Source organism: Impatiens glandulifera, chromosome 1 (genome assembly GCF_907164915.1).
Source record: "Impatiens glandulifera chromosome 1, dImpGla2.1, whole genome shotgun sequence".
Classification (NCBI taxonomy): domain Eukaryota; kingdom Viridiplantae; phylum Streptophyta; class Magnoliopsida; order Ericales; family Balsaminaceae; genus Impatiens; species Impatiens glandulifera.
Genome location: NC_061862.1, coordinates 26280983 through 26353071, shown reverse-complemented (window position 1 = coordinate 26353071; position 72089 = coordinate 26280983). Strand labels below are relative to the sequence as shown.

The 72089-nt window shown below is 32.8% G+C and overlaps 2 protein-coding genes across 2 annotated transcripts; both read right to left on the bottom strand.

Annotated features, from left to right (window-relative positions):
• Window positions 1-21355: 21355 nt before the first annotated feature.
• LOC124921893 (dammarenediol 12-hydroxylase-like) lies at window positions 21356-50641 on the bottom strand. Its single transcript, XM_047462596.1, has 5 exons — window positions 50317-50641; window positions 24085-24537; window positions 22061-22564; window positions 21749-21936; window positions 21356-21655 (listed from the first exon to the last, which is right to left on the bottom strand). Exons 1-5 carry the CDS (start codon window positions 50639-50641, stop codon window positions 21356-21358), a joined length of 1770 nt encoding a protein of 589 aa, XP_047318552.1.
• A 6174-nt stretch (window positions 50642-56815) lies between these two features.
• On the bottom strand, window positions 56816-60212 carry LOC124920932 (extensin-2-like). The gene is made up of 2 exons (XM_047461521.1): window positions 58901-60212; window positions 56816-58530 (listed from the first exon to the last, which is right to left on the bottom strand). The coding sequence occupies exons 1-2, from the start codon at window positions 60192-60194 to the stop codon at window positions 56816-56818; spliced, it is 3009 nt and encodes a 1002-aa protein (XP_047317477.1). The 5' UTR covers window positions 60195-60212.
• Window positions 60213-72089: the final 11877 nt, after the last annotated feature.

Below are 72089 nucleotides of genomic sequence, written 5' to 3'. Positions count from 1 at the left end.
TCGTAACAAGGGGTACACGACGATCTGCAGGAACTTCCTTGAAATCCAGAATCTCTTCAACCTGAGAAAGCCAATCAATAAACTTTTCCGGTGGTAGACTACCATCGAACTTAGGGATGTCCACCCTGAATGCCTGCTCCCAGCGATGATTGGGGCGTTCAGGGGATCGATTCCGAAGACCACCGAGAGGGTTTTCATCTGTCATCGTAACATCATCTTCAGGGTGGTGCATGTGCATAGATGCATCCATCCGTTGCGTCAACCATTCAACCTGCCGCCTCAAATCGTCGTTATCACGGCGAAACTCAGCGTTTTCACGTCGCAACTCAGCAAGGTCACCATCATCAGCACCAGGGGTAGGGTTGCGCGGCTGTCTTCGGGGCGGCATACCTCAGGGTCGACTGGAAACTGATACCAACTGATGCAGCGTGCGTGGCTAGGATGAATCTTTATCAAGATTCGTTGATTCTTACGAATACCGAAAGTCGATAGATATTGAGGAAACCTCGTTTTCTGATTAATAATCTCCCCTCACAAAGTGTTTTAAGATTCTTTTAAATACTCAAACCCTAGCTTGCAAAAGAAGTAAACAACTTTTAATAAATTGCAAAAAAACACCCGAAACTAATAAAAATGCGATTTTGAGCCCCTAAACGTTTCCGCCCGAAAAACACTAGGCAATCGTCGAAATCTGACACTTGCGAGATATTTTCGGATGCTGCAACTTTCGCATAAACGCCTCTTCGACTCGCACCGCATCACTTTCCCTATTGATGGGCTTTCCCCTAAACTCTGACCAAACATTACTCTTGAGGATCTATCTGCCTCCATATTTCTGCATTAGACCAATTATTGAAAGATTATGCACGACATTTTCTAGTTAGATGAAGCGAGCTGCATAATAAGTGTGTTCTTATAATCAATAAAGTTCTTGAGAATATCAAAATTAACTCCTACACAAACAATTAATATTAAGATGGTCATATAATTTCATGTGTCTCTTGCGACATATGTTATTAATCCTGTCTTTTGACTTCCCAACATGCTAAAAAAACTAAGTACTACAGGTCCTCGCATTGCTTGAAATTTCAGGTTTTAGCTAAAGAAAATAAAACAAAAGCAAGTTCACTGTCAAATAACATACCTTATCGTTCCGCTATCACGGATAGAAGACTGTATAACACGCCTTGAGTTTTGTATCCAGGGTTGTGACAGAAGTGTCTTAGCAACATGAAAGTATAAGATTGAACAATAGGGCACATACCGAAGAACCAAAAGGCGATGATAACGATTAGGTAAGAAGTCAGCGTGTGTGGTCAACAACCTTCTGCAATCTCTCATCTTCTCCGTCAGAATTCTCATAAATCTGTGATGTGGAAGTGGAAGAAGATGGCTCCTCGATGGAGTTAGGAGGAAGTGAAGGAAGAAGAGCCGATGTGTGGTTGTCGTGGTCGTCCATTCAACAGAAGAGGGGTGGAGGGCAAGAGATTGACGGGAAGAAGTTAGTGACGTGATCGGAATGGATCATTGTTGAGAGGGGGTTGGATTCTCTATCATTGTTGAAAAGGACATATCAGTAACGATTTTAAGGATAACCGTTATTGATACCCTTGTAGAAATGAAACGATAGATGGCATATCAGTAACGGTTTTAAGAATAACCGTTAGCAATGCTAGTATCAATAACGGTTATCCTTTAGAACCGTTACTAATACCCCTTGAAAAAAGAATTGACTAATAACGTATCAATAAGGATTTCAAGGATAACTGTTACTGATACCCTTACTTTAAAAAAGACGATTAAAAATACTAGTATCTGTAACGATTCTTCCTTATACCCGTTACTGAATATTTTCATCAGTAACAGTTTTATATGGTCGTTACTGATATTTTGATAACAGTAACGCTTTATTATATCCGTTACTGATAAAAATTATCAGTAAGGGCGTCGTTACTAAAATTCGTTACCAAAGGCTTTTTTTCTACTAGTAATTATGTCTAAGACGTGTATGTCTAGATTTGTCATTTACTCAAAGTTTGTCTAATTATCACAATAATTATAAATTTCTTTTTAGACAATCTTGGAATATCTTATAATAAGCATAGTCATTCATACATACTTATCATTTAAACATTCTTTTGTGAAAATATTGTTTACTTAGCTTACTAGTAGACAAAATGTCTTTGAGCTATTATGCCTTCGTGTAAACGATTACATATTTCACAAAAAATATACTTTTCGTTAGAAGATTTCCACCCATATAGTTGCACTTTCAAGTGTAAACATATTCACTTGTAGACGTAAAGTCTTTCATATCACTTTATCATTTGATAACAACATGATACCTCGTTTAGTGTAACTCGCATCCTTAGTGGATTTAATCATTTTTATCGTAATTTCAACGATAAAAATATCGTATAAAGACACGTAATGAAATAACTATTTTCATTGTCTCATGATATATACAATTGTCACATTTATTGGCTTTTTAGTTAAAATGAAAATATGATCAAAATTTTCATATCATTTTAACATTGTTATAAGTCATACAAAACTTTGTAGCCAAATTTTCATTATTAACTCATTTCATAAAATCGATTTTAAAGTATTTTCTCTTCACATTTGTATGAAAATAATATTAAAGAAAAACGCATCTCTTGATTTCAAACTCTCATAAAATCAAATTAAGCAACAACTAAGCAAATTTAAACAAGACATTTTCTTGTTATGTTAAGTTGCGCAACTTTAGCTTTTATAGAAAACATATTTCTCTAACAATAAATTATCTTTTTATTTATCATAACATACAAAATAATACTTTGTGTTATTATCAATAAAAGAATTTGCCCCACATTCGTGTTGGTATCTTTTAAAACACACATTTATGTCAATTAAATCCAAAGTTTTTTTTAATCAAGAGATTACCACACAATTCTTGTGTTATACTTATCACTAAATTAATAAGATAACTATTATTGTGAATACTTAATTGACTAAATCATTCATATATAATTTTTATATAAGAGATTCGAATGTTTATTCATATATAAATCATTCTTCACACAATCTCTTTATAAGAAACTATAATGTTAATCAATTAAAATATTCATTTCAACATATTATTTATATAAAAGAAATTAGAATATTTAATCAAATAAATATTATCATCATGTCATATGATTTCTACAAAAGAAATCATAATGTTTCAAGCGTCTTTAGCCGAAGCTGCTTGAACATTTATTTTTGGTTGCACGTTTGCATCCGATGATGTCGGCACATATGCCACATTATTTCTCAAATCAGTTAAAATTTTTCCTTGTAAGAACAAATCAAACAAGATCTTATTATTGAGATTTAGAACCAAATAGGTCCTCTCTATTAATACTGCATTATTATGAGTCTTCTTTTTGGCTCTTCAAATCCAAGCTACACATCTCTTCAACTTCTTGGTCTCCAATTTTATCGCTATTACGACCTTCTATTTCTTTTGATTAAAAGAATCTATTTATTTTCTTTGACTCAACTCTTTCAACAAAAAAATATATACACATTTAAAAATAATACCTTAATACCACAATAAAAAATGTAGTATATAAAACAATGTATATATATACATGTATAAATAAATAGGTCATCTATCTTTATTTAGTAATCATCCTACCATATTCTTATTAATTATAATGCTTAATTAATTCAAGAAGGTATATATTATAATTAATTATTTTAAAATTGAAACCATATGTTTCAATTATAATTAATTTTAATTATTATTAATAAATATAACCATTAATTTCTAAAATTAAAAGCTACCTTTTAGTTATATTTCTTTTATTATTAATCATAATTTTAGTAACCAACAAAATTTTAATTTACAAGATAACAAATTATTATTTTTTAATTTATTTTCAAGATAACGTTTGTATATTGAATATATAATTTTTTCTTGAGAAAATTTATATGTCAACATATATCAACTTATAAAATTAAGCTTTTGACAATACAAGAAAAAAGTTAATAATTAACATATATACGTTTATAATAAAGAATTATCTTTATTTGTTGATTCTTCTTCTTTTTAAGATGAATAATTTTAACTTGTCGAAATGAGCCATCATCTCTTTTGCAATATCGCATCTTGTATTTCTGAAACATCAAAGACAAAGATTTTCGATGGCACAAGCTACTAAATAAATTATCACACGAAACTGTTTTAAAATTGTTAGATATATATATTGTCTTGAAATAACAGAAAAATATATATAAACGAAGCTACAAAGAAATTAATTAAATACAATGTTACTAAGAACGAAATCACTAGAATAAAATGTTGATTCAAGACATGTTCTTAGAACATTTCCCTAAAAACAGTTTCATTGTCTTCCCTTGTGCTAAAGCTTATTGCAGATGACTGTCTCCTAGGGTATAATGAATCTAGTAGTAACTCAACACTAGAATCACTACGAAGTGAACTTGACAAAATACCTAAATCAATCATCGGGTTTCAACGGACATACGACGAGTCAAAAACTTAAAAAACACTCGACTGAGTGAAACACTCGAAGAACACTCGACTAAGTGTAGAACTCGAGTAACACTCAAGAAAACAAAGAAAAACCTTTCAAATTCTAGAGAGAAAATGAAATTAGTGAAGAAGAGATATAAATGTTTTCAGAGTTCCAACATGAGGGGATATTTATAGCCGGAAATTAAACCATCACAATAAATTCATTTATTAATCCAACGGCTGATAATTCATCCAACGACTGCTATTTCCAGACTCTTGACATTTCAAGACTCTTAGCATTCGATCTTATCCATTGCCATTAAATTTCACTAAAAATTGACATTTAAATATAATATGAATTTATATTTATTTGGATTAAATTACATTTAATTTATTTATCCAAATTCTCATTTCCATTTAGTTAATGAAATTGTTTAAAATTCCATCAAATATATCTCAACAGAGGATTCGAAAAATTAACGATATCAAACCCTAAATCGCATTTCATCCGTAAGATGTACCTATCTGTAAAAATAAACGCATTAGAGATCAAAATCTGGAAAGGAAATGACTAAAAACATAATATTAACCGATTTTAATTAGTTTATATACCTAATAAGGGTGTTTCAATTGTTGATTTCTTAAAAAATGCAAAGCATTCTCTCTAATCAAGTTAAAGATAATCGATGTCGACGTGGAAATCCAAATCGCAGCGAGAAAGAATGTTGAAGTCAAAACATCAAAGGAGAAACATATCTCTGTGTGTGCGAGCAACGACAGGACTAGAGCGTCCTCCTCTTTTGGCCTCCAAATCACAGTTAGCGCCTTGCCTCCTCTTCCACGTTTGGCCTCCAAATCGTAGCTAGCACCTCCTCCTCCACCTCTTTCGGCCAAAAATTGTAGCTAGCGCCTCCTCCTTCAAATCACAACTGATGAGCTAGTATGTTAGAATGGATTTAATTAATTTTTATTTTGTTTAAAATATATTATTGATATTTTAAAAAGAAGAGAAAAATTAATAACCAATTTGGCGCTGGAGAAAAAAGGGGTTGCTAATGAGATTTACATTATGACTTCTGAGATTCTTCTTGACCAACAGCGACAGTAATTAAATATTGTTGTTAATATGCGTCACTATTAATCTATTTCTCACAAGTGCTGGTTCCATCAGTGAAAGTTACTATATGAACAATAGCGACGTTTAATATGATTGTCCTTAATGATAATGTTATGTATGTATAGTTTTGTCATTAATTATTAGTTCATATATACTTATTAATTTTATAGTTTGTATTATTTATTGGTATTAAAATTTGGTATAGTTTATTCTCTTGTCTGTTATTTTTGTTTTCTTGGTTTTCAGATTTTTTTTGTTCAATTATATCTCATTTACATAAATTAAAAAAATTGTTATTTGGGTCGATAATACTTTGTTTGTTTAGGTTTATACCATATATATATATATATATATTCTTCAAGTTTGATTGTTTGAATGCTTTTTATAATTATGGGTTCTCCACTTTATGTTGAAAATTTTGTTATTTATATATATTCGTCAAATTTGATTGTTTGAAGTGTACCATTGCTTTTTATAATTACAGGTTATCCACTTTATGAGGAAAATTTTGTTATTTATATTAGTTATTTTTCTTCAAATTGTTAACATTATTTCTTTAGAGAACCCAATTAAATAATGTAGAAGAAAACAACCAACAAATAAATTTCACATGGTACAATATTTTAGGATGAAATGATAAAACAGGACCCAAAGTTTGAATGAAATATTTATAATTGCTTTAAGTAGTTTACAACAATAAAACAGATTCGCATCAAACGTATTCAAGTGCGGTTTTGGAGCAGTAGTTTACAACATTTGGCAGGAACATAATGCGAGAGTCTATGGCAGAACCCGCAGAAGTGTTGAAGAATTATGGAAAGACATAGTCTCGGATTGTGGTGCACTTGCGGGAACTTGGAGAAAAGTTCCAAGTACGGAGCAGAAATTGGAATTTACCGTTTACTAAAATCATTAGAAGCGAAAACATTGTAATCAGATAGTTCAGTTACGTTTTTGCTTTTATTCAGAATGATACGACTTCAAAATCATTCTAGGTCTGTCTAGAATTATCTCTTAAACTCGTGATTTTTTTTTCTATTTTTGGAAATTTTTAATGAAATGACGTTAAGTTGTGTTTTAAAAAAAAGGAATGAAAATCCAAAGTACATAAAAGAACAAGTTGAGACCTTGATAAGAAAGTTAGATGATTATGATTGTAGAAGTAACAGTGATATCCCAATCAAGGCCACCAGGATCAGTGTTGATTTCTTTTTTATCCGTGTTTATTATCTGCAATAGGTATCATGATCTCCACATTCACTCCCTCCTTTAATCATAGATAAATATTTGTTATGTGTTCTCCTTGGATTGATATACTTGTTGAGTTTTTGTTTTTGATCATTTGAAAGGTAGCTTATGGCTATTGGATTTCATTGTTATTTCGTGTTCTCTCTATTAAAATTTAACTGTGAGTCATACCCTGGAAATTATACTCTTATTAAAATAAAAATAAATAAATAAGAAATGATTGAATAATCCATCTTAAACTTTTGGCAGTAAGTTGTCAAAACGATAGGTTTATTAATTAAGCTTAAATTAAAACCATTTAAACAAAATCAAATCAATAATAAAATTAAAGAAGAATCTTATATATAGTTTTAAATGTCAACTTCAGGTGGTGCATGTAGGCCTTTACGTGACAGAGATAGTAGGAAATATTATATTTTAATAAACTAGATTCAACATTCAACACAGATAATAAGTCAACTAATTACACTAAAGAGGTAACATCATATAACTAACTACTACGTAATTTCTTAAATAAATAAAACTTCAACAAAAACAAATTGACCCACAACATTCATTAAATATATAATTGTTTTCTTCACAAATCAAACCACAATATCCAACTTTTAACTTAATTAATCCACCAGTAAAAATTAATGTATATTTAGAGACCATTATTCCATTATTACCTTGTTTGTTCTTTTACTAAGAAGATTATATTTATATATATATATATGAATTATAGGGAGAGTTACTCTAGGGCATCGACTTCCTAGCGATCCACACATGGATAAAATATGCTACGGTGGAAAAAAATAAAAAAATTAAGCGCACTTTTCTTCAGTTTTGTTCAAATCATAGCCAGGCTATATCAAATCATAGCGCCTTTCCCTATCGAAAAAAGCTCAAAAGTACGAGCTTTAGATTTATCTCTCAATGAGAAACTCAAATCGAAACAGACGACGACCTAGAAGACAACTACTGTGAAGAAGATCACTGCGAAGACCACTACGAAGAAGACTATCGCGAAGAAGAGGTAAACATGTATTATTTTTGAACTAAACTGTAATATTTTTTAAATTAAACTGTAATGTATGAATTGTAAAGTTTTTTAATTTAAACTGTAATGTTCTTTTAAGATGAAGTGTAAACCGTAATGTATGAACAATAATGTATGAACTGTAATGTTCTTGTAAATTATGTCTGATAAACTATTTTTTAAGCATGTAGCCCGCAAATACATTTAACCATTTAACTAGGCGCAGAACTTGTCGCCTGACGGATTCGAACCTAGGACCTTAGGGTGAGAATATTCACCTCTTGTTGCCGCTAGGCTAGAAGAGGAGATTGATAAACTAAATTTTATTGTCTAAACTGTAATGTTATTTTTAAAAATGAAGTGTAATGTCTGATACTAAGGTGAAATATTGGTCCCGAACATGTCCATGTTCGGGACGAATTGGTCCCAAACATTCACATGTTCGGGACGAAATGGTCCTAAAAATGCACATGTTCGGAACCATTTGGTGTAATTTTTGTTAACACAATTTTTCTCATATTTTGTAACTTCATCGATGCCGAATTTCAAATACACGATGTTCAAATTCCTAGTGTTGGAATGATTTTTCATTCCGTAAAGGAGCTTAGTGAATATTATAACGCCTATGTCCAATCAAAGGGTTTTGTCATTTCTAATCTTGGAGCAAGGAATTGTCCAGATGGAAAGAAAAAATGGTTCTTCATTGCTTGCGGTTTCGAATGAAGGTGTTTTATAATGTACACCTTCCACCAAGACAAACTATAAGGCAAAGATAAATGTTGCGGTTTAGAATGAAGGTGTTTTACAATGTACACCTTCCACCAAGACAAACTATAAAGCAAAGATAAATGTTGAGGTTCAGAATGAAGGTGTTGTTGAAATAACTAGTGTCTTAAAACCACATCTTGAGCCTGAGAAAGTCGAAACATCTTAGATCTCACAAGGTTTAGATACAATTGAGAAGAGAAGATTGGATTTAAACGACAAAACTGGAATTACATTGTCAAAAATATTTCAGTCACTAGTAGTTGAAGTTAGTGGATATGATAATCTGATTTTTAATGAGAGAAATTGTAGAAACTATATTCCAGAAGTTAGGCGATTGCGGTTAGGAAATGGTGATGTCGAAGCTTTATGTTAGTATTTCTACCGAATGCAAAGTAGATGTTTAAATTTTATTTATGTTTATGATGTGGACGAGGAAAATCAAATAAAAAATGTGTTTTGGGGTGATGGAAGAAGATGCATGGCTGCTTATGAGTATTTTTCGAATGTCATCACATTTGACAAAACATATTTGACAAACTATTGTGATATGCCTTTGCTCCTTATGACGGGGTTAATCATCATGGAGAATCGATTTATTTAGGATGTGGATTGTTGTCTAGTTATGATTTAGAGTCATTTATTTGGTTTTTCGAAGTCTAGTTGATATTTATGAACAGACGTGCTCCAAAGGCAATAATCGTTGACCAATGTCGATCAATGGTAATTGTAATTGAAAAGGTATTTCCGAACATCCATCATCGATTTTGTCTTTGACATATAATGAAGAAACTCCCCACCAAATGCTCTGCCCATTCTCATTATAAAAGTATAAAATGTACATTGAAGAACATTGTCTATAACTCAATCACAATCGAGTAGTGTGAAGATAGTTGGTTGAAAATGATAAATGAGTTTCAGTTGCAAGACAATTATTGGTTGAACTCGTTGCACGTAGAATGTACAAAATGGATTCATGTGTATGTGAAATGCCACTTCTGGGCAGGCATGTCAACATCTCAAAGAAGTGAATCTATGAATGCTTTCTTTGATGACTTTGTTCATTCTAAAACATTTTTAAAGTAATTTGTAAAGAAATATGATAGGGCTTTTAAGAGAACATAGAGAATAAAAAAATGGATTTTCAGTCTTATAATTCAACTATTTCAATTGTGAGTGGGTGTTCATTGGAAAACAATTTCATAGTTAATATACTAATGACATTTTTAAGTTGTTCCAGAATGAGGTGAAAGATTTGATGTTCTACGACACCTCCATACTTGAAGACGATGAGACAACAACTACATTTAGAGTGGTGAAGACCATACAAGGTCATGATGGAGAACATTGAAGAGATATTTTGATAAATTTAAAATTCACCCCGATGGAGAATGTTGTAAATTGTCAATGTCAACTGTTGAGTTGAGAGGACTCTTGTGTAAACATATTTTTGTGGTTTTTGATAATAATGAAAGTGAATATGGTGCCGACAGATTATAACTTGGACCGCTGGCATAAAGATTTGAAAAGAGGTTCAAAGTATAAATAACATTTATGATTCTAATATGGGTGACATTGAAAGAAATCGGTATAACTATCTTACTCCAATGATACAAGAGCTCCAACAGATTGCAACACAATTTGATCATAATACTTCTTTTTTGGTTGAAGTCTTGAAAGAAGTGAAAAAAAAATTTATTATATATTTGACATCATCTTCTACACCAACAAATTCTACACATAAAACTTCTGCACCAACACCTTTTTCGCATACATCTTCTGAACATACACCTTTTCAACATACACCTTCTACACCAACACAATTGACCCACTCTCTCGTGATAATGAGTGTTAGAGGTCGACCACCAACTAAACGTAAACATATTCCATCGAAAGAGTTATGAACAAAAGGGGTCGAAATAAAGTTAGTTTCTGAGATGTGATTTTGTTTGGATATTTGTAAACTATTATAAAAATAACATTGAAATGAAAATTTCATTGTTTTTTGTATTAGATAAATATGAAAACAACATCAATAGTGTAGGATTCAACACAACAACAATGGAATGTTTCAGTCTCGACTCAATTCTCCTTCACATCACTTTTGTTCTCTCAAACATATCCTAAAGATAAATGCTCTTAGGTACAACATTCAACGAAGACAATAATTGTATGAATATGTTGCATCTTGTAACATAAAAACATTAATGTTTAATGTAAAAGAAATTACAATTCAGTAAATATGTTGTTTAATGTAATTTCTTGCACACTAAAATGTAATGTCTGGTGAGCTCAATTGTGAATGTTTATATATATAAAAAAACAACAATGTAATTTCCAATATAAACAAGAGATCTCTATAAATAAATTGAATTCATTTCCAATTCATAAATAAATAAACAGTGCAATTTTCAATATAAACAAGAGATATCTATAAACAAATGGTCCCAGACATGGCCATGTTCGGGATGAAATGGTATGACCATGTTTTTTAATTTCCAATTCATTTCCAATATAATGTATCAACAAAATATTGTAATTTTTAATATAAATAAATGATATTAATTTCTAATTCATTTCCAATATAATGTATCAACTAAACATATTTTTTAATATAAACAAATGATATTAATTTCCAAATTATTTCATATATAATATAGCAACCAAACACTATTACAATATTACAAATAATATTAATTTACAATTAGTGTTCATCTATTTTACATTTTCTAACAATATAACAACATAACTTAATTTTGCAAGAAATTCATTCCTAACATTGTTCACCTCTCTGACAACAGGATTTCCGCATCATATTTTATCCTCATTGACTCAATTAATGCTTTGGACTTCAAAAACACAAGTTTCAGTAGTTTAGTATAGATAATTATCAAATAATATTAAAACTTTATAATTTAAATTTTCCTTGTCGATACGATGATTAAATGTTGTTTCATCTCCTATATATGACTCTATTTTCCACATAAAGTAGATTCCACAATCTATTTAATTATTCGGTCTTACCAAGGAAGTTAGAAAATTTTGAACATGAATTCAGCTATTGAAGCGGTGATTCCTAAGTCAACTCTCTTCATTAATTCAACAACAACATGTTTATGTCTTACCAAGGCAAGAAACAATATAACATAAATGTGAAATATAAAACTTTTAGATATAGAAATTCAACTTATTACCAAGACATTAGATGTTGTATATTTTTCCTCCCATTGTAAATCTTCAGGAAATGGAATGTTGTCAATTATTTAGATTTCTTTTTTTGTCATGTTGATACAATAAACATAATAATTAGAATGTTCTAAAATATGAAACAAAATCTTCAAAAACAGGACCATTTTATTTAATATATCATATTAGAGAGGTTACTTACAAGGTCATCCATCTTTAAGCCTTCAGATGATAAATGAAATAATTTCCTTCCTTCTTTAATTGAAATGGAAAAACAATCTCCAAAATGATGTATACTTTTCAAATGAACATCATATTAAGAAATAAAGATAATAATCAGATAAAAAAAGCTTACATATGTAAATGTATAGAAGAAAATTATTCGGATGTAAGGATTTTTCATTCTCCGGTGATTAATCATTTGGGTCCAGGCATCAACTATTCCACCATCCACATACACTTTTCATGGAAATCTTTTGACCTATATTAATTAGATATATTGATTCGGATATGGCCTGAAACTTGGATAATCGAAAATCTACTTCAGGATATTTGGTGACTTTTGTTAGTGGAGTTGTGGCTTAGCAATCTAAATTGCAAAAGTGTGTTACTCTTTCTACTACCGAAGCTGAGCTTATAGCTACAGTTGAGGCAACAAAAGAGTTATTGTGGTTGAAAAAGTTCATAATGGAACTCCAGTGGAAACAAGAAAGGTACGTCTTATTTTGTGATAATCAAAGTGCAATTCATCTTTCCAAGAATTCTTCATTTCATTTAAAGTGGAAACACATTGAAGTTCGTTATCACTGGATTCGTGATGATTTGGATGAGAAGATGTTAGAACATGAAAAGATTCATACAAATAATAATGGATCAGATATGATGACAAAGGTGTTGTCACAAATAAGTTCGAGTTCTATCGCTTGGTTACCGGGTTGACATTACCCTCCAACTAGTCGGTCGAAGGAGTTTGATGGGTTTTGTCCTCCTAGTTGAAGATCCCCAACTTTATGTTGACTTTATTCAGGTACACAATATATAATATGAAGGTGCATTATTTTTCATTTAGGTTACCTAGATTTTGAGAACAACAAGAGAGAGAGAGCTCAGAGCAAAAACAGATTCAATGGTTTGAGGTAACACCTGTAGAAGATTTCAGTTTGTCGGAATTTGCATTGTTTGATCAACTTAAAACGTTAGCAGCTGGTTGGTTTTTATTTATGGAGTTACGTTCTGAACGATGAATATTTGTTTTCTAGGTCTTCTAAGTCAATTGAAGTGAAACCAGAATTGCAGAGTTGATAAGGTTGATTATTTGCCAAAATTATTGTGTGATCTTAATGCAATTGATTAGTGAATCTAGTTCATATCTAGAGAGAATCCATTTTTATAACCTTGTTGATAATAGTGGATTGTTAAGTGGTTTGACTGGTCCCGTGGTTTTTACTCTCAATTTGAAGAGAGATTTTCCACGCTAAAACTTGTTTTGCATTGTCGTTTATATTCCGTTCTATTTTTCTCATCTTTTATACTCAGTTAATTGGGAAAAATTCTATTTTGAATACATTTCCCAGGAGATAGCATTGAATGTGTCATTATACATGCAGAAATAATTCATACAAGAGGCACATTGCATCCATTGTATGTCTCATCAATAGAGAATACATGTTTTTAATCACTATACATCAGGACCACATACTTTTCATGTTCTTCTCCAACCTTAAATTTTTTTAAGTAAACAATAGTAATTCTTCCAAATTCATAGCCAGTGCAATAATTTCATGACCCGATCCTCTCTTTTCGAGCATAGTAGATATCAAAATAATTATGTTCTCAAATAGGACATATCACTTCACAAACATTACCATCTTTAAATCAAAAATATTATTTAATATACTCAATTAAATTGCAAAACAAAATGAAATACATCATATTTTAAATATTTCTAATTATAGTTGATAATATGTAGTTAAAGCTTCCAAGATAAAGATAGGACAAAGTATACCAAGGCAACGACTTCAGCTCCAATACCTTTAAGTGTTCCTTTGCCAACATTGTTTATCACATTTGGATGGAGAGGACGCTAGAGCCTTCTAAGGAGTCCGTAACAATGCAGATACAGTATGGAACAATATCATAATCGACGACAACTCCCTCATCCGAACGTGGAGGCGTATTCCCACAGGAGAGAAGAATTGGTTAATCTGTCAAAGTTTGAACATCGCTTACGAGAAAGTCACCCTCACCACTGATTTCATTTTACTATAATTCTCAATTTTAATTTGTCATTTGTTATCTCATTTTTCATTATTGTCCTTCATTTAGTTCGTTTTTACTCCGATTTTCTTTACACTCATGTAACTCATTTTCCCTTTGTGGCCTTTTATTTAATTAACGCATTGTCGTCTTTCAAAAAAAAATTGAAATAATATAATATTAGGAATCAATTAAACTCATTTCACCACTGCATCCAATATTAGGTTACAATAATTGTGTTAAAAAAAATTTAGACGATTCATATTTTCACAATATAACCAAAACTTTTTCACCAGTAAAAAATATGGCATTTAGAGGTGTGAATAAGGGACGCTGTATTGTCGGCGCTTAATCACACGTCTTTATGCACCGACTTTTGTTTTACAACGTTTATTTTAAAATTTATAACTTATTTTAGCTTGGTTTGATATTTTGTTAGGTGTACAAATTAAGTATTTGCATTAAATAATGAAAAAATAACTCATTTAAAAAAGAAACAAAGACATTCAAAGAACTCCAAAACACGTGTATGGTCTATCTTACACCGATCCTTATAATCTTTACCGACTTGAGAATAAACCAATTAGCAAGCAATCACCGCTCATAGTTCAATTCTCCTTTTCAATAAATGTGTTTAATTTCTTTGATGGTCCGTATTTATTTTTTTTGAAAAATTATATTCTATTGACCAAAGTGTTGGGTTTTTTTGTTTCCTTAGTCCATGAGGAAAAGCCCATCAAATAGGTCCATTTGGGCCCCACTTTATTCACTTATTTGGGAGCAATATAAAAGGGAAGAAATCTTCTTTTGCAATAAATAAGAGCAAAAGAAAGAGGGAGAAAATCAAGAAAAAAAAGAGGGAAAAACTTCAAGTTTCAACAGCCTTAGTGTTTTGATGATTGCCGGAGTTTGCACCGTTGGATCGTCCTAATTTTTGGACAGAAGCTTCACAACTTCAGGGACAACATTCTCGACGGTGGAGATCGGATTCTGAGGTCTATAGGTCGGGGTTTCGTTGCCGGAACAGTAGCAGTTGTTTTTGGTGATATTCTTCCTTTCTTGTTCTTTGATTGTTTATATATCATTGATGTGCATGTTTCCAAGGGTATTATGAATCTGTATGCCTCTAGTATTGTCTAGAGAAGACTGATGTATTACTCTCTTGCGGGTGATAGTGTATTTTAAGCGGCATTATGTGTCCCGTGGTTTTTACCCATTGAGGGGTTTTCCACGCTAAAATTCTGTGTTGTTTATGTGTGCTTGCTTGGTGTGTTACTCACTGTTTTAGGGATGTATTGATTGCATTTGTGCATACCTATTTTTTATCTCCCTCACAGGTTTAAACAGTTTGGGAAAGTGTTGCCAAACGAAGGATAAATTCCGTAGTTTGTAGTTTACCGTTGTGGTGCATTTCCATCAAAGTGGTATCAGAGCCTTAGTTGCTTATTTGTGAATTGAACTGTTTGAACGATAGAAACTAATACAAGTAGGATGATTAATTTGAATGGTTCAAATTATCATGTTTGGAAGGCAAAAATGGAAGATCTCCTATATGTGAAAGATTATTACTTACCTGTTTTTGCTACTGATAAACCTGAGAATAAAACTGATGCAGAATGGACTATTTTGCATAGACATGTTTGTGGATATATTCGGCAATGGGTGGAGGATAATGTGCTGAATCATATTATTGGGGAGACACATGCTCGTACTTTGTGGAACAAGCTTGAACAGTTGTATGCTCGGAAGACTGGGAACAATAAACTGTTCTTGATTAAGCAATTGATCAAGTTATAGTACAAAGATGGCAATCCTGTTACAGATCACTTAAATGCGTTTCAAGGCATTGTGAATCAGCTTTCAGGAATGGGTATCAAGTTTGATGATGAGATTCAAGGTCTATGGCTACTTGGTACATTACCGGATTCTTGGGAGACTTTTAGGGCATCCTTGTCCAACTCTGCATCGGATGGTATTATCACCATGGAATTGGCTAAGGGCAGTGTTATGAATGAAGAGATGAGAAGAAAGTCATAGGGTTCCTCTTCACAATCAGATGTCTTGGTCTTTGAAAAACGGGGGAGAAGTTAGAGTAGAAGTCCGGGTAACAAAGGAAATCAGCGTGGTACTAGCAGCTCCGGTAAAGGGAAGTATGCTAATATTGAGTGTTACTATTGTGGTAAAAAGGGGTACACAGTAAAGTTCTGCAGACAGGAAAAGAAAGAGAACAAGAAGAAAAACTACAACAACCAAAACAACAATCAAAGGAAAGATGACGATGGCAGTGATAAGGTTGAAGTGAATACTATCACTAATGATTTATTTGTTTGTTGTGATGATAATTTGGTGAACTTTGCACATGATGAGGCGAGTTGGGTTATTGACAGTGGAGCTTCGTGTCATGTTACATCACGAAGAGATTTTTATTCATTTTACACTCCAGGTGATTTTGGGGATGTCAAGATGGGTAATAGTGGGCTATCAAAGGTTGTTGGCATTGGAGAAGTCTGTTTGAAATTTGATACTGGGATGGAGTTGGTTTTACAAAATGTAAAACATGTCCCGGATATGAGATTAAATTTGATTTCTACAGGTTTACTTGATGATGATGGGTACAACAACTACTTTGGTAATGGTTTTTGGAAACTCACTCATGGTTCTTTGATCGTGGCAAGAGGTAAAAGGTGCTCAAAGTTGTATGTGGTACAACCAAAGATCTCCAAGAGTATTGTTAATGCTGTGGAGAATGCTGACATGACTGAGATATGGCATAAGAGACTTGGTCATATGAGTGAAAAGGGCATGGCTTTGTTGTCAAAGAAGGAAGTGTTATCAGGTGTAAATTATGTTCAGTTGAAGAGGTGTTCTCATTGTCTTGCAGGTAAACAATACAGAGTTTCCTTCAAGAGCCATCCTCCCTACAGAAGAGAGAACATACTTGATCTTGCTCATTCTGATGTTTGTGGTCCTATGAAGACAAAAACACTTGGTGGTTGCTCATATTTTGTCACATTCATTGATGATCACTCCCGGAAGGTATGGCTTTATACTTTGAAGTCTAAAGATCAAGTTTTAGATGTGTTTAAGCAGTTTCATGCCTCAGTTGAGAGAGAGACTGGAAAAAAGCTCAAGTGTATTCGGACAGACAATGGAGGTGAATAAATTGGGCTATTTGATGCTTACTGTAGAGAGCATGGTATTCGGCATCAAAATACTCCTCCAAAGACACCACAGTTGAATGGCTTAGCAGAGCGGATGAACAGAACATTGGTTGAGAGAGTCAGATGTTTGCTTTCACATTCAGGGTTACCGCGTTCCTTTTGGGGTGAAGCGTTGAACACGGCGGTACATGTTATTAATCTAACCCCTTGTGTTCCTTTGCAGTTTGATGTTCCTAACAGGGTTTGGAGCGGCAAAGATGTTTCTTACAGTCACTTGCGAGTCTTTGGATGCAAGGCATTTGTGCATATTCCCAAAGATGAAAGGTCAAAGCTTGATGTGAAGTCTAAGCTTTGCGCGTTCCCCGGCTATGGCGATGATGAGTTTGGATACAGACTTTATGATCCAGTTCAGAAGAAGCTTGTTCGAAGTCGGGATGTTGTGTTTATTGAAGATCAGATTTTGAAGGATGTTGAAAAGATAGAGACAGTTCCTCGACATAGTGATGATCTTATTGATTTGGGTTCAGTTCCTCTACAACATGTTGACACACAGGTTGGAGATGATGTTCCTATTGATTTCCATGGTACTGATGATGTTGATGCTCAAGAGCAAGATGTAGATGAATTTGTTCATCTAGAGTTACCAGTTCCAGACATGCCACAATGTGTTCCACTCAGACGGTCTACGAGAGATCGTCATCCTTCTGTACGTTATTCTGCAAATGAGTATGTTCTTCTCACTGATGAGGGGAGCCTGAGTGTTATGCAGAAGCTATAGAAGATGAGCACAAGAAAGAATGGGCTGAAGTTATGCAAGATGTGATAGATTCCTTGTATAAGAACAATACTTATGAGTTGGTGAAGTTTCCTAAAGGCAAGAGAGCATTGAAGAACAAGTGGGTTTATAAGGTGAAGACTGATGAGTTCACCTCACAACCCAGATACAAAGCTAGATTGGTGGTCAAACGATTCAGCCAGAAAAAAGGTATTGATTTCGATGAGATTTTCTCTCCGGTTGTGAAGATGGGTTCTATTCGGGTGGTTCTCGGTTTAGCGGTCAGTCTTGATTTTGAGGTTGAGCAGATGGATGTCAAGACTGCTTTCCTTCACGGTGAATTGGATAAAGAAATCTATATGGAGAAGCCTGAAGGGTTTCAGGTAGAAGGTAAAGAAGACTATGTGTGTAGACTTCAAAAAAGTCTATATGGGATGAAGTAGGCACCGAGACAGTGATATAAGAAGTTTGAGTCTGTTATGGGGGAGCAAGGCTACCGAAAGACTACTTCAGATCATTGCGTTTTCTTTTTGAGGTTTGGTGATGATGATTTCATCATTTTATTGCTTTATGTTGATGACATGTTTATCGTTGGCAAGAATGCAGGAAGAATTGCTAAGTTGAAACAGCAGTTGAGCAAGTCTTTTGCAATGAAAGACTTGGGGCCAGTGTAACAGATTCTTAGGGTACGGATCACTCGAGATAGAGCTTCCAAGAAGTTGCATATGTCACAAGAGCGATACATTGAGAAGGTGCTTTGTAGGTTCAACATGGACAAAGCTAAAGTGGTTAGTTCTCCTCTTACTACCAACTTTAATCTAACAGGTAAAGATTGTCCTACTTCAAAGGAGGACATTGAAGATATGGATAAGGTTCCATATGCCTCAGCGGTCGGTAGCTTGATGTATGCTATGGTATGTACAAGGCCGGATATAGCTCATGCAATTGGTGTTGTTAGTCGGTTTCTGTCAAATCCTGGTAGGAAGCATTGAGAAACAGTTAAATGGATTCTCAGATATCTGCGCGGTACTTCCAAACTGGGTATCACATTTGGAAATGAAAATCCGGTGCTTATGGGATACACAGATTCTGATATGGCTGGAAATAAGGATAACATGAAATCCACTTCTGGATATTTGATGACATTTGCAGGGGGAGCTGTTTCATGGCAATCAAGATTGCAAAAGTGTGTGGCCTTATCGACAACAGAGGTTGAGTATATGGCAGCAACGGAAGCTTGCAAAGAACTATTGTGGTTGAAAAGATTTCTACAGGAGCTTGGCTTCAAGCAACATCGCTACGTAGTTCTTTGTGATAATCAAAGTGCAATACACCTTGCTAAGAATTCCATGTTTCGTAAGAGAACGAAACATATTGATGTGCAGTATCATTGGATTAGAGAATCTCTTGAAGATGGGTTGTTTGAACTTGATAAAGTTCACACTAATGATAATGGTTCCGATATGTTGACAAAGGCATTGGCAAGGGAAAAGTTGAAGGTGTGTTGTTCGATCGCCGGGATGGCGAACTCTTCCTCATAGTCAGGAAAAGGGGGAGATTTGTTGGGTTTTTTTGTTTCCTTAGTCCATGAGGAAAAGCCCAGCAAATAGGCCCATTTGGGCCCCACTTTATTCACTTATTTGGGAGCAATATAAAAGGGGAGAAATCTTCTTTTGCAAGAAATAAGAGCAAAAGAAAGAGAGAGAAAATCAAGAAAGAAAAGAGGGAAAAACTTCAAGTTTCAGCAGCCTTGGTGTTTTGATGATTGCCGTAGTTTTCACCGTTGGATCGTCCTAATTTTTGGACAGCAGCTTCACAACTTCTGGGCCAACATTCTGGACGGTGGAGATCGGATTCTGAGGTCTGTAGGTCGGGGTTTCGTTGCCGGAACAGTAGCAGTTGTTTTTGGTGATATTCTTCCTTTCTTGTTCTTTGATTGTTTATATATCCTTGATGTGCATGTTTCCAAGGGTATTATGAATCTGTATGTGTCTAGTATTGTCTAGAGAAGACTTTTGTATTACTCTCTTGCTGGTGATAGTGGATTTTAAGCGGCATTAGGTTTCCCGTGGTTTTTACCCATTGAGGGGTTTTCCACGCTAAAATTCTGTGTTGTTTGTGTGTGCTTGCTTGGTGTGTTACTCACTGTTTTAGGACTGTGTTGATTGCATTTGTGCATACCTATTTGTTATCTCTCTCACAGGTTTAAACAGTTTGGGAAAGTGTTGCCAAACGAAGGATAAATTCCGCAGTTTGTAGTTTACCGTTGTGGTGCATTTCCATCACAAAGGCATTAGTATCCACACTGCAGACGAAAACACCAGATTTGCAGCAAAATGGTGAGTATCCCAACTGATCAACATCTCCACAAGCCATGGACCAAGGCAGAGTCCAGTTGATAAGACATGAGATTCAATCTGCCTAGCCCAAAATATATTTTATTGAATATCTTCAATAACATTTAGAAATAAGTTTTTGTCTAAAACGGTTACTATTACTCAATTCTAACCATTTTTTTACAATATCAACGGTACGAATCTTCATGTTTTCTACCACTTATCTATGAGTCTCAACCCTATAGATATAAGTTCTATCAACATGTCATGTATAATTTTCATTAAAAACACTCTTAGTTAATTAAAAGAGACTATGAGATTCTCCGAGGGGTGTTAGTAACCTTAGAAATAAATCCGATAAAAATTTGTGAATTATCATTATATAATGGTTGTTGGAATAATTTCTTAAATAAATTTCGAGTTACACTTCAAATTTTACCATTTATTTATATAAACTCTTAAACTATGTAAAGTACTCTCAAATTTAATATCTCAAAATTTTACGATTTTCTATGTTTATAAATTATTTCTTTTTCGGAATTTACATTATAAATTTCAATTATTTATTTATTTATTCAAATAAATAAATCAAATAATTGATTTTTTTTAATTATGTTTTTTAATACAATTTGTTTATTAGATTAATTTTATACTTAATTATATATTTAATAATAATATAACCAATATTTTTAAAGTAAATTTTCATTATTTTTAATTTACAAATAGCTAATGATTTTAAACAAATTGTTATATACTTGAACTAAATTAAATTAAAACGAAAACTTAACCAATTTAACAATGAGAAACAAATGTAGTCTATAAGACAATTCATATATAATCTGATTGGTCTAGCATTGCAAAGTTCTTTATTTATTTGAAGTATGTTACCTTTATTACAAATATTATTACATTGAAATCCATAAGACAATACATTTATTTAATTATACCATGACAATTTTATACACTTATATAAAAAGCTTACAAATGATTTATGACTGGTGTGGTCTAAGGCGAACTGGAAGCCCTTGAGTTGGCCTTGGATGATGATCGACCACAACTTTTTCATCAAGAACCAATAACTCCCATTTATACTTTGTAACAATATTATGCATAAAAATCAATGTTACCATCTTTGCATATTCAATCCCAGGACACATACGCGGTCCACCCCCAAATGGAACATAAGAATAAGGCGGTGGACCAATTCCATCAAATCTCGATGGATCAAATTTCTCAGGATTTGGAAAATATTTTGGGTCCCTATGCGTGTAATATGCTGTCCAATGTATCTGCATTATTATAAGAAAGATGTAATTAATTATTCTAAAAATCAAAATGGATGAATTATAGCCAACCATATATTAAATTAAATGACTAATTACTTTGTAACCCTTTGGAATGGTGTGATTCCCAAATGTAAAGTCCTTGATAGCCCGTCTAAATGTTCCAAGGACCGGCGGCATTAACCTAAATACTTCTTGAATCACATTCCATGAATATTTCATTTTCTTCATGTCCTCCCAGTTCAATGCTTCATTTTCTTCCTTTGAATTTTTCACTTCCATTTGTTCTTAAAGTAAGTGAAATTAAACCAGGTTAAGAATTAATTAGATCATTTTTAATACATAATAATTATTTAGCTAATTTGAAAATTAAAGGTGTTTTATTTAAGTCAATTTGATAGTTGTTAATACCTTTAAAGACTTGATCATAAACTTCTGGAAGCTCAGCCATGTACTTTACGATGAATGTTAGCCCACTCCTTACCGGATCATATCCTCCGTGGATAAGACCTATAAGATGAGCTGCTATGTCGGTTTCCTTTAACAAGTCACCATTCCCATCATTCGCATTGACCATTTCGGAGAGTATGTCTTGCGTTCTACATGCCTTACCCGTTGCAAGATCTATCTTTCTTTGTTTAATCACCTCCACGAGTAATGCGGTTAGTTTTCGCGCAGCTTTCAATGCCCGATTAAATGTTGTCCCAGGGATGTTTATTGGCATTGAAACTATTCCATGAGATATATCTTTCTCAGGTTTTTCCAGCTTTTCGATCATACTGGGATCATTCGATCCCAAAAATAATCGGCATACCACCCCAAGAGCATATCTTCCAGCAAGATCATGTACTATAGCGGGTTTGTTTGGTTTCCATTGTTCCTCTAGTTCTAGTTTCGTTACACTGTCGATTGTTCCTATCAAGAAGAAAAAATCAATTTATAATTATAAGAAAAAATCATGTATTGTTTTTATGAGTTTAATTTGCCTTAAGTCACATTTATCATGGCAAAATATAGCCACAAAACAAATGTTTCTATTTTATTTTTATGTTATTAGTATAATAGTTACGGTTTATTGTAAAGCTCTTAAAAATTATTTAAATTAATTAGTTATATTTTTAATATGTCATTACTATATATAGAGCATTTATTTTTATAATTTTAACAATGAGAATCTAAAATAAGCTATTTAACTTCTTTTTTTTAATAAACTATGGTATTATTTAATAATTTGACTTATTACTCAATTTAATATATTGAAAAACTTATTTAATATAAGTTTATTTGATAATGCTTATATAAATTACATATTTTTATAAATTTAATGAAAATATGTTAAAAATAATAAGTTAACTTATCAAGTTTATTTTAAAAGAGAAAAAGTTAAATACATTATTATAAAAATAATCATCAAAAGACCGCTCTATCCTTCCAACAGAAACATTTAATGTTATATATAAGTTTGTATTAAGTTTTTTAATTTTTGTAAGTATAACAAACTTTTTTTTCTTTGATCATAATTCATCAAAATTTTAAAGTTATGAGATTAATTTTCTTTTACTGTAAAAATTATTGGTCATGTTATTATGTATCAAACCATAGCTTTTTTATTCGTTTAAAAAATGAAATATCAAAGATTCTGAGAATAAAAAAAGGTTGTAGTAATTTTTTTTTAAATGATGAAATTTTGTAATGTAAAAACTAAAGCTGAAATGTTTTAGAACAAAATGTCAGTGAGATATATATATGGTCATGCATGATTACAGCATATAATACATTTAATTAGCATGCAAAAAAGACCGCTTAATAAATGTTTTCAGAAACAAAGGCAGTATTAAGCGACGCATAATTTAGCGCCGATAAAATTATGTTATGAGCCGTTAAATTTATATTGACGCCGGTAAAACTAATTTAAAGGTTTAAGGACATGTGTTAGATCTAACAAATATATTAATGTTAAAATAATAGATTGGGACCTAAAAGTTTGAAATGATATTTAAACCGCATCTTAAAGTTAATTTGTGTTTCAAGTGGGAATAATATTTGTAAATTTTCAAAATCCAGAAAAACAAATAGCAGAAATTTATATTAATATCCTTGAAACCTAGCTGATGATTTTCTTATCCTAAAAGTCCATAGTGAGACATCAATTTTAATGAAATATTAGAATAGAAAGGCTAATTAGTAAAGCTAGCCAACTCATGAACACCCCCCCAAATATGACATAATTTAATATCTTAATATGTTTCTTGGTAATAGTAAAAAGACACAAATTGTAATATATCAAAACAATTGGAAAATAGTTAAGATTGAATAGAATAGAATTAATCAGTGATCATATAATAGAATTATTGACATTATAAACAAAGTAAGGTTGTTTAATTTGGTGACATGAAGTTTGTTTTAACACTTAAAACTCATAAAATTACACTTACCGACATGCTTTTGAAGAGCGGATGGCATGAGATATGTCCTAAGTATATTCCTCACATGAGCAAAATCGTCACCAACAGGTTTACCATGAGACTTGGCAAAGATCCTTTCAATTGTCTCCGGGAACCAAATGTTAACAAGCTTGTTTTCGTTAGAAAAAAGCAATTTATTTCCCTCAGGCCCACACAACATAGCAATGGGATGCCCTATTATCGATGTGGTGAATACATTGGACTCGTATTTCTTCACCCTATGGAGAACGAATTCCCTAAGGTTTCCATTTCGAAGTTTGTGTAAATAATCCAATGTTTCTCCAATGAAAGGCCATCCGGAGGTTCCTGGAGGGAGTCTAGAATGAGGAGGATCAGCGGCGGGATCAACAAGATTTTGTTTACGGAAAAGGAACAAGGTAACAATGACAACTAGTAGAGAAACCGCAACAGAGAGAACAAAGACTTCCATTTATTTTTTGAGATATTAAGGATAGAAGCATGTATATGGTAATGATGATGGTCCTATGTAGTATATAAATATATATGTATATATATAAATAATGTACGCAAATATATACAACCTGCCCATATAACACGATAGAATGACCCTTTTTTAATTGTGCACCTTACGTTACATGAATGATTACGCCCATTGTTTAATAAATTAAGTTTCAAACTTATTCAGTGATGTAATTCATTTTCTTATCTTTTAATTACAAGTCAACTCACCCAATAACAAATCAGTACACTAACAGAGGAAATATATGTAGTGATTTATAATTATATTTGTAAATTAAGAACATACAAAATCATTATATTATCATTATTAATGGTTGAATCCTTCTCGTTTCAAATATCAATTAAGTTATGGATTCTACATTTATAATAAAGAAGTTAATTTTAATTTATTGAATTTGTGTTTAAGTTTGGGTTTGTGTCTGGCCAAGAGTTATTTAAATTTTATTACCTGAATCTTTACCTATAAATATATTATTATTAAGAGATTACATAATGAAAACTGAATTTTAGAGAGATAAAGTGTGAGGTAAAAACTTTGTATTCCTTTTTCTTCATAATGAAATTTGGTAATGGCTGAAGTGAACGTAGCTCTTTTGAGTGAACCACTATAAATCTCTCTTCTTGTGTTCTTATTTTCTTGCGATTTTATCGTTTCAAGCATGTCAGATTTAGATCTAGGTTAGGCTAGATTCAAGCATTTACAACGATGACATTCGAGAACAATATAAGAGATGACATTAGAAGATTCGATGTAACAAATTATACGTTCTGGAGGATGCAAATTGAAGATTACCTCTACGAAAAGAAGTTTCATGTTCTTTTGAGTGAGAAACTAGAGAAGATGGATGAAGCTGAATGAAAACTCCTTGATATATAGGTTTTGGGAGTTGTCTGATTGACGTTAGCCAAGATTATTGATCACAACGTAGTTGTTAGAATATAGAGAAATATTGTATTGGATGATATATATTTAGAGTTACATAGGTTATGTCTAATATATAGACATTATATTATACTTATAAGAAAACTAATATAATATAATAATATAATATTGATATTTTCACAATTTATCATATTGTGATAATATCTTACAGATATATTATTTTTATATTATAACATCCCCTCAAACTCAAGATGGAAAGGATTTGAACAAATTGATGTAATCTTCATGATTAAAAACTCATAAGCTACATCTAGTTATAGAATGATAGTGTGTTAACTGATAAACTAGTGAATATGTAGAATTACATGGGAATTGAATGCTGGCATGAAACAACAACTGAATGAACTTCGATGTTACTCGTGAGTCTCGAAATCCATCCAACGAAGGGATGGTAGTGTGTTGCATAAAGGAAAACTAGCAAAGAGGTATAATAGAATGCTGGGGTGAAACAACACCTGAAAAGAAACACATCATAACGAAAGAATGATAGTGCATTGACTAAATAATTAGTAAAGAAACACATATGATTGTATTAAGACTAATAAAATATGAGCATTGATTACTGGAATAAAACAACAACTAAAAACAAAACTCATAGAATATGATGTCTGAAAAAAATAAGAACATAAATAAAGTTATTTGAAAGGAAAAAATATTATTAATAGTATAATAATAGTTATTACAACATTATTAGATCTCTCCATCAATGGCTAAAGTAATCATTAATGGAGACAGCGAAAGACTAAATTTTGTAGATCAAGAACAAAACTTTGGCTCTGATAGAATGTTAAAATAAAGAGAAAGATTGTATTGAATTATTATATTTAGAGTTACATAGGTTATGTCTAATATATAGACATTATATTAGATTTATAAGAAAACTAATATATAATAATAATATAATATTGATATTATCACAATTTATCATATTTTGATAATATCTTACATATATATATTATCTTTATATTATAATAGTAGCAAAGGAAAAATCCACTATAGACTGATGAAAACTCTCTCTGATAGAGAAATCATCTATTAACAACAATTTACATATAATGAAAAAGCTCTTCAATTTAAGAATGACTGATGATATTTCTGTCACTATTCATTTTAACGAATTTAATACAATTGTGAACCAATTTCTATGTATTGAGATTGATTTTGGAGACGAAATTAGTGCCCTGATTTTATTAGCATCACTATCAAATAATTGAGAATCTATGAGGGTAACAATTAGTAACTCTGTTGGAAATTCTAAGTTGAAACTTATTAAATTTATAGATCGTATTCTTACTGAAGAGGTTCATAAAATTAATTTTTGTGAAACGTTCAAGGTTCTGCCCTAAATATTTAAAATAAGGGCAATGTAATGATAAAAATTTCAACCGATGTAAGAGTAGGTCTATGTTGAGGAATAAGATGAGTTAGTCCAAATGTGAGCGAGCATTTGATTGTTGGAATTGAGGTAAGCATAGTTATTTGAAGATGAACTAAAATCACAAAAAAGAATGATGATGATAAAAATGATGCAGCCAATATGGTTATAGAAACTGTCACTAATACATTATTTGTGTCAGTTGATAGCCTAATAGATTCATGAATTTTGGGAGCATCTTTTCACACCACTATGGGAAAGTTTATCTTACAGATAGTGATCCACTATATATTGTGGGCATGAGGTATTTTAAATTGAAGATGACAAATGGTTATGTTTAGAAGATTAATAAGGTGAGACACATTTCAGGTCTATTGTATAATTTGATTTATGTTACACAACTTCATGTCGAAGGTCATAGTTTTAGTTGTGAAAATGGTTTGTAGAGGTGACTAAAGGAGAAATAGTTATTGCTCGGGGTCACAAAACTGGAACATTATACACGACTTCAATATGTAGAGAAACAATTGTTAATGTAGTTGATGACTCAAAGAATAGTGAATTATGACATTGTAGGTTAGGTATATGAGCGAAAAAATGATGAAATTCTTTTGAAAAATTGTCAGATTTCAGAACTGAAGTATGTTAAACATCAGTTATGCAAAAACTTTATTCTTGAAACAAAAACGTGTGAGTTTCTTGAAGATTGGGAAGGAGCCTGGGAAAGAAATTCTAGAGTTGGTTCACACTGATGTTTAGGGACCTGCATATGTTTCTTCTATTGGTGGATCACAATACTATGTGGCGTTTATAGATGATTCGATAATAAATGTATGAGTTTATTTTATGAAGCACAAGTCTGAAGTATTTTTTATTTTTAAGTAGGGAAAGGATTTGGTTGAAAACGAAACAAATCAGAAGGTTAAGTGTTTAAGATTTGACAACGAAGGTGAGTACATCAATTTCGATTTCATAAAGTATATTGTTTTGAATGAGATTTGTATAGTGAATATTGTTCCTCGAATGCCTCAAGAGAGTGGAGTAGCTGAAAGGATGAATCAAACATTGAACAAACGTGCTAGAAACATGAAACTTTATGGGCATAAGATATCAACATTGTTGCCTACTTGATATAAAGAGGACCCTTTGTTCCTCTTGAATTCAGAATTCAGAATTCTAGAAGAGGTTTTGAGCAATAAAAATATAAAACCTTCCTTATTTGAAAGTGTTTAGTTATTTATCATATGTGCATATTAATGAATGTGATAGAAACAAGTTTGATCCAAAGTCTAATAAGTATTTTTTCATTGGTTATGGTGATATCGAGTTTGGTTATCATTTTAGAAATCATCAAAATTGGAAGATCATTCGTAGCAGGAACATTATCTTCAATGAACAAGTTCTTTACAAAGATTGTGTTGGGAAGACATCAGATGGTAATTTCAAATTAGTAGAGACTAGTACGAATGATTTAAGAGATTTTCTAGATGAACATATAATGACTATAGAAGAATACCAAGGTGTTGTTATAGAAGAAATCGTTAAGAACGTGACCTTAGAAGAAAATCAATAAACATCGGTTATACAGTTGAGAAGATCGTCAAGAAATCGAAAACCAGTCGAGAGGTGGTCGCCATATCTAAACTATATCGTGTTGTCAGATAAAGAAAAACCTAAATACTACAAGAAAATAATACAATCTAATGAATCTGTTAAGTGAGAGTCTATGATGAAAGATAGGATGAACTCTTTGTCGTTGAATTAGACTTGGGACCTCACTAAGCTACCAAAGGGAAACAACACTTCACAACAAATGAATCTTCAAGATTAAAGAAGAACATGATAAAATTATAGGGTACAAGGCAATGTTTGTTTTGAAAAGATTTCAACAGAAGGAATATATTGACTACAAAAATATTTTCTCTCAAGTGGTCAAATTGATAACAATTAGAATATTTTGACTTTGGTTGTGAAAGAAAACTTTAATCTTCAATAAATGGATGTCAAAATTGTTTTCTTCACGGTGATTTAGATAAAGAAATTTACATACGATAGCCACAAGACTTTGAAATCAAAGAAAAAGATGAGCTTGTGTGTAAGCTTCAGAAGAATCTATATGGTTTGAAAAGACTCCAATGCAATGATACAAGAAATTTTATAGCTTAATGAAAATTAACAACTATATGATATTTGAAGCTAATCATTACTACTATATCAAGAGATTTAATAAATCATACATTATTTTGCTCATCTACATTGATGACATGTTGATTAACAAGCTAAAGAAATATTTGTTTGAGAAGTTTACAATAAAGGATTTAGGTGTTGCAAAACAAATTAATGGGATGAGAATCTTTAGAGATAAAGAAGTTCTCAAACATTCACAAGAAGAATATGTGAAGAAAGTTCTCAGCACAACTTATACGATGCAAAACTAGTTACTACCCCCTTAGCTAGTCACTTTAAACTATCTAAAAATCAATCGCCGTCAAATAGAGGATGAGAAAAATTATATGGCCATCGTTCCATATTCCTCTACTATTTGTTGTATTATATATTTGATGGTTTGCACATAACCATACATAACACATACACTGGGAGTTGTTAGCATATTAATGAGCAACCCGAGTAGAAAACATTGAGAAATAGTACAGTGGATACTACGATACTTAAGAAAAAGTATGAGTCTCGTTTTTTTTAAAGATTAATATGGGTTTAAAAGGATATGTTGATGCTTGCAATGATGGTGATGTTGATAGTAGAAAAGGCACAACAGAGTACATCTATAGTTTGGAAGGTACTACAATCAGTTGTGTTTCAAAACTATAGAAGATTGTTGTTCTTTCTAGTTACGAGACATAGTATATTATTGTGATAAAAGTTGTTAAGAAGATAAGGTGGTTGTAACCATTTTTGCGAGAATTGGGTTAAGACTACAAGGGTAGTGTGTTGCGATGCGATAGTTAGAGTGTCATTCATTTGACAAATAATCCGGTTTATCAAGGAAGGACAAAGCATTTACATGTTCGTTATCATTTCATTCAATCTTTAAAAGATGGAGTGTTATCTCTTGAAAAGATTTTCGGGAATGAGAATTCAGCTAATATATTGACGAAAGTTGTGATAAATTGAGAGGCGTTATCGATTGAGAGAAAATGAAGTTAGTCTCCAAGTGGGAGATTGTTGAGTTATGAATCATACACTTATAATAAACTTTAAGAAGTTAATTAGAGTTTATTGAGTTTGTATTTGGATTTGGGATTGAGTCTGACCAAGAGTTATTTAGATTTTATTACATGAATGTTTAACATATAAATATGGTATTATTAAGGATTTTACATTACGAAGACTGAATTTTAAAGAGATAAAGTGTGATGCAAAAATTATGTATTTCTTCTACTTTATAGTGAAATCTGATGGCGACTAAAGTGGACGTAACTCTTTTGAGTGAACTACTATAAAATCTTAGTCGTCTTGTGTTCTTATGTTTTGCATTTTTATAGATCGTTTCAAGTATATTAGATTTGGGGATCTAAAACTTAAGTAAAAAATTTTGTTATTCCTTATTTGGTTATAAATTGACTAGTTACCGAATGAACAATACCAATGGTTAAAATGATTGTCGGTAATAACCAATGTATGCTTAGTTTTTTGTCATTCATAATACGCTTATAATTTTATCATTTGTATTATTTATTGGTATTTTTCTCTTATATTTATTGGAAAATGTCTATATATATTAAAAATGAAAAAATCATTTAAGAATAACGATAAAGCATGACATGAAAATAAAAATTAAAAATAAGAAAAAATTGTACTCAATAAGTTATCGAGCTCATAAATTCTCGAAAAGAATGATTATATTCCCGACAAATTTTCCTGACTTTCCTAAACGAATATCAGAAAGTGTCATAATAATAGTATTATGAATGATACACATCAGACGACTACGATCATTGAAAGTTCGACAATTTATCTCCAACCAGATAATCCACCAAAAAATAATTTGGATGGTAACCCAAATATGTATATGTCTGTCATATCAGCCGCATCAATCCAAACTTCACAACGACTACCCAAAGACTCTGGCATCACCCAATGAATCTCAGTAATACTCCACAAAAGACTCCAAATATTAGTCACGCATTGACAATGCAAAAGTAAGTTAGTTTCCAATTCAACCTCTTCTTGACACATACGACTAGCCATAATAAAACATTTTTTCATTCACATATCATGCGTTAGAAATACACCATGAATAACGCTTCATCCAAAGAACGATATCTTGGATGGAGTATTTGAATCCCAAAGTTTTTTCAAAAAAAAATTATATGAAATCATCTTAGAGAATAACTTATAGCAATTCCCATATAGAAACTAGCCATATATTTTTAATGCATAACGTCTTGTTTAGACGGTGACACTTGCTTGCGTCCTACAAAGAGTAACACTATTATGGGACGAAGTCTCCATAATATTTAATCTTCTTTTATATCTAATTCGGCTAGCGAAACCACTAGACTGATGATCAAACATGTCCTAATTAACTGTGACATATCTATATATAACAAGGGAAACAAGCTCAGAATATGTTGTAGTTAGACTTTTGACACTACAAAAAATGTAACATATTGGGTCGAGACGGGTGATATTTTAATAGGGTGATATTTTAATAGGAAAGTTAACACTTCTGCTAGACCAACTTATTTTCCCGGAGATTTAGAATAAGGATAAATTTAAAGATACTTTTCAAAATTTGTTGTAATAGTTTTTAGATTTTGAACACTTTGTATATTTTGGCTAACAATGAACATTATCGACATAAATTATGGCCTCAGTAATTCTCACTACCAACATTACCAACGAATTTTATTAGTCGAGTAAACATTATTGACGTGAATTATGATCTATCGGTATTGTTCACTATGAGCTGACATGCCATATTTTGTGCTGGTAAATCTTGTTCTAACAATTTTATAACCAAGATAAATTACCGAAAAAAATTCTGACCCGTTAAGGTATTCTTAATGGGCCTGTCCACAAGCAGAAACAACCCGTTGAGGTGTTCCATGTCATTGCAGCGGGTTTTTAAATTCCGTGTAAACTGGTCAGTGTTTTCTGTTATGAAAACGGGTTAGAGTATAAATACTTTTTTGGGTATTTTTCTCATATCACAGTAAGGTTGAGAGAGAGTGAATTACAGATCTAGGGTTTTCTAGTTTCCTTCTTCTTCTTATTCTTTGGCTGATCCAAAGAGAAAGATTGGGGGAGCTTTTGATTGTGGAGTAGTCCAATCATTCCTAGTGTAATAAATTCTTTCATTTGAGAGTAGGGCAGGTAAGTTTCCACTATTGACATTTCTTTAATTTAGTGAAACTTATCCCTCTCGTGGATGTAAGTCGATTTTGACTGAACTACGTATATTGTGTTGTTATTGCTTGGTGCTATTTCATTTCTTGGTAATTTGTTTGTCGTCATAGAAGATTTGGAAACCGATTTATTATAGGTTTGATTTCTAAGAAGATCCAATGCCAAGTTGGCTAAGCATTTTTGGGCTGAAGCCATGAGCACTGCAGTGTATGTGATCAATCGTTCTCCCTCCAAGCCATTGAATAATAAGTGTGCAGAAAGCGTCTGGTCAGGTAAAGATGTTAATTATGATTATTTACGTGTTTTTGGTTGCAGAGCTTTTGTGCATGTTCCAAAAGATGAGAGGTGTAAGTTAGATGCATAAACCAGGCAATGCATATGTTTGGGGTATGGTGATGAAAAGTGGGGATACAGGTGTTATGACCCAGTTGACAAGAAGGTTTTGAGAAGCCGAGATGTGGTATTCCTTAAAGATCAGACTATTGAGAATTTTGAAGATGGTGAAAAACTTGATGCATACATACGTGATCTTTCTAGTCTCGAGTTGTCTCATGATGTTGAGGAGACAAGGCCACATGTAGCTTTTGACTCAGATAGTGATGATGATGTTCCTCAGGGTCAAGCTATAGGCCATGAAAATGATACAGCAACTGATCTTGGTGATAATATTGAGGCTGATTTTGAAGTTCAACAAGAAGATGAAAATCAACAGAATCAACAAACAGAGGTACTTAGGAGGTCTACTAGGAGAAAAGATCAAGTTCTAAGTACCCTACTATAGAGTATGTCCTTCTAACTGATTGTGGGGATCCTATATGGTATAAGGAGGCTCTTGAGAATGCTCATAAGAAAGAATGGCAAGCTGCCATGGATGAAGAGATGAAGTCATTGCTGAAAAAATGACACATATGATCTAGTTGAAAGACTAGAGAACAGAAAAGTATTACAAAATAAATGGGTGTACAAGATCAAGCAAGAAGGTGATGATATCAAGACAAGATACATGGCTAGGCTAGTTGTCAAAGGTTTTGGTCAGAGGCATGGAATCGATTATGATTAGATTTTCTCACCAGTAGTGAATATGACTTCTATCCGGGTGGTGTTAAGTCTAGCTGCTTGTATGGATCTTGAGGTTGAATAGCTTAATGTCAAGACTTCATTTCTCCATGGTGATTTAGATGAAGATGTTTATATGAAAAAACCGTAAAGTTACAATAAGAAATGTGAGGAAAGAAAGGTGTGAAAACTTGTCAAAAGTCTATACGGTTTGAAGCAAGCACCAAGGCAGTGGTATCTTAAGTTTGAGTCGTTCATGAACATCCATGGGTACATGAAGACGTCTACAGATCATTATGTCTTTGTACTAAAGTTTGCTTCTATTGATTTTATTATACTTATCCTACATGTTAATGACATGCTGATTGTTGGGAGAGACAAGCTCAAGATTGCCAAGTTGAAAAAGGATTTGGCTAAGTCTTTTTAGATGAAAGACTTGGGTCAAGCAAGACAAACTCTTGGAATGCAGGTCATTCGTGATCGGGTGAAAAAAATGCTATGGTTGTCTCAAGAGAGATATATTGAGAAGATTCTAAAACGATTCTATATGGACAAGGCAAAGTCAGTTGCTTGTCCATTGGCTACACACTTGAAAATAAACAAGACAATGTCTCCCAATGACATGCTTCAGCAATAGGCAGTCTAATGTATGCAATGGTCTGTACAAGAACGGATATAGCTCATGTGGTTGGAGTACTTAGTCGTTTCCTTTCAAATCCCGGTAAGACACACTGGGAAGCAGTTAAGTGGCTAATGAGTTATCTTCGAGGGACCTCCAAATACGCTTTGTGTTATGGTACTGGAAAGCCACATGTTGAAGGGTTTTCTGATTCAGATATGAGTGGTGATATTGATACAATGAGATCAACTTCAGTGTATTTGTTTACTTTTGGAGGAGGAGTTGTATCATGGCAGTCTCGTCTACAGAAATGTATTGCTTTGTCTACTATAGAAGATGAATATATTGTCATTACTGAATGTTGTAAGTAAATGAGATGGATAAAAGAATTGTTGAAAGAAATAGACATTACACAAGACAGGTTTGTGGTGTTTAGTGACTCACAAAGTGCTATACATGTGAGTAAGAATCCAAGTTTCCATTCACGTTCAAAACACATCCAAAGAAGGTACTATTGGATCCGTGAAGTGCTTGAGAAGAAGGAGTTATACTTGGAGAAAGTGCATATAGATGAGAACGGGTCAGATATGATGACAAAGGGCTTGCCAAGAGGCATGTATGAGATATGTTATGCCAAAGCCAGAATGGTTCTGGCAGGAGCGTCACGATGATGAATGTTTATAGTAACATTCTCCCATGGCTCGGAAGGGGAGAATTGTTGAGGTGTTCCTTGCCATTGCGGGCGGGTTCTTAAATTTCGGGTAAACGGGTCAGGGTTTTCTGTTATGAAAACGGGTTAGAGTATAAATACTTTTATGGGTATTTTTCTCATAACACAGTAAGGTTGAGAGAGAGTGAATTACAGATCTAGGGTTTTCTGGTTTCCTTCTTCTTCTTGTTCTTTGGCTGATTTAGAGAGAATGATTGGGGGAGCTTTTGATTGTAAAGTAGTCCAATAATTCCTAGTGTAATCACTTCTTTTATTTGAGAGCAGGGCATGTAAGTTTTTACTATTGACATTTCTTTGATTTAGTGAAACATATCCCTCTCGTGGACGTAGGTCGATTTTGACCGAACCACGTATATTGCGTTGTTATTGATTTGTGCTATTTTATTTCTTGGTAATCTGTTTTTCGTCATAGACGATTTGGAAACCGATTTATTACAGGTTTGATTTCTAAGAAGATCTGTAGTTTTGCTATTGTAAAATCCAACACAACCGTCAGTAATGGCGACTTGCCATAATTTCGTCGACAATTCTCATTTTTACCATTTACTGCGTTTGTCCTGTTGTATATACCATTACCTACTATTAAACGTATATTTTACTACTAGTTTTGATCTTGTCCCTAAATGGTGTCATATATTCTTATTTTCATAACTGATTTCTATGTTAATCTACACATTTATATATCCAATTTTGAATTTTGTCTTCTTGGTTTCCAGACTTCAAAACCGACGGCGAATAAAATCGTCTTTAAAAGCTAAAATGTCGTCGCTAATAAATATCAGCGACGACGAATAAAACTGTTGAGTTATGGAGCCTACACTTATAATAAACTCTACATTGTTAATTTGAGTTTATTGGGTTTTCTTTTTTTTGGTTTTGGTTTTGAGCTTGGGACTGATCGAAGTTATTTAGGTTTATTACCTGAATGTTTACCCTAAAAATATGTGATTATTAAGTGTTTACATTGAATAGACAGAATTCTAGAGAGATAAAGTGTGAGGCAAAAACTATGTATTCCTTCTTCTTCTTCATAGTGAAATCTGGTGGTGGCTGAAGTGGATGTAGCATAATTTGTGTGAACCACTATAAATATGTGTGTTCTTGTGTTCTTCTTTCTTGTGATTTTACAGATTGTTTTTAAGAAGGTTGGATTTGGGAGATTCAAATCATAACAACTAGTATCAGAGCAGCTAGGCTATATCTAAGCATTGGAAACAATGGTAAGTGAGAACAGTATAGGACATGGGATTGGAAGATTTGATGGGACAAATTATGCCTTCTGGAGAATACAGATTGATGATTATCTCTATGGAAAGAAGTTTCATGTTCCTTTGAGTGAGAAACTAGAGAAGATGGATGAAGCTGAATGGAAACTTCTTGATAAACAGGTTTTAGAAGTTGTCCGATTGATGCTAGCCAAGACAGTTGCTCATAATGTAGTAAAGAAGAAGACCACCATGGGTCTGATGAAAGCTCTTTCTGATATGTATGAGAAACCATCTGCTAACAACAAGGTACACTTAATGAAAAGACTCTTTTACTTAAGAATGGTTGATGGTACTTCTGTCACTACTCATTTGAATGAATTCAATATAATTGTGAATCAATTGCTATCTGTTGAGATTGATTTTAGGGATGAAGTTAGTGCCCTGATTATGTTAGCATCTCTACCAAATAGTTGGGAACCTATGAGGGCAGCAATTAGTAATTCAGTTGGAAATGCTAAACTGAAATTTATTGAACATCAGTTATGTGAAAACTGCATTCTTGGAAAACAGAAACGGGTGAGTTTCTTAAAGATTGGGAAGGAGCTCAAGAAAGAAAGGCTAGAGTTGGTACACACTAATGTATGGGGACCTGCACCTGTTTCTTCTATTGGCGGATCACAATAATACGTGACGTTTATAGAGTATTCGACAAGAAAGGTATGTGTATATTTTATGAAGCACAAGTCTAAAGTATTTGCTATTTTAAAGAAATGGAAGGCTTTGGTTGAAAATAAAACAAATCAGAAAGTTAAGTGCTTGAAATCCGACAACGGAGGTGAATATATCAATTCAGATTTCAAAGAGTATTGTGCTGTGAATAGGATCAATATGGTGAAGACTATTCCTCGAACGCCTCAAGAGAATGGAGTAGCTGAACGAATGAATCGAACATTGAACGATCGTGCTAAAAGCATGAGATTGTATGCAGGGCTACCTAAAACTTTATAGGCAGAAGCTATTAATAATGCTGCCTATTTGATAAACAAGGGACCCTCTGTTCCTCTTGAATTTAAAATTCCTGAAGAAGTTTGGAGCAATAAAAAGGTAAACCTTTCTTATTTGAAAGTGTTTGGTTGTTTATCATATGTTCATATTAATGAATGTGATAGGAGCAAGCTTGATCCAAAGTCTAATAAATGTTTTTTCATTGGTTATGGTGATATTGAGTTTGGTTATCGTTTCTGGGATAATCAAAATCGGAAGATCATTCGTAGTAGAAATGTTATCTTCAATGAACAGGTTCTCTACAAAGATTGTGTTGGGAAGACATCAGATGGTGATTCCAATTTGGAAGAGACTGGTACAGTCGATTTGAGAGAATTTTCAATTGAGTATATACCGACTGTTGAAGAAGACCAGTGTGTTGTTGAAGATGAAATTGTTGAGAACGTGGCCCCAAAAGTAAATCAGAAAACACCGGTTATATAGTTGAGAAGATCGTCAAGGAATCGAAAACTAGTTGAGAGGTGGTCTCCATCTCTGAACTATATCTTGTTGACGGATAGAGGTGAACCTGAATGTTATGAGGAAACAATACAATCTGATGAATCGATTAAGTGGGAGTCTGGTATGAAAGATGAGATGGATTCTTTGATGTTGAATCAGACTTGGGAGCTCACTAAGCTATCAAAGGGAAAGAAAACACTTCACAACAAATGGATCTTCAGGATTAAAGAAGAACATGATAAAACCATGAGGTACAAGGCAAGATTGGTTGTGAAAGGATTTCAACAGAAAGAAGGTATTGACTACATTGAGATTTTCTATCCAGTAGTTAAATTGATGACAATCAGAACTATTTTGAGTTTGGTTGTGAAAGAAGACCTTCATCTTCAACAAATGGTTGTGAAAACTGCTTTTCTTCATGGTGATTTAGATGAGGAGATTTACATGCTACAACTAGAAGGATTTGAAATCAAAGAAAAAAATGAGCTTGTGTGTAAGCTTCAGAAGAGTCTGTATGGTTTGAAATAGGCTCCAAGGCAATGGTACAAGAAGTTTGATAACTTCATGAAAAGTAACAATTTTCTAAGGTGTGAAGTTGATCATTGTTGCTATATCAAGAAATTTGATAAATCGTACATTATTCTACTCCTCTACGTTGATGACATGTTGCTTGTATGAGATTAATAAGCTCAAGAAAGAGTTGTCTGAAAAGTTTGCAATGAAGGATTTGGGTTCTGCTAAACAAATCCTTGGGATGAGAATTTGCAGGGATGAAAAAGGTCTCAAGCTTTCACAAGAAGAATATGTGAAGAAAGTTCTTAGCATGTTTAACTTGTATGATGCAAAACCAGTTACTACCCCCTTAGCTAGTCATTTCAGACTATCTAAATATCAGTCGCCTTCAATAGAGGAGGAGAAAAATCACATGGCCAATGTTCCTTATGCCTCTGCCATTGGTTGTATTATGTATGCGATGGTTTGCACAAGACCAGACATAGCACATGTAGTGGGAGTTGTTAGCAGGTTCATGAGCAACTCGGGTAGACAACATTGGGAAGCAGTAAAGTGGATATTACGATACTTAAGAAGAAGTACGGGTCTCGCTTTGTGTTTTCGAAAGTCTAATATGGTTTTGGAAGGATATGTTGATATTGACAATGGTGGTGATGTTGATAGTAGGAAGAGCACAACAGGGTACATTTATACTCTGGGAGGTACTGCAATCAGTTGGGTTTCAAAATTGCAGAAGATTGTTGCTCTTTCTAGTTGTGAGGCAGAGTATGTTGCTGTGACAGAGGCTGCTAAGGAGATGATGTGGTTACAACCCTTTTTGCGAGAATTGGGTCAAGACTACAAGAGAAGTGTGTTGCGATGCGACAGTCAGAGTGTCATTCATTTGGAAAAGAATCTTGTTTATCATGGCAGGACGAAGCATATACAGGTTCGTTATTATTTCATCCGGTCAGCTTTAGAAGATGGAGTATTAGCTCTTGAGAAGATTTCCGGGAGTGAGAATCTAGATGATATGTTGACGAAAGCTGTGACAAATGAGAAACTGAAGTTGTGTGCAACTTCAGTTGGTCTTCTTCTTCGTTAAGACACCGAATGGAAAGCCACTACCGATCGAGAGATGATGAAGTTAGTCTCCAAGTGGGAGATTGTTGAGTTATGGAGCCTACACTTATAATAAACTCTACATTGTTAATTAGAGTTTATTGGGTTTTCTTTTTCTTTTTTTTTGGCTTGGGCCTGACCAAAGTTATTTAGGTTTATTACCTGAATGTTTACCCTATAAATATTTGATTATTAAGGGTTTACATTGAATAGACAGAATTCTAGAGAGATAAAGTGTGAGGCAAAAACTCTGCATTCCTTCTTTTTTTTCATAGTGAAATCTGGTGGATGCTGAAGTGGATGTAGCTCAATTTGAGTGAACCACTATAAATCTGTGTGTTCTTGTGTTTTTACAGATTGTTTTGAAACAGGTCGGATTTGGGAGATTTAAATCCTAACAAAAACTATTGCCATTCGTCGCAAAAAAATGTTTTCCTTGAAATACAATGAAATTTAGCGACGGCGTAGTACCATCACTGATAGTTAATATTTTAGCGACGGCGTAGTACCATCACTGATAGTTAAGATTATTAGCGACGACAAAGTAACGTCGTCCCTTGATAATCTCTGATAATAATTATCAGGGACGACGTTTATAACTAAAAACGTCGTTCATAATTATTATCAAGGACGGTGTTATTTTGCCGTCGCTGATAATAATTATCAGGGACGACGTTACTTTGTCGTTACTAATAATAATTATCAGTGACGGTTTTAGTTATAAACGTCGGCCCTAATAATTAATATTATCAGGGACGGCGTTCCTTGGCCGTCCCTGATATTTTTAATCAGCAGTGGTTCTTTGGTCGTCGTCGCTGATATTTTGGCAAAACAACGTTGTCGCTGATATCCGTCGCTAATAGTCCTTTTCCACTAGTTTCTTTTGTACATTTATATGTAATTTCAATATTTTTAACCATATTAAGATTAATGAAAACATAAGAAGCAACAACATAAATTAAAAAAATTGGGAGTTAGGTCGATAATACTTTGTTTGTTTAGGTTTATACCATTTTTAGAGAGAAAAACATAGGTTTCCATCATATATATTCTCTCTTTATTATTTTATATTGGTCAAATTTAATTGTTTCAAGTACCATTGCTTTTAGAATTATACGGGTTCTCCACTTTATAAGGAAATTTTTTATATTTATTATAGTTTTTTGCTTCAAACGATATAGTTGACATTATTTAGAGTTTAGATTTGTTTAGAGTACCCAATTAAATAACCTCAAACAAAACAAATAATAAATTCTGGTACCAGGAAGAATATTTTATAATGAAATATTAAAACGAGACCTAAAGTTTGACCGAGGTATTCAAAATGAGACCTAAACATTATATCACATTATAAATTGCCTAAAGTACTTGTAACAACAAGAATGAAAATCCAAAGTACATTAAATAACAAGTTGAGACCTCGATAATATAGTTAGAAAACTATGACTGAAGAAGTAGCCGTGATTTCCCAATCAAAGGCCGGTACCATGATCAGTGCTGTTTTTTCTTGGAGACCCGGATTTATTTTTCGGCTGACTAGCATTATGTCCCAACATTCACAATCAGAGTACTCAGTGAGAATCGAGTCTGAAATATATGATTTCTTAGGTCAGACATTTTTCCTCAGATCAATATTTGTTCTTTGTTCTCCTTGATATGACTTGTTGAGATTTTGTTTCTCATTTGATTAGTTGTATCTTATGAGATATATATGACTACCTCAATTATAATTTGTAATGAAATTTTTTTAATGGGATTTCACTGTTATTTGTTATTTCATGTTCTCACTCTTTTTTAATTCTCAACATTTGTAGGACCAACTTTTAATATGATTATTTATTGCCAAAAATGTTTGACTATAATTTAATAGATGTTAGTTTCAATGATTTCACCAAGTGGAATAATAAATAATTGGGCAATCAAACACTTTAAAACTACCAATTAATGTGTATTATTCATAATTTTGTCTCCATTTAAAGAAATAAAGCATAAATACAAACCCCCATGGTAGTTATAATTGATTGATGGAGACGTCATTGATCACTTGTTAATAAATAACTTTTTAATCAAAGTAATCTTGACAAACAAGCATACAAATAAGTTTGAATAATTTTATTAACTTTGTTGGGTTTTTCATGCTTGGTTTAGATTGACATATATATAACTAGCTTGGACGACTCTTTTTACAGAGGATATTAGTGATCAAATTTGGATTAATAGATATGATCTATACAAAATTTCAATACAATTCGATTAAAGTCTATAACTCGAATCTCACTTAATTAGTTTAGTATGACCGATTTCAGCATTCTTCATGTTTTACATTGAAGACCAGACTTGATATCGTGTTCCCTATGAAATTGTTCAAGAAAACATAAATGGCCAAGTTTCCAAAGACTCGTATCATAAAAAATTTGTGATGATCTTAATCTTGACTATCATGGTTTGTAACATCTTTATTTAGTTGTTATCGTTGAGTTTGTGATTATTTATTGGTTTGTTTTTATTTTGGTATTTTTGGATTTTAATTTATGATCACTTAGGTGTCAGGTCATACATTATTTTATAATATTTTATGAGAGATATGAGTGGAAGAAGAAATTTGGGCGATGAAATACAAGAAGAAATGACGTGTCACAATCTAATTGGCTCAAAAAATCAAATAATTTCTGGCTTATCTCTTTTCACACCCACTTTTTACATTTTCCAAACATAATGTCACGTCATTCCTAGGGATGACAACGGGTACCCTACCCGACGGGTAGTGAAGTACCCATTCCTGAACCCGATTTTCATTTCACTACCCGACCCGACCTCGAACCCGACGGGTATCTCTACTTCTATACCCATCCCCAATTCGTCGGGTACCCGATCCCCGACGGTACCCATTACCCGATTAAAATACTTATAAGATTATAAAAATTAAAGAAAAAGAAACACAACTTTAATAAATAATTTTAACATTAGTAATATCAAAATATTAAAAATAAAAATAAAAGCATTACTTACCTACCTCATCATTTTTGTAAATCTTGAAGAAGATAAACTAGAGTGGAGAAAAAGTATAATGAACATTGAAACAAAAATTAGAAATTGAATATGAAGAATTATGAGAGAGAGTAATATTTTGTTATTAAAATAAAAATTTAAGTTATATGTTGAGAAATATTTTTTTTTGAATATAAAATAATTAAAGTTAGAGTGTAGTGTATTTATGACTATGTTTGGAGTGAAGTGTGGATAAGATCAAATTAAATGATATATATTTATGATACATTTGCAATGATGAAGCATTTTTGAAAAGTCACACATTAAACTTTAATAAAAAAAAAATTAATAATATTAATATAACCGGGTATCGGGTATCGGGTTTGGGTTTCGCACACTCCCCATCCCCGACCCCGTACCCGACCGGGTACCTTCTCCCTCTTCCCATGCCCGATCCCGATCCCGAACCCAATTTATAATACCCGAACCCGATTATCGGATACCCACGGATATCGGGCATACGGGTACCCATTGCCATCTCTAGTCATTCCTTCTTCCATTCCATTCCATAAATTCACTCACTCTATCACTCATCATCTTATAATTGTGTTTTATCATTTTTGTGAACTCAATTAAAATCTAGATTAATTAGATCTGGTTTCATTCTTTAAAAAAGTTTAAAAAAAATATTGATGACCTGTAGTTTTTCGTGGAAATTAAGATTGATCAATTTTTGACAAGTTGATGAATTAAATAAATTTTGAGCATTTATATATATATATATATATATATGAAATCCTAAAAGTAAGGCTCAGATCCAGGCTGATTAATAGTATAAATTAATTTATTATATATTTAATATTTATTAATGTTGAATGATTGTAATTTGTAACTTGTAAGCACTGCCAAACCGATCATTCAACTACATTTCTATGTATTGACGTACATTTTGAGAGAATTTGTTTTTTATTTATGAATTTAGAAAGTTCAATAATTCTCAATACTCACCTTAATTTAAGAAGTGATTAGTAGTGGGTTGTATATAAAATTATGGATACATAATATTTTAATTTACCTAACATAGTTTAGGTATATTACATAATGAATATGAGCTCAATTTGACTCATTCTACTTTAACTAATCAAATAGAATGAGTATGACTTCAATATGACCCATTCTTCTAAGTAGAATGAGTTGACTGACCATTTGATTCTACAAAATATTTTAAATTTAAATAAAGTTACTTCATTTTAAATATGAAAGTAACTATATAAAATTTATATCACTTCTCCATATTTTTCAACATTCTCTAGTTCAAGAAGTAATAATATCAAATTAAATAAAATAGAATGTAACTTGTTATAAATAAATATGAAATTAGTTTATTAAGGTCTATTTATTTACTAAGAATGTAATTTGTTATAAATAAATATGAAATTATATTTTAGTTTTTCTTTATTAAATTAAATTTGACTAAAAATATTAATTTAGGTAAATTTATATAGTTTAAGAAATGTTTCATTTATATTATAAATATATAAGTACTTACAAGTATAAATTTAATTCAAATAAAGTCTAAATACAAATGTTTATTCACAAATTAAACAATTAGACTGTGTTTTTTCTTCTTTCAAATATTTGAAAAAGAATTTAAAATATAAAATTCAGGCCATTAAGAATTTATCTTTTTGTTCGGATAGTTTAGTTAACGATAGTATTTGTATTGTGTCCTAACCTAAACCAAATCTATCTGATTTACTTTAGAAGTCTTCATTTTAATTAAACCGAACCGAATGACGACTGTTTAAAATTATACAGTCCGGTTGATCAGTTTTTTAAGATCGAATCACTCAACGACCGATTACCGATTATTGTTAAAATTGAAAACAAATATTAATAATTTAGTTGCAGCAAAAAAAAAACTTAAAACTTAATCTTTCTCTAATAGTTAAATTTTTTTTTCTCAAATTGAATTAAAATAAAAATTTCAAAAATATATAATAATAGTAGAATGTTTCTTTTTTCTTTTATATTATATCGATTTATATGTTGTTTATATTAGTGTTATTATTAATATTTTTTAAATATTCTAATTATATTGGTATTATTTAGTAATATTTTTTGGTAAACCAATAAAATTAATCTAATCGATTAATAAATTAAAGCCAAATTAAAAATGATATGAACAAGTTGTTATTTTGTTCTATAAATAGAACCGCTAACAAATTTTTATAACCTGAATTTTCCTTTACACTTATTTAATATCGAGATGTGGGTTCTTTGGTAAAGGGAGGTCTAATCTACATGAAGATCATTGAGAAATTAATTAAGTAAAATAATACTTTTTTTTACAAATTATTATATTTTCAAGTGGTGCAGGTAGGCCTTTACGTGACTGAGATAGTGAGGAATTATTGTATTTTAATAAACTTGCTTCAACATTTAACACAGATAATAACACAATTTAAGCTACAAGTCAACTAATTACATATTACTACTACTTAACTTCATAAATAAACAAAACATCAACCAAACAAATTGACTCACAACATTCATTAAATTTATAATTGTTTTCTTCTCAAATCAAATCATAATATCCAACTTTTTAACTTAATTAGCTAATACAATAAAACATTTAGCGACGATTAATATCAAACCGTCGGTAATAATCAAGTAGTGTCTACAAATGTTATTACTAGGGGTGGATCGGTACGGTATACCTTAATGTTTTATCCATACGTTATATCTTACCGAAAATTTCGGTATGCAATTAATGCATACCTTTACCTTACCTTGATCTCGATATACCTTGATTTCGATATACCTTAATTTCGGTATACAAAAAATTCATACATTACCTTACCTTGATTTTGGTATACCTTAATTTCGGTACACCTTAATTTCGGTACGGTATCAACATTATACATTTGATACCTAAAAAACATATTACCTTAAAAATAATCAATCTCATCGGTAAGATAGAGATTACATATATTAAATAATATTTCACTATAATTATATTTTGATATTATTTAAAAATTACATTTCTATAATTAAATTAATATCAAATTTATTTAATTACTTCCTTATAAGTATTATATATATATATATATTATATTTTAACTTATAAATACTATTTCGGTATTTCGGTATATCTCGATATACCGAAATTTTAAAAATTTTATACTTTTATCGTACCAATAATTTCGGTATTGGTATCATACCTTAACTTTTTCGGTATATCTTAAAATTCGATATTTTCGATATATTGCGGTACGATATTTTCGATATACTTTAATATCGGTAATTTTCCCACCCCTAGTTATTACTCTTCAATAGTCATTTTAAGTGTTGGTAAAGCCTAGATTATTACTGAGTCGGTAATACTAAACCATTTAAGAATTGAAGATCGAGATAGAGGATTGAGATTTCTTTATTCTTTTGCTTAGAATATCTCATTATATATATGATTGATGCATAATTTCTTCTTCAAAATTATTACCATTAATAATAAAGGGGTTGAAATTGGAGACCCAAACTTAAAAATTGTTCGCTTTTTAATTTTTTAGAATTTGAATAATGTGAATTATTTGAGACTATCAAGCATTATTTTTTTCCCATTTAAATCAAAATCCAATCTATCATTTTCCTTGTGGGAGCAGAGGGTTTTTCATATCTACACCAAGAAGAGTTGGACACTAAAATATTGTTTCTTTTATAGTATTTAAAAATACTAAGAATATTTTGGTATTTTTTAGTTAATTAAAATACATCTCTTTTACATCCAATATATATTTTAAAAAATAATAATTAAAAATTTGTAACTATGATTAGGAACATTTAATTAATATAATGAATCACTTAAATTTGTAAATGGGTGGGTTGGGCCTAACTATTCAAGAGAATGAAAGAAGATTTGAGGCCTTGTGATGAATTCTTCCAACATTTTAGATTATTTTATTTTATGGGTTGGATTTAACTGGATGAAAAAGCCAGTATGTCTTGATATGTTGAGAGGTGTGACCTTAAGATGGATACTACAATAACTTTTTTAAAGATGAAGAAATTTTATCCATAAATAATTGAATACAAAAATACAATTATCTCTTCCAATGAAAAAAAAAAAAGTCTCAAATCAACATAAAAATTAACTGGATTTTAAAAATAGCAGGAAAAAGAACATTCAACTAGATATATACAAAAATAAATCCTATAATATTACAGATTCAATTAAACTCAATTTACCTACACATCGAATATTAAGTCACAATAAAATTTGGACTTCTAATTTGTCGGTTCATATATTCACACTATAACCAAAAGTTTTTCAGCAACTAAAAAATATGGCATTTAGAGGCGTATTTTCGGCGCTTAATCAAACGTACGTCGGTAATATATATTTTTTTGGAAAAACGACTTAGCGTCATTTCATTAAATATTCTCAAAAACGGGAAAAAAACTACGAGTTTAAAAGATCATTCTAGACACGCCTAGAATGATTTTGAAATCGTAACATTCTAAATAAAAGCTAAAGAGCTAAAAACGTAAATGAATTACCTGATTACAATGCTTTCAATTCTAGTGAGTTTAAAAAATGGTAAATTCCAGTTCTACAGTTATTTCAGTTCTACTCCATGCTTGGAATTCTTCTCCACGTTCCCGCGAGGGCGCTGCAATCCGATACAATATCTTTCCATAACTCTTCAACACTCTTGCGGTGCTTGAATATATTATGTTTAAAGGAAACGTGATTTACAACACTTATATAAGATTCATCAACATATGAAATGGAGATCACAAGATTCAAGTGACTTAAAGCAAATGAATTCATATATTAATGATTTCCCTGCTCTTTCTAAAATTGGAGATCACAAGATTACTAAAGTTATTTAAATATTATTCATGATCTGGCGAGGAGTCTTTAAATTATATGTTCATGTTAGTTCATTAATCAAAATGTATGTGGATTTTGGTTATCTTGAATATGAACAGAAAGTGTTTGATAATAGTCTTGAAAAAAATGTAGAGGAAACTAGAGCATTAAAATTAGCCACAACCAAGCCCTATGTGATACTTCTTCCCACCCCCAAAAATAATTTAGATGTATTTTAGGAATTCATACGAACATCTACATTATCTTGACATGATAGAATAATTCTGCCTTATATAATTCGGGCTTATATAATAACGAACTTCTACTCCCAATTGGCTAACATTCAAGATTAGATAATTCTTAGGTTTCTGTTAAATAAGATTTTTATAATATTAAGAAACTAGAACATAAAAATTTTGCCACACCTAAGCCCTATGCAATACTTCTGCCCACTCCCAAAGGTAATTTGGATGTATTTTAGGAATTCATACGAACTTCTACATTATCTTGACAAGCTGAAATAATTCAGGCTTATATAATTTGGGCTTATATAATTCTGACGAACTCCTACTCCCAATCGGCTAACATTCATGATTAGATAATTTTTAGATTTCTGTTAAATATGATTTTTATAACATTAGGAAACTAGAACATTGTATATATTTAGGAATTCATACGAATTTTTACATTTTCTTGACAAGCTGGAATAATTCAGGCTTATATAATTCGGGCTAAAATAATTCTGACGAACTCCTGTTTCCAATCGGCTAACATTCAAGAGTAGATAATTCTTATGTTTTTGTTTAATATGATTTTTCTAATATTAGGAAACTAGAACATTAAAATTAGCCAAACCCAAGCCCTATGCTATACTCCTGCCCACTCTCAAAGGTAATTTGGATGTATTTTAGGAATTTCTACGAACTTCTACATTATCATGACAAACTATAATAATTTAGGCTAATATAATTCGAGCTTATATAATAATGAAGAACTCTTACTCATAATCGGTTAATATTCAAGATTAGATAGTTCTTAACTTCTTATGTTTCTGTTAAATAGAATTTTTTTGGGGGGGAAAACGACTTAGCATCATTTAATTAAAAATTCCCAAAATAGGGAAAAAAACCCACGAGTTTAAGATATCATTCTAGACAGGCCTAGAATGATTTTGAAGTTGTAACATTCTAAATAAAAGCTAAAAAGCTAAAAACGTAAATGAATTTGTTAGGACCGGGATGGCCGATAGGGGACCGGGGTACGGCTAATCGGTAATCGCTTACAGCACAACACAAACTGGAACTAATCCGGTTAATGATTAGAACCTCTCTTAACACTACAAAGATTGTCACAGACTCCTGAACCGGGTTCAAGGGCGGAAATGTATGTTTCAATCTGAAGCAACGTATGCGATTCAGTTTGGAAGGTATTTAGGAGAAATCGGTTTAAGGAGAGAACCGGTTCGGTCAAGGAAGTTATTAATTATTTTGGTTGAGTTTTTTGTATTTCGGATCGGTTAGAGAAGGTAAGCCGGAATATAAAGATGAAGAACACGAGACATGATTTTTATGGATGTCGGAGTTGAATCTCCTACGTAACCCCTTCTTCTCAAATAGTGAGAAGGATATTCACTAACTGGAATATTACACAACCCAATTCAAAATCCGAACGAGTTTTATTTACTGCTCGTCGGTTACACAACTCATTGGTGATGTAATACTTTTACACTTGGTAAAATACACAAATTTCTTCTTAGAACAGTTTCACTTCGAGAATAGAATAAATATGTCAACTCAGAATGTTCTTTGGGCTTGATTATATGAAAAAACTTAGTTGATTCTTGCTCGCGCTCGTTGTATATATGCGTTTCGTAGTGATTTTCACGCGTGTGTGTTTTCGGCACCATGAGCTTCTATTTATATGGAAAATATGACAACGGTCATAATTTTCTCTCTCCGCTTGATTGGTCATATGAAGCCGCGTTGGTCAGGTTCAGGTGGCGTGCACGCTTTGCTATTTTGGACACATGACAGACATGCATTAGCCGACCGCCTGTTTCAGAGATTTGCTTGAGATCTTGGATAAACAGTAATCATTATTCTACCCCATGCCTGATTTCAAACCTTTCTTTTGCATATTCCCAAAAAAAATTTGTTTGTCTTAACACGTTATCTTCAAGATATTCATATCTTTTGAATAATCTTCCCGTTGAAGATATTCGTTAGGATTTTTCGATGAACTAGCCGCCGTTCCAGTTTTCTGAGCTCATTTATGACCGAAGCCATGCTTCATTAAGTGTCGATTGACCGAACCGGTTGACCACACTCCTTGACCCCGGTATACATTGTCGAGCCGATCTTGCCTACATAGAGATTTCGGTATTTTGCTCAGCTTCCCTGAAATAGCAAAACTTTAAATAATATTTGCAGCTGGTGAGATTCGACCCCTGGTCACCTTTGTGACAATCAAGAGTGTTTACCACTACACTACATCACCTTCTTGTTATATTTAAACCAATTAATATGCTTGATATAACTTAGCGGTTTAACATATTTATTTGAACTTAGTTTTATCTATTCATTAAACTTTTCATAAGTTCTAACAATTATTTTCTAACAATTTTTCCCTTTTTAATTATTTAGAATAAATATTGAAAACTTGTAATCGTTGGCCGGTTTAAAATTAACTTACTTAATTTTTCTAACAATTTCTCCCCTTTTGATTATTTAGAATAAATATTCAAAACTTTAATCGTTGTCCGGTTTAAAATTAACTTACTTAATTTTTCTAACAATTTCTCCCTTTTTGATTATTTAGAATAAATATTCAAAACTTGTAATCGTTGACCGGTTTTAAAATTTAAATCAGTTTAGGAATTATTGTATTCTAACAATCCTAAAATATTTCTAAGGGAAGAAAACTTAGGCTCGAGAAGTGGCTTTGAGAGGATGTTTTCTACTTTATGCTTGTTCCCTTCATGTGAAGTGTCCATCAACAGCCGACCCGGATGCAATGTTGACTCTTCCAAGCTTCTGTCTTGATTTACCTACATTCATAGACAATAGAAAATCTGGTCCTCATTTTTCCTTGGGTCCGTGGCTTATTACCATTGAGAATCCATACTTTAATTATTTTGATGGATTTTCCGTTGTGTGTATGTATATTATATCTATATGTTGATGATTTAACTTTAAAGGATGATTTTCGGTAAACATCTTTTGACTTTCGGTCAAGTTTTTCTTTTCCATACAAACTACCTGCCCTTCTCTCAGGTTTCATCCAACTTGAAGTTGGCTTTACATATTTCATCTCATCCTTTTAAGTTATATCATTGCAGCTTGTAATTTCTTCCTTGAGCTTCTCATTCAAAGATGAGATCTCACTTATTGAAACATCAACCTCTTTGATTTCAGATGAACAACTTGAACTATCAGACTTACTTTTTGACATAGTTTGATTAAGGGATTTTGACAGTTTTCTATACTTAATGACCATGTCATTAAGTGCAGCAATTAGATCATCTTGGGTAAAATCATCAAATGAGAGATCAAATACCTCAGATTCTTTCTTAGCCGTGAAGTATGTTTCAACTTTATCATTACTGTCGTTGGATGATGAGTCGACCGAATCACTATCGGCCCATTTTCCCTTGCTTTCAGCAGCCATTAGAGCCTTCTGCTCTTCCTGGTTCTCCTTTATTTGGTCACTAACTTCAAACAGTTGGATCAACTTTTCCCACACTTCTTTTCCCGTTTTGCATTCCATGACTTTCTCGAAAGTGTTTATGTTTAGAGATTTGAGATATGTCTAATGCAATGGTTGTCTAGGTTGTTTCTTCTCCTATCTTCAACTGTCCATTCACCTTTTTCCTTTTCAATCTTTATCGGACCTTCCTTTAGGATGGTGCTCATTTCATCATCCAACGTGATCAGATGTAAATACATCCGAACCTTCCAGCCGCTAAAAGCCTCAATGTTTAGCATAAGTGGCCTATCGATGTGGGTCATGCTTCCCATCTTCTTTCGGTTGCTTGAGTGTTAAGATTCCTGCTCTGATACCACTTGTTAGGATCGGGATGGCCGATAGGGGACTAGGGTCCGGCTAATCGGTAATCGCTTACAACACAACACAAACTTGAACTAATCCGGTTAAAGATTAGAACCGCTCTTAACACTACAGAGATTGTCACAGACTCCTGAACCGGGTTCAGGGGCGGAAATGTCTATTTCAATCTGAAGCAACGTATGCGATTCAGTTTGGAAGGTATTTAGGAGAAATCGGTTTAAGGAGAGAACCGATTCGGTCAAGGAAGTTATTAATTATTTTAGTTGAGTTTTTACGTATTTCGGTTCAGTTAGAGAAGGTAAGACGAAATATAAAGATGAAGAACACGAGACAGGATTTTTATGGATGTTCGGAGTTGAATCTCCTATGTCACCCCTTCTTCTCAAACAGTGAGAAGGATATTTACTAACTGGAATATTACACAATCCAATACACAATCCGAACGAGTCTTATTTACTAATCGTCGGTTACACCACTCACACAGTGATGTAATACTTTTACACTTGGTAAAATACACAGATTTCTTCTTAGAACAGTTTCACTTTGAGAACAGAATAGCTATGTCAACTCAGAATGTTCTTCGGGCTTGATTATATGAAAAACTTAGTTGATTCTTGCTCGCGCTCGTTTTATGTATGCGTTTCATAGTGATTTTCACGCGTGTGTGTCTTCGGCACCATGAGGTTCTATTTATATGGAAAATATGACAACAGTCATAATTTTCTCTCTCCGCTGGATTGGTCATCTGAAGCCGCGCCGATCAGGTTCAGGTGGCATGCACGCTTTGCCATTTTGTACCATGGCAGACATGCATTAGCCGACCGCCTGTTTCAGAGATTTGCTTGAGATCTTGGATAAACAGTAATCATTATCCTACCCATGTCTGGTTTCAGACCTCTATTTTGCATATTCCCAAGAAATATTTTGTTTGTCTTAACACGTTATCTTCAAGATATTCATATCTTTTGAATAAACGTCCCATTGAAAATGTTCGTTAGGATTTTTCGATGAACTAACCGAACACTTTTGGTTTACAACTTAACCGGTCATGAATTTGAGCCGTTCCGGTTTTCTAAGCTCATTTATGACCGGAGCTCATTTATGACTGAATCCATGCTTCATTAAGTGTCGTTTGACCGAACCGGTTGACCGAACTTCTTGACCGAGCCGATTGATCGAACTCCTTGACCCCGGTATACATTGCCGAGCCGATATTGCTTACATAGAGATTTCGGTATTTTGCTCAGCTTCCCTGAAATAGCAAAACTTTAAATAATATTTGCAACCGGTGAGAGTTGATCATTGGTCACATATGTGACAGGCAAGAGTGTTTACCACTACACTACAGCATCTTCTTGTTATATTTAAACCAATTAATATGCTTGATATAACTTACCGGTTTAACATATTTATTTGAACTTAGTTTTATCTATTCATTAAACTTTTCATAAGTTCTAACAATTATTTTCTAACAATTTTTCCCTTTTTGATTATTTAGAATAAATATTCAAAAATTTTAATCGTTGGCCGTTTAAAATTAACTTACTTAATTCTTCTAACAGAATTATCTGATTACAATGTTTTCATTTCTAGTGAGTTTAAAAAATTGTAAATTCTAGTTCCTACAGATATTCCAGTTCTGCTCAGTGCTTGGAATTCTAGTCCACGTTCCCGCGAGGGAGCTACAATCCGATATAATATATTTCCATAACTCTTCAACGCTCCTGCGAGTTCTACCATATACCCTTGCATTCTGTTCTTGCTAAATGTTATACACCACTGCTCCAAAGCTACACTTCAACACTCTTGTTGCAAATCTATTTCACTTGCCTTTGAGAAGTGCTGTATCTTTGATTTCATTCCATTCGCTCGGGAAACTGATGAACTCTAGGCTTTTATAGAATCTGTCTCAAAGCTCTGAAGCAATAAAGCAGCTCCCAAATATGTGATCTATGGTTTCTTCATTTCCTCTATATAGAAGTCAGTTTGTGTCCGGGATGCTTAAATACTTATTGATACGATCACGAGTGTTGAGTCTTTCCCAGAAGGCGAGCCATAGGATGAACTGGTGTCTAGGGATAATCTTCGTTGACCATACAAGAGGAGTCCATTCTACTTTCTGTGCTTTTTCCCGTGTTACCTCCCATATTTTATTCAATACCAGCTTCCCATTGTCCTCAGGTTTCCATTCATGAATATCCGGTCTGTCGTGTAGTTGTATGTTACTTATATGATCAAGTATCCTTTGTCCTTCTGGATTTATTCTCAAGAGTGAGTCCCAATTCCCGTCTTTAATGTCTCTAATTTTTGCTTCTGTGCAGTCCTTTTGGATGCGGGTATTTTGAAACTCCTCCTTGTGGATGATAGGCTGGTTTTCGAACCAAAGGTCGTGCTAGAATAGAGTGCCTTTCCCGTCCTCTAGCCGGATGTCATAAAGATTTGTAATATCGCTTCTTAGTTTAAGAATCTTTTTTATAGACCAGCTCATACCTTCATGAATTTTGCAAGTCCAGATGCTAGTTTCGTATATCATAAACCTCGTAGGCACCCATTTGATTCATAGTGAATCCTGATTGCGCTCCAAAGCTCACAAATGCTTGAAGGTGAGAACCTCTTGTTCCACTCGATACAGTTCTTCAAGTCGATGCTTCCCTCGTCCTTCGGTTTGCAAAGAGCTGTCCATTTGACTTTTTTTCCTCCTCTTCCGCTATTGCCTCAGATAAAATTCCTCATTAGTGTATCGAGCTCCTTCATTACCTTCTTCGGAATGACCATTTGCTGCGCCCAGTGGCCAACTATGCCCATGACCACAGTTTTGATAAGTTCGATCCTCCCTGCATAAGAAAGTTTTTTCGCTGCCCAGCCAAATATCGTATTTTTTTACCTTTTCAATCAGCGGTTTGAAGTGTGAGATCTCGATCTGCTTCGCGGTTAACGGAATTCCTAAGTACCTTAGGGGAAACTGTCTACCTTGATGCCCATGATGTTGAAGATGTCTTGCTTTGTTTCGTCATTCACGCCTCCATAAAATTCCACACTTTTGATTTCATTAATAGTTAAACTTGTAACCTCAGAAAACAACGTTAGTGCAGCCCTAATAGTTTTAATGGAATCAATGTCTGTGTATGCTAGAATGAACAAATCGTCAGCAAAGCATAAATGAGTTACCTCCTCTATCTCATAGAAAGAGTGAAAGATGTATGGAGGATTCTTTCAGAACATCGCGTGGATACTCTCAAAGAACGTCATGATAGCTACGAAAAGGTAAGAAGAGAGGGGGTCCCCTTACCTTATCCCGTTTTCAACCTTGAAGTAGCCTCCATGGACTCCAGTGACGCTAACAACAAAACAGGATGAAGACAAGCATTTCATAATCAAATAAATAAAAATCATAAGAAAAGCAGATACAACTAGAAAGTCTCAAATAGTTTCCCATCTAACAGAGTCAAAATCTTTCTTGATATCTATTTTGAAAGTCACTCTCGGGGATATTTTCAATTTCTCGTAGCCTTTTAAAAGGCTCTGCATGAAAAGAATATTATGAGAGATTATCCTACCAGGGATAAATGAAGATTTATTATTTTTCCTATGACATTTTTAAAGCGTTTAGAAATTATTTTTGAAATTATTTTGTAAACCACATTGTAACAGAAAATTAGTCTAATATCTTGTACTTTTTCGGGCACCACAGTTTTGGGGATCAAGGTCAGGACCACTGTATTCCATTGCTTTAACATCTTCCTATTTTTAAAAAACTCCAGGACCCCATCAGTAATATCTTTACCCACAATCGTCCAATTGTCTTTGAAGAATTTCGCATTGAAACCATCTAGAACCGGGATTTTATTCCCATCAATACTAAATAGAGCTTCTTTAACCTAAAGCCTCGTGACAACCATTATTAACTTGCGACCATCCTCAGCAGAAAATTTTCTATCGATAATCTGATACAAGGTATTCAGGTGACTTTGATGCTGCTTTCTTGTACCCATTAGTTGTTTATAGAACTCGATAGACAGATCTTGTACACCCTTCTGACCCTGAACATATTCTCCATCATCATTCTTCAGTCTGTACATGTTGTTTCTCATGTTTCTAGCCTTGCATTTTTTTAAGAAGAAAGCTGTATTTTTATCACCTAACGAAAGTTAGTTATGTCATGACTTCTGCCTATCAAATTTCTCTTTAAGTAGACTCAACTTCCTAAAGTTTTCGAGTGCATCCCTCTCCACCTCATTGAGTTGTTTATCACTATCATCCCTTAATAATCTTTTTTGGGGATGGAGACAAATGAAAGCCAAAATCAAGAGTTCTCTGAATAAACCGAAAAATTCTCTTTAGAACCGCCATGTGTATCTCCTGGGCATCATGCATGAAGAGACTAACCTGTTGCCACGCATACGTGATTTGAGAAAACATCAAATATTGCAGAGCACCAGTTAGGATGCGGTACAAAGAAGAATCTGACACAAGAGAAGAGACTAAAGCTCCAAGTTTCGGTAAGGCCTCATGCAAATGGTATCTCTCAACGAAATATGAGTAGAATCTACCTCTCTAGTAATCCCATTCAGCACACAAACGGACTAAGCATATTGAGATGGACATTCACTTTGTTCGTGAGAAATTCTCACGCAGTAAGGTTCGAGTTCTTCATGTCCAATATCACTTTCAACTTGTGGATATATTCACGAAGGGGCTTTTGAGAGTTTTTTTAAAAATTTCGATCCAATCTCAGGATACATCACCCACCTACTTCGATTGCGGGGTATAATAAATGTAATGTAATCAATTTAATATATTGAAAATCCCTAAATTAGTGGATTTTAATATAATAAATATTATCAATTTAATATATTGGAGATCTCTAGATTAGTGGATCTCAATATTATAATCTTGTATATATAGTTTACATCGTGGAATGAATAAAACAAGAGATTGTATTCCTTTATAAACAATTTGATCGTTATAGCAATCTAATAATTTAGGAGGTTATATTCATAAATCCAAATCCTCTCCTTTGTTCATTGATATTTCCTTCTTCATAAGATTTGTAGAAAACAAAATATTGTCTATTGCAGTTAGAGAATATCGGTTATATTGAATGACTAATGTAACAGGCAGAACTTTTGTTAATTAGCACCACATGTCACTTGAAGAAAATAGCAAAGAAAAATTATGCACATACAAAGCATCATAAATTCTTTAAAATGAAAACGTGACTCTGTTGCAAAATCACATACATGTACTAATAAAGTCAAATGTGTGAAGGTTTCAATCATGCATGAAAAAGTTTATATGATGACCGATCGATTGATATTAGGGTATACATTAGTTGTAATGACTAAAAATATTATCCCAAAAACAAATTGCAGGGTGAGAAAGAGAAACAGTTATGAAACATGTTGATTTATTGATTCACAAAGCATTAAATCTGAAAGATCAAATAATTTGGAATACAATCACAAAGAAATATACAACAATAAATAACCCCAATCATCAAAATAATATTATACTTGTGATAAAATTAACAATTATCTTCTAGTTTGAATTTCATCTCTGCCTTCCTTCATTCTCCCACTTCATTGATAATGTGCAAGATGGTCACCAAAAATGTAGGAGTCAACTTGTCCCAATAAGAATGACAAAGTTTCACAAATGAATTGATGACCTTATTGAATGAATATCGTTTGATTGCTGGATATCTGAACCTTAATTTCATGAAGCCTTCTTTTATTATTGTTTTGTAATCAAAAGCTGCATCAATAAGCAGAATTATGTGATAAACATATTAATATATGATCAAGTACTATATAATATAAATCGGTTAAATTACTTACATGAAATGGGGTGCAAATGGACGGAAACTATCTACACTTAGTAATGAATTGGTGGTGGTGGAGATGAATAGTAATATGATGGAGGTGGTGATGGTGATGGAGGAGATGGAGAGCTGTAGTAGTAAGGGGGTGGAGGAGACGGTGATGGTGGTGGTGGAGAATTGTAGTAGTATGGTGGTGGAGGATATGGGGATGGTGGTGGAGGAGATTTGTAGTAATATGGTGGTGGAGATGGGGATGGTGGTGGGGGAGATTTGTAAAAGTAAGGTGGTGGAGGAGAGGGGGATGGTGGTGGTGGAGACTTGTAGTAGTAAGGCGGTGGTGGAGATGGAGATGGTGGAGGAGGCGATTTGTAATAGTAAGGTGGGGGAGGAGACGGAGAGGGTGGAGGAGGTGACTTGTAATAGTAAGGTGGTGGAGGAGATGGTGAAGGTGGTGGTGGAGACTTGTAGATGTATGGTGGAAGAGGAGATGACGATGGTGGTGGTGGAGATTTGTAGTAGTATGGTGATGGAGGAGATGGCGAAGGTGGTGGAGGAGATTTGTAGTAATATGGTGGTGGTGGAGATGGGGATGGTGGTGGGGGAGATTTGTAAAAGTAAGGTGGCGGAGGAGGGGGGGATGGTGGTGGTGGAGACTTGTAGTAGTAAGGCGGTGGTGGAGATGGAGATGGTGGAGAAGGCGATTTGTAATAGTAAGGTGGGGGAGGAGACGGAGAGGGTGGAGGAGGTGACTTGTAATAGTAAGGTGGTGGAGGAGATGGTGAAGTTGGTGGTGGAGACTTGTAGATGTATGGTGGAGGAGTAGATGACGATGGTGGTGGTGGAGATTTGTAGTAGTACGGTGATGGAGGAGATGGCGAAGGTGGTGGGGGAGATTTATAGTAGTACGGTGGAGGAGGAGATGACAATGGTGGTGGTGGAGACTTGTAGTAGTATGGTGGTGGAGGAGATGGTGAAGGCGGTGGGGGAGATTTATAGTAGTAAGGTGGGGGAGGTGATGGAGATGGCGGTGGGGGAGACTTATAGTAGTATGGTGGTGGAGGTGATGGTGATGGTGGTGGGGGAGACTTATAGTAGTAAGGTGGTGGAGGTGAAGGCGATGGTGGTGGTGGTGGTGGAGACTTATAGTAGTATGGTGGTGGAGGTGATGGCGATGGTGGTGGGGGAGACTTATAGTAATAAGGTGGTGGAGGTGATGGCATTGGTGGTGGTGGAGACTTATAGTAGTATGGTGGTGGAGGTGATGGGGATGGTGGTGGCGGAGACTTATAGTAGTAAGGTGGTGGAGGTGATGGCGATGGTGGTGGAGGAGATTTGTAGTAGTATGGTGGAGGTGGTGGTGATTTATATGCATAAGTTGGAGGAGGTGGTGGTGATTTATAGTAGTAGACTGGGGGAGGAGGCGATTTGTAATAATATGGTGAAGGAGTAGGCTTTGGCTTAGGCTTCTCACACTCTTTCGAAGGAGCCTTTGGGGCATAGGCGAAAGGCTCGGCAGAGAGCACAACTTCATATTCAGTCTTGGACTTCACCTTTAACTTGGCACCTGTAATTCCCCAATGGAGGTTTGTCGGGATGTTGCATGTCGAACCTTTAGGTGGTGCATGGAGCTTGGCTTTGCATGCCTCAACTCCATATTTCTTGTAATCAAAGCCATCAAGAGTGACCGCAAACTTGCCATTTATCTTAGTTGTACCATAGGCCAAAATTTCTTTTTTACCAGCTGTACATGTTAATTCCACTATAGCACCTGTTCATAAACAGAGAATAATATTGTTAAAAATCAAATTCTATAACGAATAAAACATAGCAAACGTGTAGAACCAAGTAGCTACTTATTATAAAAATAGAAGTGACTTAGTTTTTTAAAAGTAATTTTCTAAAGAAGTAAATATTACATTTTTCGAAAACATAAAGATAAACCAGTAAACAGTTAATATATTATTTACTATTAATTAATAACTTATAATTAATCCTTTTTAAAAAACATGAGATATTAAAGTATTAGAAACTATTCAAAATAAAATATTTTGCAAAACTATAAATATAAAACAATAAATTAGAGAAAAATAACAAGTGAAGAGTTTGTCACATGATAAATGATGTAAAAAATATGTTACCTTTGAGATGTTTCTTGTCATGAGAGTTTTTTGGGTATGTCCAATCATAGCATTTATAGCAGTAAACTTTTCCAACAACTTTTACAACCAAAGGACGGTAAGAGTGAGGAGGATAGTAAAAAGTGGGTGGTGGAGACTTGTAATAGTAAGAAGGAGGAGGTGGTGATTTATAAAGGTAGGTTGGAGATGGTGGGGGTGGAGAGTTGTAATAGTTGGGCTTTGGTGGAGATTTAGATGGAGGAGGAGGTGATTTGTAAATGTAGGGCTTTGGTGGAGATTTAGATGGAGGAGGCGGGGATTTGTAGTAATATGGTGGTGGAGGAGATGGTGATGGAGGTGGTGGTGATTTATAGTAGTATGGTGGAGGTGGAGAAAGCAATGGAGGGGGAGGAGACTTGTAGTAATATGGAGGAGGCGGAGATGGTGAAGGAGGTGGTGGAGATTTATAGTAGTATGGAGGAGGCGGAGATGGAGAAGGTGGAGGTGTCGACTTGTAGTAATATGGTGGAGGAGGAGATGGTGATGGCGGCGGTGGGGACTTGTAATAGTAAGGTGGAGGAGGAGATGGTGACGGAGGAGGAGGGGACTTGTAGTAGTATGGGGGAGGAGGAGATGGAGATGGTGGTGGGGGAGATTTATAATAGTAAGGGGGAGGAGGAGATGGAGATGGTGGTGGGGGAGATTTATAATAGTATGGTAGAGGTGAAGATGGAGATGGTGGTGGGGGAGATTTATAATAGTATGGTAGAGGTGAAGATGGAGATGGTGGTGGGGGAGATTTATAATAGTATGGTGGAGGTGGAGATGGAGATGGAGGAGGGGGAGATTTGTAGTAGTATGGTGGAGGAGGGGAAGGCAAAGGCGGTGGGGGAGACTTGTAGTAGTAGGGTGGAGGAGGAGACGGGGAAGGAGGCGGTGGAGATTTGTAATAATATGGAGGAGGTGGTGATGGAGAAGGTGGAGGAGGTGATTTATAATAATAAGGTGGTGGAGGAGATGGTGACGGGGGAGGAGGTGACTTGTATACATAGGGAGGCGGGGGTGATGGTGACGGGGGAGGAGGTGAAGTGTATACATAGGGAGGCGGGGGTGATGGCGAAGGAGGAGGTGGTGACTTGTATACATAGGGAGTCGGGGGTGATGGGGAAGGCGGAGGAGGCGACTTGTATTCGTAAGGAGGAGGTGGAGAAGCATAGACGTAAGGGTCAGCAGAAACAGAAGTATTTAAAAGCGTCGCTAAAGCCATAGCGATAAGCAAATGTGGCCAGAGACGGCGGCCACCTTGAGCTCTCATGGTGGTTGATAGAGTGCTCTCTATTTTTACTCTTAAAAGAGAGAGATAGTGAGTTGTGTTTGAAGAAAAGTGTGTGATGATGGAAGCTTTTATAGGAGGGAGGAAAGAGTGTTTAAGTCTTTGCAAATTGTCTTAGAAATAAAAAAAAAAAAATTGTTTTTTTTATAAAGGGAGCTGTCAAAATGGGACAAATTCAATAGGCTTCTTTGATTTGATTAGTTATTTTAAATGTGATTTCTGATCACCATCTGGAAATAACAATGTTCCTTCCTCAAGGCAATATCCCACCATGACAATTGAATTAATATAAGAATTGGTTACCTGCTACATTTTCAACTTAGTTGATCATAATATTGAATCCAATTAATAAGTTCAATCAAACCTAATATATTCTTTAATAAATCCCACTTCTCTTGCATATCCGTACGGCTAAATAAAATTAGGCAAGTATGATCACATTAGCAATGGAAACTAGATTTGTAGTTGTTGTATTGTATTTAAAATGTTACATCACATTATTGAGTGTAATTTCTTTATCATAACAAATGCCATGTGCAAGCAATAAGTGGAAGTTTCCAGGCTTTCCTATTTCATAATTTTAATGGAATGAAAGAAAAAACAAATCATCCAATTTCTTCTCGTTTATGCATTACTTCAATTTAACGTTTGACTTTTGAACACTATCATCGTATCATTTAACTGACCGTTGTATTAGCTGGAGTTTTGCAAAACTTGGTTTCTCGACTATTAGTGCTGACCTAATCGAAACTTATTCAAAACTGCAGTGGGAGAATTTAAAAAGCTGATGTCTTTGATTTGAGAGTATCATTTTTAGTCACAATTATGTATTTTCTAGTCTTTTGGGGGACTGAATGTTATATAAACTTGTGTCATAACCCTATACCTAGGGTGTAAATGTGCCGAGCCGCTCGTGAACTGCTCGTGATCGTTCGGTCAAATTTCCATTCGAGTTCAGTCAAAATCGAATTCGAGCCGAGCTCGAGCCAACTCGTTTAAGATTTGAGCCGAATTCGAGTTTAGGTAAGACTCGCTTAATGGCTCGTCAAACTTTTTGAGCCTGATAATATATATTTTTTTATAATATTTTACTTTTTAATCAAAATTTAAAATATACCCATAAGAGTATCTATGGTCTTATTGCTTATGGACCTCCCCAATATATGTTATATAATACGTCCAAGGAATTAAATAAATTTGATAAGAAACATAATTTTTGAAAATCAAATCAAAATATACTTATACTATAATATTATTTAATATATACAATGCAGAGGGTCGTACAATCTGATGAATGGACTCTCGACTTCCATTATGTTTTTTTAATATAAGAAATTAATATATAAATGTATTTAAATTCGAGCCTTTCAATCCAAACTTGAGCCTATAATTATATAATCGAGCCGAGTTCAAGCTTAATATTGAAAGCTCGATCGAGCTCGAGCCAATAAAAAACGACTCGAGCCGAACTCGAGCCAGGGCTAGTTCGAGCTCGTCTTGGCTCGTGTACCTATATCATCTTCATGTAATATGTATTATATTTTTCTTAATAAGATTATCTCTTCTGGTGAACGTAGACAAGTTTTATCTTGGTGAACCATATTAAAATATGTGTCATTTTTTATTGCTTACGTCGTCTCCCGTATTTCCGTTACAAAAATAATATATATACCCATCCTCTTAGGAAATAAATTAGGGAAACCATCAAATAAATTAATTTCTCATGGGGTGCTTCACTTTGCCAATAAAAGTATGACTAAATTATAAGATATTTGTGTAGTTTTGACGATGAAAACTGTTAAGTTTATGCAACAGATTAATCGTAATTATTCAATGATCGATCTAAAACGAAAATAAAGTTCAGACTTAAAGTTAGATAGTAGAGATCAAGAAACGAAAGAATAGTATGTTATTATTTATATTTGTTAATGAGATTATTGGGTATATATATATATATATATATATATGAATTTAGAAAAAAATATAAAACTATCATAATATTCTATTTACTTTATAAAAATATTAGATCATATCTCAATATCCTCCTTTCAAGATGCACATTTTGAAGAAAATGTTTAGATTAGAGATGTTCAAATGCTTGAAAATCAAGAGGTTTGAAAAAAATATATGATTCGAAGTCAATGTTATTTTCTTTGAAGTTTCCTTTTCTAGATGAATTTTCAGGGATTTTGTATAATTGGTCGTCTATCATTCTTTTGAGCCACTTTTTAAATTGTTTTATACTCTCCTTTTACTATCTTCATTGGAGAATCTTCATCATCTAAAAATAAAGTATTGGTTGTTTAAAGTCTCAAATCAACATAAAAAATACCTGGATTTTAAAAATAGCAGGAAAATGAATATTCAACTAGATATAGACAAAAATAAATCCTATAATATCACGAAATAATTAATCTCAGTTCACCTACACATCCATTATTAGGTCACAATAATTGCGGTACCAAAATTTAGACTTCTAATTTGCCGATTCATATTTTCACACTATAATCAAAAGTTTTTCAGCTAGTAAAAAGTATGGCATTTAAAGGTGTATTTTCGGCGCTTAATCAAACGTCAGAGATATATTGTGTGCACAAGAATCGTGATTTACGGCACTTATATAAGATTTATCAACCAATTAAATGGACATGATCACAAGATTGAAATGAATTAAAACAAGTTGAGGAAGAGCCTGTTAATTATAGGTTAGATGTTAGTTCATTCATCCAAATGTATGTGGATCTTGGTTATCTTGAATATGCACACAAGGTATTTTATAATAGTCATGAAAGAAATACAGAGGAAACTAGAGCATTAAAATTAGTCACACTCAATCCCTATGCGATACTTCTTCCCACTCCCAAAAGTAATTTGGATTAGGAATTCATACGAACTTCTACATTATCTTGACAAGCTAGAATAATTCAGGCTTATATATTTCAGACTTATATAATTCTACCGAACTCCTACTCATATTCAAGATTAGATAATTCTTATGTTTATGTTAATATGATTTTTATAATATTAGGAAACTATAACATTGATATTAGCCACACCCAACCCCTATGCGATACATCTGTTAGATATCTTGTTTTGAAATAACAGAAAATATATATAAAATGATGTTACAAATAAATTAAATAAATACAATATTACAAGAACGAAATCACCAGATAAAATGTTGATTCGAAGCATGTGTTAGACACATTTCCCTTAAAACAGTTCCACCATCTCCCGTTTGTGCTGGAGCTTATTGTAGATGGCTGTCTCCCAGGGTACAACGAATCTAGTAGTAATTCTGCACTGAAATCACTACTCGTCGAGCTTAATCAGTGTACCTGAACTATCACCGGGTTTCAACGGAAAATATCGAGCGAAAAACTCGAAGAACACTCACAAAATAAGAAGAGGGCTTTTGGAATTCTAGAGTGAGAAAAATTAAGGATGAAGTGAGTTTTTGATTAGAGATGAGAGGTCTTATATTGTTGAAAATTTAAACCATTAAATAAAATCATCATTTGATCCAACGGTTGGCATTGTTTGCCTCTTCATTACCTTAACATTTTTCTCTTCATTATAGAGTAATTGTTTGCCAAAACAATTAAGGCATTTACAATTCAATACTAACATTACATGGTTTTTCAATTTGTTAATAATAATATTAATTATCATAACAAATAATAATAACAAACTCATGTAATTTACACTACAAATTAACAACATTTTGTTAATTGGTCATCGAGGCATTTTAGATCAATTAATTTAAATTAATTGATTTAAATTATATATTTGGATCAAATTTCACCCTTTAATTCACGTTTGAATTTCATGTGAATTTGATTTGATTTTATTACCCACATTCTAATTTTCATTCATTAATGGAATTTATAGAATTAGTTTAAAAATTCCAACAATCCCCCACATTAATGGAAATTGAAAGATTAACCCGGTGAAAGATTCAACAGTTGAATTCTACATAGGATAGGTAGGTGTAACCCTTTGAACCTTCCCTTGTGAAAACATATAACTTTACTAGCTGATTAGTAGACTCGATGTCCTTGAACTATTCTGCCTTTTGTGTAAACGATTACACACTTTCACATAAAATTCTCCCTGATACATGTCAAGCTCTCATGGTTGTGTCCGTTTTGGCTATGGAACACGCGCCTGGTTCTGTGAGAGGGTCTAGAATTGATTCGTGCAATTCCTTCAAAGAGGACCCACTTCTCCCTCACATAAGTGATCTCTTTGTTCATAAAGAATCATTAAAAGTGATATGCTTATCCTCGTCAAAATATATATTGTTTCATTATAGGATTAATCCTCAACAATAACTTTCCAAGTAAGTATAATTAGGTTGTCCCATTGAACCTAGTTCTTGGGATCTCTAGTCTGCATAGGTTGGGTTTTCCTTCATACCAACTTATAGTAGGCTAATGTCTCAAAAGACTTCAAACTATCTCTCTATTCAATAATCTGATTAGTGGATCCACAATGTTATCTTTAACTTACATAGTCAAATTTGATAACTACATTAAAAAGTATAATCTAATGACATTATGTCTAAGACGTGTATGTCTAGACTTGTCACTGACTCTAAGTTTGTCCAATTTCTAATTACTATCACAATAATTAGAAATTTATGTTGGTACATTCTTAGTTAACCTTGGAACATCTTCTAATAAGAAGCATAGTCATTCGTACATGCTTATCATTTAATATTTTATGAAAAGATTGTTTACTTGGCTAAATAGTAGACAAAATGTCTTTGAACTATTCTTCCTTCGTGTAAACGATTATATATTTTACATAAAAATATTTTATTTTTCGACATAAGTCAAAAAATATAGATTGTAACGTTTAATCTATCCATCATAAGTTTCTTAGAAGATTTCCATACGTAGATTGCACTTCTAAGTGTAAATATATTCACTTTAAGACGTAAAGTCTTTCATTTAATAATATCAATATATCATTTGATAACAACATGATATTTGTTTAGTGCAATTCATATCCTTTATGGATTTAATCATTTTTATCGTAATTTTTAACGATAAAAATATCGTACAAAAGACACATAATGAAATAATTTTCATTGTCTTCAAGATATATATAATTGTCACATCCACTTTTTAATAAAAGTATGATCAAATTTTCATATCATTATTATAAAAAAAATTATAAGTCATATCAAGACTTTATAAATTTTCTTTTTCATTTATTTCATAAAAGCTTTTTGAAGACATTGATTTTTTAAAGTTTTATGAAAATAATGTCAAAATATGACACGTTTCTTGATTTCAAAATCCTCAAATCTAAAATATCGATTTGAACACCAACTCAGCAAATATAAACAAGACATTTTCTTGTTATTTTATTTATTTTTATAAAGTTGCGCAATTTTATCTTTTATAGAGAACATATTTCTCTAACAACAAATTATTTTTTATATTTATCATAATATACACAATTATTTTTGTGTTATAATCAATAAAAATATTTGCCCCCACATTCGTGTTGGTATCCTTTTTAAAACACACACATTTGTATGATTTAAATCAATGATTTTCTAATCAATAAATTGTCACACAATTCTTTTAAAAATTTCTTTTGTTATACTTATCATACATTGAATAAGATAACTATATTATAAATATTTAATTGAATAAAACATAATTTCTATACGAGAGATTAGAATGTTTATTCATTTATAAATCATTCTTCACATAATCTCTACATAAAAATTAAAATATTTAATCAATTAAAATATTTATTTTAACACTTCATTTCTATAAAAGAAATTAGAGTATTTAATCAAATAAATATTCACCGTATCACATGATTTCTACAAAAGAAATCATAATATTTCAAGCATCTTTGACCGAAGTCGCTCAAATATTTATTTTCGGTTGCACGTTTGCATCCCATAATATCGGCACGTTTGCCACATTATTCTCAAATCAAACAAGACTTTCATTGTAATTATTTGATTTCAAAATTATCAAATTAAGTAAGTCTTAATGATGCGTTGAACAATGTATATCAAATATATTATATTAAACCAAAATTAATATATCCATATATATGATATTGTATATTATTGCTTCATGAATTTTTGTCACCACAACAAAACAACTATAATATATGTAGTCAATAACATAGAAACGTAATCAAATAAATAATATGTCATTTATTATTAAACAAATATATATACAATTTCATTTATCATTAAAAATACGATTAAAAAATACATAATAATTAATTAGAATATTAATTATTACACTTAATTAGAATGTTTCATTTATCTTTAATCGAATATAAAACTAACTAATTATAAAAATAAATATTCATGTCATCAATTATTCGTTTTTTAATTAATTAGATGACCTTTAACATTCTTTAACAATTCTTTGTCAATTAAAGAACTCAATTTGTGACAAATTTCAATTATAATATAAATGGTAAATTATATTTATTTAATTAAAATATTATTAATAATTGTAATAAAATAAACTTAAAATAAAATTTATATATAAAATAAAAAATATATTCTTTATAATATAAGTAAATATAGAAAATAATAATTAATAAAATTATCGTTATAAAATAAATAAAAATTTTCAAATTAAAATATTAAATTATTTAAAAATATATATTGAAAATGATTATATATAATAATAACAGTAAAACTAAATAAAATATATATTATATAATAATAAGTTATATATAAAAGTAGTTGAAAATAAATTTTAACTTATAATATACATGATTTTAGAATGATTTTATAATTATAATAATGTATTTTTAAATAATAATAAAATATTATATTTGTATAGTTGATATTAATGTAACAAATCACCCTATAGGATATTTGTTATATATAAATATTAACTTATAAATAAGACTTTTATTATTAATTAAATTCTTATTTTATAAATTAATTAGTGATGAAATATTCTTTTAATTATTATGATTTAAAAAACGATTTTTGTATTTAATTATTAGAGAAAATTATGATAAAAAACAACTCTTTATATTATTGATAATTATATATCTAATAAATGAATATAAAATAGTAATATAATAAAACTTATATATTAAGGAGGTAATTTATTTATTTTATTCTTTTTGGAAATAAATCCACTTTTGAAGTATAAAATATAAATAATTTTATAAAAGTAAGTTAAAAATAAATTTTATCAAATAACTAAGTAAATGTAGATTTTTGTATGAACTTATTTATATAAATTAATTAGTTATTTATTAAACTACTATTTTATTATTGACATATTTATTTAGCATGAAATTTTATTTAAAATATTTTTTTTGTAGTATTATTTATAAACTTTTTTATTAAAATATATCAAACTAACTTAACTTAATATTTGATACACTCATATAAAGAGTTTATCTAAATCTAACAAATATAATATGTTCATACTTAAATATAATACATGATAATTCCTAAATTGGACAAATATTAATATTTTATATTTTATAAAAATAATATTATGAATTTAATAATTTAAATTTAACTAGGTTTACAAAATTTTAAATTATAACTCGATAATGTATTTATAATTCTTTTATCATGCATGATTTATTAAAACAATTACTAATGTCTAATGCTTTAAGTTATAAATTTATTGTTAGATTTGTAAATGTATATAAAATTTGTAACTATATATCAATTTTAATATTATATATTATTTTATAAAAATTATAGTTATACATAGATAAAATAAAATTATATCTCTAAATTTTAATATTAAATTAAAAAAATTAAATACAGTACAATTTATTAATTTATTGAAAGTAATAAAAAACTAATTATTATAATAAATATATTGATCTAATATATATATATATATATATATATATATATATATAAATATATTATTAAACCAAATAATTAATTCCTCATTTATTATTTAAAAACTTTTCGTATTTCTAGCTTTTCATATTCTTAGCTTTTCATAGTCTTAGACTTTTCATTTTCCCATTTCATGTATATATATATGTCTATTGTTTATCAATAACATACACAATATCAATTCTAATCTTCTCTCTATCTTATCTTCTTACTATCTTTCTTCTTGGTATCAGAGCTTCTGATTAATTTCTTTTTCGATCCTAAGTAATGGCTGAGAGTAAAAATATTCCTCTATTAGCTTCTTCTTTCCTCCAGCCTATTTCTGTGAAACTGAAGCAACAAAATTTCGTACTCTAGCGATCTCAAGTTATTCACGTTTTAAAGGGGAATCGTCTTTTTTCTTATGTCAACGGAACTCTTCTTGCCCCGAGCCCAACTCTTGCTCCGGCAGAAGAAACTTCAGAAGCAGTCATGATCGTCAATCCTGCTTTCGAATCATGGGAAGAACAAGATCAACGTATCATAAGTTGGCTTCTCTCCACCCTCACCGAACCTATATTGGCTCAAGTTGTTGGTGATGCTTGTGAAACGTCATTTCGACTATGGACGGCCTTGGAGAAAATGTTTGCAACTCAATCTAGGGCACGGTTAGTTCAGTTACGACTTCTTATTCAAACTCAAAAGAAAGGAACAAAAAGTATGACTGATTATCTGCAATCTGTAAAATCTATTGCCGATTCACTTGCCTCTATCGGCGAAAAAGTCTCTGATTTGGATCTCCTTACCTACGTTCTTAGTGGCCTCGGCCCTGAATATGATTCCCTTGTTGTTGCTGTAACAACACGAGTTGAACCAGTGAGCATTGAAGATCTCACGGGGCTTCTTCTAAATCAAGAACAACGTCTCGAACTCTCTCATTCTAACGTCTCAAATAGATCAGCGAATGTTGTTATTAAAGAAAACAGTCGCGGATGGAACTCGAAAGGGCAATCACGAGGCTTTTCATCTTCTTTCAGAAACCATCAATATTCCTCTTCTAATGGACATGGTGGATCTAACGAACAAAGCATTCTTGGGTCTGGCGTTGATAGGTCAAGCATGATTGGGCTGAAAAATAATAGGTCCAACAATGGTTATAATGGGCCTAGCAAACAGTCCTATAATGGACACAATAATTTTTCTGGGAATCGTCAAAATTTTGAAAATCGTAACGCAGGAAATAATAGACCAAAATGCAATACATGTGATAAAACTGGTCACACTTCCAACAATTGTCGTGCTCATATACAATGTCAATTATGTAACATTTTTGGGCATTCAGTCACCAATTGTCGTCGTCGATTTGATCAGAATTTTATGCCTAGTAATCCTCATACAGCAATGATGGCATCAACAACGGTTATCTCCGACCCCGCTTGGTACGCCGATTCGGGTGCATCAGATCATATTACTTCTGATCTGGAAAACCTTCATACTCATTCTCCTTATCAAGGTAATGAAAAAATAATTGTTGGTAATGGTGAGTCTTTGTCAATTTCTAATATTGGCAACTCCAAGATTAATTCTGTGCCAAAACCACTACATTTACGAAATATTTTGCATGTACCTCACATATCGAAAAATCTTTTGAGCATTGCTCGTTTTACTGCCGATAATAACGTCTTCTTTGAATTTCATCCATCATATTGTTCGGTAAAGGACCGCAATACGAAGATAGAGGTACTTCGGGGCAAACTTAAAGACGGGCTATATTATCTTTCTCCGGCACCTACAAATAAACAAGCTCTTATTGGCACCCGATCATCAGCAACAACATGGCATCATCGTTTGGGGCATCCATCAGCTTCAACCACATCATTTCTTATTTCACGTTTCATGTTACCAATAATTGGAAATAAAAATGTTCCATTTTGTGAAGCTTGTCAGTTAGGGAAAGCACATAAATTGCCTTTCAATGTCTCATCGTCACGAACTAATGCTCCACTTGATTTAATTTATTCTGATGTATGGGGTCCATCTCCGGTTTTTTCAAACTCAGGTTGCCGCTACTTTGTTCATTTTGTTGATGACTTTAGCCGCTTCACATGGGTCTATCCCATCCAAAAGAAATCCGATGTTTTAATTACATTTACGAAATTCAAAGCTTTGGTAGAAAATCAGTTCAACAAGAAGATCAAAATACTTCAAACTGACGGGGGTGGTGAATACCGTAATTTTGGATCCTTAACTGAACTCAATGGAATTCAACATCGTCTTTCTTGTCCATACACAAGCGAACAGAATGGTGTTGCTGAACGGAAAATCCGTCATCTAACTGAGATATATCAAGTATTAATAGCTCAATCATCCATGCCATATGAATATTGGGATGATGCTTGTCTCACTGCTGCTTTTCTCATCAACCGACTTCCTACACCCGTCTTGAGGAATAAGTCTCCATATGAATGTTTGTATAAACGAACACCTGATTATGCATTTATGAAGGTTTTCGGATGTGCATGTTATCCTCTAATGAGACCATACAATCAACACAAAATGGACTTTAAATCCATTCGGTGCACGTTTATTGGCTACAGTCCCGATCATAAAGGATATCGATGTCTACATATTCCTACTGGCCGTATCTACATTTCACGGCATGTTACTTTTGATGAGCAAACATTCCCTTTTTCAACTCTATCAAACCAAACCAATCCTCCATCTGAACCACCATCACCAATATCATTCATAAATATACCTATCCCCACATCTCAAACAACCATCCCATCATCTCCATTACCTACTTCTACTTCTCCCCAAATCACCCTATCTAATTCACCAATTAATGAAACACCATCATCATCTCATTCCTCTTCATATGAACCCTCAACCTCATCTAATTCCTCATCATATGAACCCCCACCATCACCAACCACCAATAATCTACCTTCACTAGACAACTCACCTAACTCACCCATTCATACACGTGGGCTCTCCACCGCCATTCATGCTCCGGAATGCTCTTCTCATCATATGATCACACGTGCTAAAACTCGCGCTCTTCATAATGCAAATCTTGCCACAATCTCCATCTCTCCACCAACATGTTTTTCCGCTGCCAACAAAGATCCCCAATGGCGTTCTGCTATGGCAAATGAGTTTAATGCCCTCATTCAAAACAAGACGTGGACTCTTGTTCCTCAATCCTCTCAGAATATTGTGGGGTGCAAATGGATTTTTAAAGTCAAACAAAAAGCTGATGGTTCCATTGAACGACACAAAGCTCGGTTAGTTGCAAAAGGTTTTCATCAACAAGAAGGCATTGATTATCTAGAGACTTTTAGCCCGGTTGTAAAACATACTACTATCCGGACTATCTTATCTCTTGCTGTCACTCAACAATGGCCAATTCATCAACTTGATGTCAGCAATGCCTTTTTACACGGAACTCTCAAGGAAGAAGTGTTTATGTCTCAACCGCCTGGTTTTATTCATCCTGATTATCCTAACCATGTGTGCAAACTTCACAAAGCCCTCTATGGTCTCAAACAAGCCCCTCGTGAATGGCATACTACTCTGAAAACTGCTCTTCTTTCCCTTGGTTTTCATGAATCCAAAAACGATACATCTTTATTCATTCATCACTCTCCCAATACTACATCATTTTTTCTTGTTTACGTGGATGATATCATCTTTACTAGCAACTCCTCTTCTCACATCTCCTCCATTATCTCTCAACTCAACAATCTTTTTCCCATCAAAGATTTGGGACCACTACACTACTTTCTTGGTTTTGAAGTTCATCGTTCTACCTCTGGTATTTTTCTATCTCAATCCAAATATATTAAAGACATTCTCCTTCGAGCCAATATGAGTGACTCAAAACCTCTTCATACCCCAATATCTTCTGGGTCATCCTTATCTCGACATGATGGTGACATTCTCCCTGATCCATTTCTCTATCGCAGTACTGTTGGAGCTTTACAATATTTAACTAATACTCGACCAGATATTTCATTTGCTGT

Excerpts from the sequence above, each read along its gene's own strand:
- LOC124921893 (XM_047462596.1), bottom strand. The coding sequence starts at position 50,641 with ATGGAATGCAAAACGGGAAAAGAAGTGTGGGAAAAGTTGATCCAACTG. Across the intron at positions 24,538-50,316 it reads TAATCAAACTATGTCAAAAA|TCTTTGTTCTCTCTGTTGCG; the intron begins GTAAGTCTGATA and ends AATAAATGGAAG. Across the intron at positions 21,656-21,748 it reads CCATTCCAAAGGGTTACAAA|ATACATTGGACAGCATATTA; the intron begins GTAATTAGTCAT and ends ATAATAATGCAG.
- LOC124920932 (XM_047461521.1), bottom strand. The coding sequence starts at position 60,194 with ATGAGAGCTCAAGGTGGCCGCCGTCTCTGGCCACATTTGCTTATCGCT. Across the intron at positions 58,531-58,900 it reads TGACAAGAAACATCTCAAAG|GTGCTATAGTGGAATTAACA; the intron begins GTAACATATTTT and ends GTTTATGAACAG.